General features: G+C 37.5%; 2 protein-coding genes and 1 non-coding gene across 3 annotated transcripts; all 3 read left to right on the forward strand.

The window, feature by feature from the left end:
- Positions 1 to 23,650: 23,650 nt before the first annotated feature.
- On the forward strand, positions 23,651 to 23,756 carry LOC145565794 (small nucleolar RNA R71). Its single transcript, XR_014095171.1, has one exon. It is a non-coding gene; the product is annotated as a small nucleolar RNA R71 (small nucleolar RNA).
- Positions 23,757 to 51,120: 27,364 nt separating this feature from the next.
- Positions 51,121 to 51,959, forward strand: LOC145563882 (protein DMP3-like). Its single transcript, XM_081624286.1, has one exon. It carries the CDS (start codon positions 51,176 to 51,178, stop codon positions 51,887 to 51,889), a length of 714 nt encoding a protein of 237 aa, XP_081480412.1. The 5' UTR covers positions 51,121 to 51,175; the 3' UTR covers positions 51,890 to 51,959.
- A 17,945-nt stretch (positions 51,960 to 69,904) lies between these two features.
- LOC145565141 (uncharacterized) lies at positions 69,905 to 71,371 on the forward strand. The gene has a single exon (XM_081625231.1). The coding sequence runs from the start codon at positions 69,905 to 69,907 to the stop codon at positions 71,369 to 71,371; it is 1,467 nt and encodes a 488-aa protein (XP_081481357.1).
- Positions 71,372 to 72,089: the final 718 nt, after the last annotated feature.

A 72,089-nucleotide genomic window follows, 5' to 3' on the forward strand; every position in this document is an offset into this window, starting at 1 on the left:
TGCATTTGTATGTGCTTTTATATCTCCCCTCTTAATCATTCTTCCAAATGTTGATTTTGAGATATTGAGATTTGTTGCAACATCTCTAATGCATGACCTTTTACCAATCCCAAGTTTAGTAATGTCCCCACTAGAACAGTGATTCTTTTCCTTCCAACCAGGTGATAATTTGTGCATGGTTTGTATTTTCCCAGTGCTTGTTTCTGTTTCTTTGCTACATTCCAAACTGAGCTGACACATTTTCGTTTGAGGTTGAAATGTTCCATGGCTACTTTTATTGCCCCTCTTTTAATATCATCTCCTTCATGATATTTTAACAGGAAAATGAGGACATTAAATTTGTCTTCACTGCTGAGCCTGACTTGTTGATGCCTGTGATGAGTTGGCCCTTGGTTTGTTGCCTGAGCATTTGTTCTTGGTTCTTCTTGATTGGTCGCTGAATCATTGATATGTTGATTTCCTGAGTTATTATGGACATTTGCCCCTGTTTCTTCAACTGGCAGCTGATTTAAATCAAAAGAATGTCCCCTAATATCGACATCGTTTTCACCTCCATGTATTTCATGATCACTTGGCGACCAATCTTCATTCAAGTCCATTTCTGAGGCCTTCAACAGCAGGCAATGATGCAAAAAATTTGAATCGGAAAATTGTAGTTAATTTTATGTAATTACTCCTTAAGTTGGACACTGAAACATTCCTTCATTTATTTTTATGGTAATGCAATGGTATTTATATGTTGTGTAAGAAATTTAAATCACCTTTGAAAAGGTGAAAATATGGCGCCATACTTTTGGCTTAAAATTATGGCGGTTTTTTTTCCCAGAAAACTTGTGAGATTTGTGGAGCAATCCGTGTGACCATGAATATTGAAATGCTATTGGACCACACTCTGTCATTTTGGAATGCTATTGGTTAACAATAAATGTAAAGATCAATATCCATTGGGTAAAAAAATGACAGCTATTTTCTAATATTTTAAAGTTGTTTAAACAATGCATTAAAACAACCCCACATGGGCATTATACTTCTAATGATTAGTGTACAAGGAATCTTCCCATTTTCTTAAAAACTGTGCTTTTAAGAGTTATTTGCCTGTAATTATGGGACGGAGGGAGTACTTTACAAAATGGGTTGAAACAGCCTCATACGCGAAACTAACTGCAAAACATGTGGTACTCTTTATCAAAAAAAATATCATCTGTCGATATGGAGTCCCACCTGAGATGATAAGTGACAATGGAACTCACTTTCAAGCAGAATGCGAAGGATTGCTTCAAAAGTATGGCATTCAACACCATCACTCTTCCCCATATAGACCTCAAGCAAATGGTGCAGTAGAAGCAGCGAATAAAAACTTAAAATTTATCATCAAAAAGATGACTGAAAACAACAAGGATTGGCTTAACAAGCTCCACTTTGCTCTCTGGGGTAATCGCACGTCAATCCGTTCATCCACAGGAAATACGCCATTTTCCTTAGTTTATGGGATGGATGTCGTACAACCTGTAGAATTGGAAATACCTTCCTTACGCATCGCGTTGGAAAATAAGCTTGATGAGGTTGAATGGACAAGAGCACGGTATAAAGGGCTAATTCTACTCGACGAAAAACGACTACAAGCTCTACATTATACTCAATGCTATCAAACCCGCATGGCTAGACACTTTAATAAGAAGGTCAAGACGAGAAACATCAAAGTAGGAGACTTGGTGTTAAAAACATTAAGGAAAAATGTTCTAGATCCAAGAGGCAAATTTAGGCCTAATTGGTCCAGACCATACATCGTCAAAACTATCCTATCAGGAGGTGCCGCAAAACTAACTGATATGGATGGTAATTAATTCTCAAACATGACAAACCTTGACCAACTTAAGAAATTCTATCCATTATTACTTGAGTATTATACTCAAATGAGCTACGTTCGGCCTGATTCCTTAACAAGGATACGTAGGCAACCCTTTACAAGGCGTGGCCACTTTAAATTTTGCAAATATCGCACTTTCGCATCAACACGCTGAGTTAGCGTCAACGTCGCATCAAAAACGAGACCAACGCGCAGCGATAGTCCTATCGCGCCACGACAGGATCAACGCGCCGCGATAGGATCATCGCGCCGCGTTAGATTCGAATTTGCAGCGTTGAGTTACTGCTTCTAATGTAGGCAAATTTTGGTCAATTTCAGAAGATTTTGACTTCCGTACTTAAATCGTTTTTTGAAATTGTTCAAGTTGTTTTCATTGCTTTAATAAAATAAAGAATGTAAAATAAAGTTGATTTAATTAAAAAGCTTAAAATTGCATTAATGAATAAAAATTACATGGAATTAAATAAAGCTTACAAATAAAATAGACTAAAAATTAAAATTGTCAAAGAAATTGAAAGCAAAGAAATGTTCTAATCTGCCTTCTCCTTTCTAGCCCTTTTTCAATTCCTCTCTACTTCTTCCTCATCATCTAAATCTTTCACCAGTAGGGACCCTTTAGATGATTTAACTTCTACTTTGATAGAAATAGTTTCCCCTAGCATGAACACCCTAACTTTTTTCTCAACCGCATAACAGGAGTCTTGAATTCAACTTTTGAACCCAAACGGTCTTTGGCAGGGATTATTTTGTCACCCAAATGATCTTTAATATGTGTCTTCTCTGCATTTGTACTTTGAGCTTTAATTTTGTCATTTTGGGATCTGCTAAGCAACCATTGCTTCACTTCTCTAGACAGAGGAGGGATATCTCGATTAGAGACAACTTCCATAAGGGACGAGCATACCAATAATCATCAAAACGCTCAATGTCATGCAAAACAGGATGCTCATAAGGTCTACGAAAGTCCCTAGATGGGATAGTTTGTGCAAGACCATATTGTCTTTTTACCCTGTAAGGGAAATAAAAGGTCATATTTGACAAACTTGGAATACGGCAGGCAGGTTGAGCATTGGTCCCAACCATCTTCTCAATTTTCCACCAAGAGATGACCCACTTGACAGAGAAGTCGCGAGCTTTAATGATTTTACTCCACTCCTTGCGACCTATCTTCAAAGAGAAGCGCTTTTTTCTTCTTACAAGACAATTAGGAGTGTATTTTTCAATATTGTCAGGAGGAATTATTAATCTAAGTCTCTCCATTAGCCAAAACTGCATGAATAAAATAGAATTATTATTATTGTTAGAAATTGTATTTTTTATTTCTGTAACTAAAAGTATTAATTTTTTACCTGTAATAAAATTGGAGTTCCTCGAAGCGGAGCTTTGGGGTCTTTTTTTAATTCATCCTAGCTAAGCATTGTTTCACCAACAATTAATGGCATGGGATTTCTCCCAGCATCTATTTGCTCCATCACACATGCTAAAATCGCTTGACCCATATGCGTGATACCATTAGTGAGTAAATATTGGCTAACCATGCAAAAAAGGAAGGCTCTTCTTTTATAAAAAACATGGAAAGACTCCGACTTTGATCTATTAAAATAAAAAGAAGCAAACTTTTTAAGATCAACCTCTGTGCCATCAACGATGGTTTTCAAATAATTTCCCTTATGGTTGAAAAACCGCTCAAAATCCTTATAGTAGTACTCACGTATTGTGGGAATCATTGCTAGATCTAAAGAAGGAAAAACAAGAATTGCACCAAATTCCTCCAGCAAAAGGGCTAATCTCATCATCGACGAATATGAAGGAATGGGTATTGGAATCCCAATGTTCTACGGCAGCATGAATAAAGTCAATATCAAGATCTACCCCTTTTATGCCAAATAAACCCCCCATGTGAAAAATATCAAGCTCTTTTCTCTCCTTCGCAGTTAAAGACCGACACCACTCACTGGTTGTTTCACAAAAATTCCTAGCCATTACTACTTGATTGAGAATTCAAATATCTAAATTGCTATTTGCTCGAATTATGCTGGAATCGGCATATTCGGGGGCCTTTTATAAACACATCGACAGAAAACTGAATTCTATTCGAATTAGGAGAAATCGAGACCATCGTGCCGCGATAGAAGTATCGTGCCGCGACGATAGGACTATCGCATCGCGATAAAAATCTGGGGCCAGCGCTGACAACGCGTTATCCGGAGCGTGTTAATTCAACTTTGACTCGGATTTGTAGATATTTCGGGGAATTTTAAATTTTGAAAATTTATTCAACTCTATTTTTGGAAATACAAATCCTTAAACATTTATGATTTGATAAAATTATTTTTAAGCTTATTTTAGTTAACTCCATTTTTTTTTTAATTTTTTCTTTTTGGGGGAAAAAGTCGGATACCCTCCAATGATAATAAAAATGACGGATATTTTTGCGCAAATTTGGCACAAATTTCACACACTAAAAGGCACATAATAAAATGTAAAAATAAAATACAAAGAATAAAAATGTACATAATAAGTTTGGTGAATATATACATCACGTCTAACTAAGTCATAAATCCACAAGAAAGCAAAGTCCTACATAGTAAAAAATATACACAAAATCTACACAAGTACAATAGTTATGGCGCTGGAGGACAGATGCGAAATGTATCGTAGAACTGTAAGGTTCGAGGAGTCACCTCCTGACCATCATCAGCGCCCCCCGACGTTGGAAAAGAAAGTGTAGGGCCAGCCCATCCCGTCTGACCCTGTTGCTGCTCCTCCGGCTGCGGCCGCCGCGACGACGAGCCCACCTCGTACGTCCCGCCGGCTCCAAAAGGAACCAACGTCAGACTACCTCGACCAGGAGGCCTCACCGCCACTCCCTTGGAAGAAGAGCCGAAATCATCTAGTACTACGGTATGATCCGACACCTCTCTCCCATCCTCAGTCTCGACCGAGGTATGGCGACACCTCGATCCAGCTCTCTCCCTTGAGCCCTTTGGCCTCGAGCGAGTACGTGACAGAGGGCGGGCCGAAATAAAACAATAAACTGAGTCAGATACAAAGTGACAAATAAACGAAAATAATAGAAGTCAAGAAGCATACCGGTGTAACGTCGCCACCACGAAGGCACGAGGCTCGGTGACTCGGCCTTACCAACTAGTACCGGAAGGCGTCCATGGCTGCCGCCATCCTCGTCATCATCTCCCGTGAGAACTCCAAAAATAATAAAGTGAAAAATAATCAAGATATACATGTTGATAGATGCAAAGAGATGACTCACCCAGTTCTGACGTTGAGGGATGGACCTCGAGATCAGACGCCACTCCTCGGGGGCAGGAGGTACCATCTCCTCAATAGGACCGTATGTCCCCTAGTACACGATGGACATACGTGGAGGCACAAACTTAGTAACTGCTGCACCCTGCGAAAGTAAACTCCAACAAGTTAGTATCGTTGGGGGCTACCAAGAAAAACCAATCAAAGGATGCGAGAACAAACCTCCTCCTCCTCCTCAATGCAAAGCAGCGGGGCCAACAACGGCATAAGACTCTCCCCATAACATCGGCTCGGATGGCTAAGGCTCTGCCAATCCGCACCGATCGACGACGAAACCATATGAGCTCGGATACGTGCCTGATCCATCATATGCGCTGGAGGACGAGATGGGACGAAGAAAACCTCCACGAAGTACTGAACCATAATCCTCTCATCCAGGTACACCACAGCATCGTATGTACCCCAAAAGTAACTCCTTTGGGCGGTGTACTGATAAGCTAGCGCAGAACCGTCCAATCCAATCCATGGACGGCAAAGGACGTAAAGACCCTACAAAGGACATCTATAAGTCAAAAATCCTAAAAAGAGGTTAGAAGGAAAAATGGTGACGTAAAGAGATAATCCTAACCGCGAGGAGCGCATCTCGCACGTGAGCGGTAGCCACCACACCAGGAAAGCGGCCTCTCCAACTGGCATCAATGGAGAGCCCCCTAGGCAAAACCGTGCCGACGCCAAAGACGGGAAGTAATCGTAGAACAAAACTTGTGATAACAAGAAAAGCTTAAGAGTCAACAAAAGCCGAAGCTTAACAAGACGGGAAGTACTCGTAGAGCCAAAACTTGTGATAACAAGACTCCTAATCCAATTAAGTAAGAATAGAGGATACCTCTACGATCTTCCAAAAGCTGGAAAGGGTGACCTCCTCTCCAAAACTCCGGTGATGACATGCGAGTCGCAGCCCGAGTAGAAAGTCGGCATAGACCAAGCTGGCCCAATCAAAAGTCCCGACCAATCGAAGGTTCCAAAGAGCAGGAAAGTAGTAGAGTAGTGCTCGACTACCCTTATCAAAAGAAAAGGCTCCTGACAGAAGAATCAGAACAAAGATGAGCACCCGCTACTCCTGGTGGTCGCATCATTTCGAAAGGCTTCCACCAATAAAGACCGGCGGATAGACCGATGACTGGTCCCTACAAATCCAGTCTTAGCACGCGCTCGGACAACAATAGCACCCAGTAATTCGTAAACCTCCTGCGAAGTAAGGGTGACCGTCATCAATGGAGAAGTCGAGAGGGGTGATAATGGAGAAGTCGAGAGGAACAACAGTAGACTAGAACTCGAGTCTGGTGATAATGGAGAAGTCGAGAGGGGTGACCGTCATCCTAAAAGAACTCCACCAACGCTCGGACTAAGTAGCGGCTCAACTATAAAGGCTGAAGCGCCAATGCAGTTTGGAAGAAGGGAGTTAAGCCGCAGCTCTCCCAAAGCTCAGACAACTCCGAGTTATCTCGGAGGTAAAGCTCGTATAATTGCCTAATGTCAAGGTTGCCCGAACCATGGCAACGAACCCGATCGTCAGCAAAGCCACGTCGTATGCACTCTAAAATGTGATGGAAGGGCGAGAAGTACAGAGTTTGCTCATCCCACCCAGGAAACTCCCCCAGGCAGGCGGAAGTACCCTCACCCGTGTCGACGGGCTCGTCCTCTGGTTGAGCCCCATAAGAGCGTGAGCCGAAACCTTGACATCGAGCCATACTAATTATGTTGAACACATAAAAACAATAAATTAAAGGTTCTATAGTATCTAGAGTTCGCCTAACCACATAATACTATGTTCGTAAAAAAACAGAGTACATAGTACTTATATAGAGCATGATTTTGATTCTATCAATAAAAAGATTTTTTTAGCAACCAAACAATTTCTTGCAATACTATGACAAATATTGTGACAAATTAAGCACAAAAATCAAACAAAAAATGAACGAGTTACATTATGCTCACAAACTCAAGGTGTTCAACAATGGCAAATCGCTCATTTCTTCACCAAATCAAGCCAAACAAGTTTCAAAATACTCACAAGGTAATATACAAACATAAAGATGCAAATTCATGGCAAGAAATTCAACAAACAAAGCAGAATTAAGCAAGTTTATTTTCAAATTTTCTAGAAATTCACAAAGAACATGCACAAAATTCTTCCAAATCGAGAGGAGTTGGAGCAAAACTTACATAGATCGGCAAACTAGAGATGAAGAGCGTCGATTTGCAACAAATTTGAGCAAATACTGTTGAGAAACGAGCAAGAACAAGCGAATTGAAGTTTCGAGCGATTTTCGAACGAAAATTAACAGCCACGGCTAAATGAAGAAGAAAGGGCTTAAATCAGAAAAAACGCGACCTTATCGCGATGCGATACGCTTGACGCATCGCGATGGAACATGGCGGCGCGCGTTGGACTTTATTTTTTCAGCGATACAATTCCTGGGATCCACAAATGGTTTATGTGTACCTTATTTAACATTTTGGGTTCCTTGGTACGTCATTTAGCCCCTTAAAGCAATTGTCATGATTAGCAGTCAGCTCGATTACAATCGCGATTAGTTATTGACCTAACGCAGATCATCTCACTTGACTTAAGCGCCTAAGTATTGGCTCATTACAAAGCACAAGCACCGAGATATTGGTTCACAAACAAGTACAAGCGCCAAAAGTACAGGCTCATTACAAAATGCGCCGAGGTACTGGCAGAGCAAACTGCACCAAAGCATTAGGGGAAACACACATTCAACATGATGAAGCATCAGCAAACTGAGGATCGCAAGGCATCGAGGTCTTTGATGGTTTTCACTAGGGTGTGAAGGTTGTGAATCAAATTGGTCGAGTCAAGGCAAATATGAGATTTTCGGCAATGTCCTAAGGCATAGAGGAGATTGTCTACAGCGGCGAGGAACTATTGTGGCTAGGTATAGCCACAAAACTGAAGATGGCGAGGCAAGGTCACCTTCGACGGTGTTCCTTAGGATGTGGAAGATTGACACAACAAATGAAGATAGCGAGGCATTGTTACCTTCAGATAGCGTTCACGAGGCACTATGGAGGTCATCACAACAAAATGCATCAACAAAATCGGTTACTCTAGAGACATGTGCTCGACGGTCCAAGATACGCGTTTCTAACTCTCTTATCCGTTTAACTAATGCTAGTTTGCAGGTATTGGCGTTGCAAGAATGATTTAGGATCGCAGAACGTTCTGAATTATTCTCCGTCCCTATCGCTACTTTGACTTTTTTTTTCGAAACTTATGTTTCTCCAAATAAAGTCAAAGTGGGGGCTTTTGTAGACACCTGATTGTGTCTCCCTAAAAACCAAACCCAGTGATGAGTATCTTTCACGTCATTAAATATTGAATAAGGTAAAATGTTGAAGAGTCTTGTGAATTCTTCTGTTTTCTAATAAAAAAAATAATTCATTTCTGTTTTCGAAAATCATTCATTTTATATCCTATTTATGAATAACGTCCAATATAGTCTAGTTTGTTCCATGATATGGTTCCAATAATTGTGTAGTTGGATGGGGTTTGAAAAGACCTTTCCAACGATGTATATAAACCCAAATCCAAGTTATAACGAGGAAGTTATGGCCAAAATACTATATTGAGTCCTAAATGAGTTTTATGGGCGACTCAATGATCATGTGGAGGGTCCATTAATTTTAATTGTATTCTTAAAGTCATTAGGATTCTTCCTAATCTTCTAGAATCTTCTAGAAGGTTATTTTAAGTTCTAATGGGATTCGGATAATTATATTTAATTTTAAAAAGATGAATAATTCTATTTGGAATAAAACAAGTGTTTTTAAAAGATTAAATCCGGTTTAATTAAAGATAAGTACAGACTCCAAGTAACCTAATTTTATTAGGAAAAGGACACTGTACGGAAACTTTATCGTATAGAACCCATCACGCTGCGATGGGCTTATCGCCATGCGATGGAGCTATCGCATCGTGATAGTCCTGTCACATCGCGATGCACTTAGTTTTACTTCGAGTCTGATTCTGACTCTTTTCTATCGTTTACGGTCATTTTTTCTCTATAAATAGGGTCTTTTCCCCCGTTTTCAAATCATTAAAGATCATCTATTCTCTCTTTCTCTCTCTAAGCTAAAGCTTATTATTTTCTCTTTATTCTCTTTCTAAGCCTAGCCTTTTTAAAATACATCATTCCTCATTCACGAGTCTCGAATACACCTAGCTAAGCTCGAAGGTTCCTTAGACCTCGACGTGAAAGGTTGATAGTTCTGAGGGTTTGGTCCCAAATCTTATTTCAATTATTATTATTTTGATTGTTTGATTTATTATTGAAGTTACTAACGTGTGTTTTTTTTTATAGAAAGAGGTACGAGGCTTTAAAGTGAGTAATTTGATTGCTCTATTTCCTTAGAAATTATGCTTAGATTGTTTTATTAATTCCTAGTATCATGTTAGGATGCTTTTATCGCTTTTTAATATCATGTAAGGGATAAAGTTTTGATTTTTATTGTCTAGTGACATGTTAGAATTTATTACTAATCTTCTTAGTATCATGCCTAGGGTCTTGCTATTATCATGCTTTGGTGAGATTGAGATGATTTATTGTATCAATATTATTATGTTGCTTGATATTATTGTTATTGGTTGATCACGCCCTCTCTTGCAGGTTTAAAGGGAATTTGTACGTGAAATCACGCTTAATAAGATAATTAATAATTTGAATTAGTCTAATAGGATTTTAATTCAAGTGATCGCTAATAATAGATTTGTTTGTGCATTAATAATCAACCAATATAGATTAAATAGGTTCAGGATTAATGTATTGATTGTATGTTAATTGAAAAATGCACATAAATATGAGAAGAATAAAGTAGAGGCCCATTTAGGGCAGGTTCAATCTCTTTTAGGTTAGATTTGTACCTTCATCCCCGAATATCCAGCCATGGTTCAGGACCACTATGGAGTTAGCAATCTCTGTGATCGTTAATGGTTTACAGGTTTCTAAAACTTGTTGGCGACTCTTTTGCTCTAACTTCCTTCCCTTTGGACGCCACCATGCTTAAGTGTATGATCACAGTGGGGCTCAAGTGTGGGATGCTTGAAATATTCCCCTATAGTACTGACTTTGTTGTTTTAATTGGATAACTTATACACTAGTTCGTATAAATTTGTGTTTAAGGCTGTATATTACATAGCAGTTTCTATAAATTTGGGAATGAATTCGTTAACTTACACACTAGTTGTGTATGTTGGTTAGTGAGTTGGTCACTTTGCACACTAGTTGTGTAAGTTGGTTAGTGAGTTGGTCACTTTGCACACTAGTTGTGTAAATTTGGGAATTACACCCCGTATTTTTAATATATTTTATAAATTATTTATTTAATTATAAAATATGTTTTGGGTCAAACTATTTTAATTATAGGATTATAAACAAAACAAGTTTTAATATTTGGGTCAATAAGTATTTAATCCAAACGTAGCCCATTTTCACAATAAGGCCAATCATCTTTACTTATTTATTTGCGCCAATTGTTTCTCCATCATATCATTTCTTATGAGGCCCAATAATTCTAATTTACCCTACTCAATAAATACCTCCCAAAACCCCAAAATTTGCCACACAATAAGACTTAAAATCAAATTTTAAGGTAAATACTTCTTTTTATTTATTTTTTATTCCTTTTTCTTTATTTTTCTTTTTCTTTTCTTATTCTTTCTTTTCCTTTTCCCTGTTTTCCCTAATGTTGTGCGTGAGAATTTTGTGAGCAAATCTCCTTTTCACGCAAGCTTGTTGCCCCGTCATCACCTCTGACGACCACCCAACTTCCGCCAGCGACCCGCGACCACCCTCTGCCGGCACCGACCAGCCCCCACCGTGGCTTTCCATCTTCTTTTTGCTCTTTTTTTTTAATTATTACTTTGATAACTATTTATGGGTTTTGGTTCTAATTGTTCAAATTATATTTAATTAGTAACAAATAATGTTTTCAAGGATTTATAGGTATAATTTTTGTTTATTAGTTGGGTTTTTATTTTCAGATTTCATAAATTATAAAGTTGGGATTTTAATTATTAAAGACATGATTTTTAGAGTTGTGTAAATTAATTTGGGGCTTTTATATGCCCAATGATTTTATGGATAATTAATGTATAAAGATGTTTTTTTGATGAAGTTTTAAGGGTTTTTAATAAGTTTAAAGTGCTGGAATTTTGCCTAAGGTACTAATTTTGATGATTTTATAAAGGTGTAATTACCCAATAAAGAGGAGTTTAATTCAAGGTTTTAAAATAATTTTCAGATTATTATCAGTTGTTCAAAGTGAATTTAAGTTGCTGGAAATTGTGCATACAAGGGTAATTAATATAATGTTATTGTCCTTCTATGTAGGAGACCTTAAGTCTGATTAGGTGAGAAAGGTTGCGGATTTTGGTAGCGTTTCGAGGTACGTACGCGTACTCGGAATTTATTAAGTTTGTAGAAACATGTTAGGATTTATTTAATTGATTCCAAGTTAATATTATGCTAGAAATTGGTTGGAATTGTTGAACTGATTTGATTTCATGGAATTGAATTGGATTGTTGAATTTAAATATAATTGGTGAATTATTTATGAAGCATGATTGGTTGAAATGTTTTATTTATTGGAATTGGTGATTATGGAATATTTTTTATTAACCACACTTTTTTTATTAGAATAATTGAAGGCATGTTTAATTAAACTAAATGTTTAATTTTGTTTGGAATATGGAAAGGAAATTTTATTATGGTTCATATAATTTTTATTGATGCTTTAAGCATGAGAATTGAGCTATTAAGTGTCTTAGTACACAGGAATAAATTATATTGCGGTGCCTATGTGCACTTAAGGTGTTAATAACACCGAAGGATAAGATTTGCGGCGCATTATACGTTTAAGGTGTCTTTGACACCGAGGTAGATTAAAAAGGATTATGTGGTCACTAATTATTCAAGAATTAATTTGATATGACTTATTGCTTGTATGATTATAATGTTTGATTATGTTATGGTTTGAGCATCATCACCAAGTTGAATAATATGTAAAACAACGTAGAGTGATAGAGTTACGCACCAAAACTCTTGGAACGTATATACCTTAAGTATGGACATATGGGGGGAGTTATGGGGTTTTATATTTAACCATAACTTCTACTTGAAGTACATGATGATGTGTTTTCCTTTTATTATTATTATGTGCAGAACGTTCGTCACTTCATGTGACATTTGCCTACCCGGTTAGCTCCCAGTGTAGTTTACCTTAATTTATTTGGGGCAGGGATTTGATTGGAAACCCGTTCGATGCGTAATCAAATTAAAGGAACAATTTAGTTATCTATTTATTGGTTGGTTGTGTTGTGCGCTTATATACAGGTGCAACAAGGTCAGTCGTATGTTGATAGGACTAAAGCATGTTAGTGTGTACTGTTTACGCTATGTACTCAGCATTGCTGATTGTGTGTTTTTATGTTTGTTTGGCCTTATCTTTATCTTGGCCCTACAATAACTCATTTCTAATGCGAGTAGTAAGGACAATTTAAAGTGAAGCTTTTCAGGTGGTGCATGCGGCATATTCATGTTGGGGTTTGAGTGAAGAGTGAATTCTATCCTATTTTGTTTTGAATATGCATCAATATTAGTTGTTGTTGGATTATTATTATCGATTGATGAGACTAACACATTGGTTTTGAATATTCGTTTGGTTTTGAAAAGTCCTACAATGGTTCCAAATTGTAAGTTTGACTTTGTTTGACTTTGGTTTGACTTTACTTTCGTTTGGTTGGACTTTTGAACTTGTCTTGTTTTGAATGGTTTTTGAAAATGTTTTCCGCTGTGCGTCTTTGATAATTTCCTTAGCCGTTATCACGGTGGCGGTAATGCCTTAGAAATTCCTATATCGTATTTTAAAAAGGGCAAGACATGTATTTTAAAGGAAGGGAATTTCTAGGGTGTTACAGATGTGGTTGGAATTTATTCATGCTTTTGGCTTAGAATTTAATTTGATTTTGATTAAAACCTTTACTTGCTTGATGTTCTTGGATCTTCTTGCAAAGTGCACTTTGTTAGTTGATTGAGGGTGAATTTATGCAAGGTAATGCAATAGTTGAACTTGCTAGATTCATTTGTATCGATTGTTATTTGATTGCACCTCCTAGTATATGGTTCTAATGTGACAACATAGATGCTATGTTAGGAGAAGCCAATTGACCCCGATAAGTTGCTAGATTGGACCTTAAATCGATATTCAAGCATGTTTAGTCCATGATTAATTTGTTTCCATTTCAATGTGTATTCAAGTGAAGCCTACATCTACCCATTTCCCTAAGTGTTTTCATTGCATTGTTTTTAGTGCATTTCACTCTTAGTTTTAATATCTTAGATATATTCGTTTCTCCTTTCCGAGATAGCTTAATTGTTGGTTGTGATGCGGTGCTTAGCTTCTCCCTGTGGTTCGATCCATCTTCTTGCTATATACTTGTATTAGGTTAGTTGAATGTTATAAATTATATTTGATTTTGATGGGATGAAGAACGGTAGGTCGTTGGGCTACCACCCCACCCAATCAAACAAAATTTGTAACTTAACAAACCCCTATTAAGTATAGTGGTAAGTCAAGGTCAAACCCAAAGGAATGGAGGTCGAATGCACAATGCCTAAGTCAAGCTATTTCGAAGTCTAGTAGAGGGGGTTTATGAAGGAAACTAGAGCTAGAGCTAAATGATGCAAGAACTTGTATGAAATCAATCTAAAAGACACTAGGGCAATGGATCCACATGTAATTGTAATGGAAAATGGTAATTTGGGAGGTCAAACCGACTAAGTCAAGTGATATGAAGGAAGATCATTCATGTATCCAAAAGAGCATACCAAGATAGTTCACCTAGAGGTCTAACTAGCGTCAACTACGCTAAACACTACCTAGGGAACGTCACAAAGCACCTCAATCGTGAAATTGCAAGTTACTAATCAATGGTTCGTATCATAGCAAGCTCACAATGCAATCTAGTGCAATAATCAAAGATGGCCAAACTTCAATCAATCACACACATGCACATGAATTATCAACAAAATTTAATCATATCATCAACTCCATCAATTATCCCCAAATTACTCTAATCCATCACTCAAACATGCTTCACCATTTCCCTAGCTAGAAAACTACTCACTAGCCATGGAAATCAAGATCAAAGCTACACTAATCATCAATTTCATCATCAACATATTTGAAATCAAAGATCAAATCAACAATCAATCAAAAATCAATAAAACTACAATCAATCATCAAACAAGCTTCAATCAATCAACAATAACATGGAAAACAATTGAAATCAACTAAAATCAAACTTGTATTGAAATCAAGAAGAAGATCCTTAAGAAACTTTGATCTAAAGATCAATTACAATGAAGATTTCTTGAGCAATCACCAAAAATCATGAATTTCTCTCTCTTCAATCCTTGAGTTTCTCTCTCTAAAATTCTATCAAAAAACTAACTATGAAATCCAATCTAAAAGCTTCTCCCTAAAAATAGAAAGAAATAACTATATATACAAAGAGGAGGTCGGTATTGACGCCCAAAAATAGACCCACGTCGGTGCGGGCGCATGGAGGAAAGAGAGTGGTGCGCACGGGAAACACACCCAGATTGGTGCGCCCGCACGCACCAGGTGTGCGGCCGCACCCGACCAATGTGCGGCCGCACACTCCCTGGGTGCACCCGCACCTAGCTGGGTCTTTTCCCCTTCTTCTCTTCGTCCTAGCTCAAGCGGTGCACACATCCTAGATGATGATGTTGGAGGACAAAGTAGGCAAAACTTTCTTGAATTTCTTGAAGAGTATAAGCCATGAGAAAGGCATATACAAAGCCTTGAAGCATGCCCCTTGGATCCACCTTTGACTTGTAGCTTCTTGCACAATCTTTAGGCATGAAAAAAATGAAAGATCATAGAAAGGAAGCTCGGGAATTCTTGGACAATCAATCACAACCTACAATCAAAGGATAAAAAGCAAGTAAAAGGGAAAAATAGCAAGTAAACTAGAAAAATGCATAAAATAGAGAAACTAACTACAAAAAGCATAAAATGAAGAAAACAAGAATAAATCTAAGGAAAACTAAAGAAAAGAGAGATAAAATGAAATAGAATTCATCCAAAAAGGGATCAAATGAGTGCCATAAATGTCACTCATCAAATTCCCCCAAGCTAAACTTTTGCTCGTCCTCGAGCAAAACAAAGCAAGAAAGATAAAGGATGAAAATTTTATTGAAAAAGAAAAATAAATATCAAGATAGGAATATACACTAAGACTCACTGTCGTAGGAATCACGGTTGCTTTTAGCTACAACAAGCCCTTTAAACCCCAAAGTCGCCTATGAGGACGAGTGAGGTCTCGTAAGGGTATCCTAAGAGTTTGACCCATAACTCTCCACCAAACATCAATGAGGCAAACCATAAAAAGAAAGGAAAATAAAATGAAAACAAACCTTTGCGAAATGAACCTACTTAAAGACTATAATGCAAATGAATGACAATCTTCCTCAAGTAGTTAAGGTATGCACTTTTCAAGATATCTAAGGTTGATTGAAACATAGGGTATGCTAGGCATAGGAACTAGTCATCACAATCCACGTTCATCCCAAACAATCTTACCGCGTTCTCCCCACTAGTCTCAAATCTCCCCTTAGTGAGTGTCCCAATGATTCCTCGAAGGAACCGGAAAAAGAATTATTTTTAGGCTACTCGACAATCTTGACTATGCATCCCCTTTCCTTAGGCAATGACCCATGATGCCCTCCCCAGAATAGTGACTCAACTATCTAGGTCGAAAGGTCTTTCCCAAAGGTTGTAACGTAAGGCATAAAGGGTGAAGGTAGGCTAAAATTTAAAAATTTGGTGATTTTCCTAAAAAGTGAAGCAAAAGGGTGATCAATCCTTAACACCACAATCAAGAAATTACCAAACAAAAACAACACCCCCAAGCTTACTTGAAGCTATACTAACAAAAATATATACAAAAAGCGTACACGCTTCTCCCCCAAGCTAAAATGAAGCATTGTCCTCAATGCTTAGAAGGAGAAAAGAATACATCAAAATATTTTTGAATTTTCCACGTTTTCAAAATTATTTTTTGTTTTTTTTTGTTTTTACGAATTTGCAATGTCCTTGCCTTTTACTTAATTTGGACGGCTTGTTCTATATGCAATTTTATTAGTCCATGCCTTTTATGAAGTAGGATGGCTTTTCACAAATATTTGTCAATATTCACAAAGAAAATGATAACACAAACTTGCATTCATAGAAACCAAATTTCCAACTTATACACCACAAACTTCATCTCAAATGAACATATTGCTTCACAAAAACCAAGCAAGTGTAGAAAATGAAACAAAAGGTCAAATAACTAAAGATGTGGCTTGAAAAGAAGGGATAAGGCTCAAATGGTTGCAAGAAGGAAAATGTAAACCCAAAAATAAAGAAAATAACAAAATATAACAAAAAGAAAAATACCACCCCGAAAAATGTGCCTTTGTCCTTCCTAGACAGTTCGGTCTCGGGTTTGAGAATCATACATCAAGCTTTATTAGATTAGGTTTGCATAGTCAAGGATCCACGCCGCTCATATAAGGAATGTTGAAGGCTAGAAAAACAAGTAACCTCACAAGGTTGTGGCAAAAACTCACTAGTGGTGTCAAATTGACTATAGGGAGCAACTACCAACATGCCACAAACAAGTAGAATCCGGCTTCATGATCCTCCTAGTTCAAACCAACTACCCTAGCATACACCTATCCTAGAGTCAACCGAACATAGTCTCAAACCGTGCATACCTTTACAACCTAGGAAGAAAATCATGCAAAAGACAAGTCCAATGTACAAAGTTCATTTCATAAGAAAAAAGTGAAAAATAAAGCCTCAAAATCACATCAAAAATGAAAAGAAAAATAAAGGAAAGTAAAAGAAAAAGTAAAATAAAAGAAAATAAAAGAAAAGAAATGGAGACATAGAAAAGGAAATATAGGATAAATAGCATGCAATGGACTAGAAAGCAAGTTAAACACATAAAAATCCCAATCGACAAACAAGTGATCGATCGACATCAACGTCATCGATCCTAAACACATTACGTGTTAACAAGCATTCATCCTCGAACCATTCAACTTCTCCTAAACTAATCCTATTCTATGCAACTAAGGAAAATTAAGAGAAAAATAAGAAAGGTCTCACCGGGCTTCCAAGCTTAGCAAAAATAAACGAAGCAATTGGAAACCACCTCGTAGCATTCCATATCCAAAAGCTCTTCAAGGAACCAAGTGAGAAAAAGAAATAAAAAGAAACTATGAACAAAGAAAATGGTTAGTAACTTCAAAACAAAGAAAAGAAAACAACAAATTAAAGGAAACTAATCTAAGCAAAAGGTATATACAACCAAAGGAAATAAAAGCTAAACTAATCAAAGAATAGAAAGAATAAAAGAAATGAAACTAAGAAAGCAAAGTCTAAACTAACTAAAGAACTACACTAAACTACAAGATTTGGATTCAAGGGATTTGGATCAAAGGGTTTTGGATTAAGGGGATTTGGATATTAGGGATCATCAACAACAACATGCCAAGCGAAACATCATCATAAACAACAAGCATCCAAGCAAATAGGGCAAACAAGCTAGCTACAAGGGAGGTAGCCTAGAGATCAAGAAAATGAGGAAATCAAACAAGATGAATAAAAATAAACATGCAAACAACTAAGGTATGTACACAACAACAAAATTGGTCACCGAGCAAATTATTAGTTCCCCCAAGCTAGATAAAAATACATCTCAACATCCCAATCAAAACAAAACATGCATCAAGAATATAAGGGATGGAGGCAAAAAGCATGAAAAGCTAAAGGGAACTAATAACTACAACCATCACCACCACCACTCCCACTCGGCCCGGCCCCATCGGGGTCCTTGTTGCGCTCGGGGTCATCGAAGGGATGAGGGTAAGGCTCCCATCCTCCGGTGTACCCCTCGGGCCACCCATAATGCCCCTTGAAAAGATCTTGTTGCCAAGGAACAAGAGGGGTGAAGTTATCGGGCAAAGTGAGTTCGATGGGGTGGTTGGGATGGACATGGGGGTAGTTAGGATCACCCCTATAGTCACTACCACCCGGAGCCTTGTAATCATAGTTACCGTGCTCATCCGGATAGTAGCGACGCTCGGTGTCGGGGTTGAAGGCCCCGACCAATAAGGATGCCCATACGAAGGTAGAGGACCTTGTTGGGGCGGGAAGTACGGATAGTTAACCGGGGGAGTAATGTTCCCACGGTCAACTTCCGCACCATAAATTTGTTGTTGTTGAGAAAACATACCTTGTTGCATTTCTTGAATACCTCTAAGTTGTTCATAGAAAGCCCCAAAGTCTTGATCATACATGCCATCCACGTGGATTTTCAATCCACTCAATTGCTCACTAAGAGCCCTCAAATCGGCATTGGCATAAGCATGTTGCCCTTGTTCTTGTTCTTGAGGAACTTGTTGTTGTGGAAATTGTTGTTGTTGTTGTTGTTGTTGTTGTTGTTGTTCTTCTTCTTCTTCTTCTTCTTCTTCTTCTTCTTCTTCATCATCTTCCTCATCCTCATCGGAGTCGAAGTTAGGATGCCGAAAGGACTTGGGGACATGCCATACATTGTTGGCGATCCGGGCCAAAGAAGTCAAGCTGGGGTTAGGTAAATAGCACCAATGATCCTTGCCCCTTAGCCATTCATATCTCCCTTCTCTATAGCCCTTGGAGATGAATTGGATTTGACCCAATTGTTGCATGTCAAGGTAGAGGGAGGTGCTATCCCCAATCTCCTTACAAAATGGGAGATATGCATCAAGGCGAAGGTGAGTCAAGAGCCTAGTCACCATGCCCCCGCATGGGATCTCTCCCGAACTCCGGCCACGAAGGTCCACACAATATTAGGCAAAGATATACCCCAAGTTCAAACGGCCCACATACTCCGGGCGGGTAGACAACCACAAGACCTTGAGCTCTAACTTGCTCAATTTCCCCAACTCTTGTTTAGGGAACACCACATAGCCCAAAAGACGGTGCACAACCCTAAGGCAAGGTTGGTACACCGATGAAATCTTAGCCTTGTTGGTGATAAACTCGTTACCACCCGAGATGTCTTCCCACCATGAGTTGTGATCGTACTCCGGGAAGATATAGGGTTCAACGTTCAAAATATCCCCATGGGGATCAAAGTCCAATGCCGCGTTGAACTCTTCCAAGGAATGATCGAAGATATGGTTAAACAATTGGAATCGCACCCGATATACCCCTCCTACGGGTACAAGCTCCAAGGTAGCCAAGAATTCCAATGTAGGCTCCTTGTAGGTGCGATAGGCATCGGCGATGAAAGAACCCAACCGAAGGTTTAAGAGCAACGACCGCACATCTTCATCAATCCCCAATTTTACCATATCGGGTTGGAAATAATGGCGGGTTTGTTTGAGGGTTCTTTCTTCCTTCAAATTTTGGTAGAAGGTCTTTTGTTTTTCGGTGAAGTTTTTCTTTTTGGGTAGAGAGGTTGGAGGTCGTGTTTGAGAGGAAGAGGGGTTGGAAGTACTTGGCCTAGAAGATGTACTCGGCCTTGAGGAGGTACTTGGGCGAGGTGGTTCATCGATGCTATCATCGGTTTTTCTTTTCTTGGTGAGTTTCTTTATGAATTTAGACATGTTTGAGAGTTTGAGAAAGGTCACCAACAATGAACAATAAGCAAAACCAATGAACCAAGAACACCACATCCAAATTCACCACTTACTACCAAAATCACCAAACTTCAATTTCACACTTCCTTCCAATCAAAACCAATTCCAAACCAATCAACAACACCAATAATCCAAGAAAAACTCCTTTCAACAATTCAAGAACAACAACAAGACCAATACCACAATCACAACATACTACCCATATTCCAAAAATCCAACTCACAATATATCTACCGAAAATGATGAGAATCACTACAAAATCAACAAACAATACAATCTTATGCAAAATCAATCAATAAACATCACCAAATCACAACCAATATCAAGATCAAGCATCAAAAATCACAAAACCAATACTACACTATTCATGCTCATACAAATTTTCAATCTATGCAAAATTATGACATAATTGGCAAAATTAAAGCAAGGATTAGTGATTATACCGTAAAAGAAGCAAGATTAACCAACTTTGAGCAAGCAATTTCAACCCACAAAGAAAACCCCAATTTTCGGCCACCAAGAGTAGGAGAGAGAGTGAGTGAAATTTGGGTCAATTTGTGAGGAATTTTGAGTGTAGGAAGGTTTGTGAGTGATTTTGAGTGAAAATGGAGTGATTTTAGTGAGGAAATGAAGGATTTTTGATGGTGAAAAAGGGAGGAAAAGGTGCGCACAAAAGGGTTTTGAAAGGGGAAGCCGTGAGGTTGAAGATGAGTGGAAATGTTGAAATGAAGGGAGGAAAGAGGAGGAAGAAAGTTAAAATGCTCGTCCAGCCAAGTGCGGCCGCACAAGACTGTTGTGCGCCCGCACACGCAGTCTGTGCGCCCGCACAGGCCTCGTGTGCGGCCGCACATCCCTGTGCGTGCCCCACTTCTTCCTTTTTCTCATCAATTTGATACTTACTGCCTATTTTGGTGCGCACATGAATCATGATGGTGATGAGGAGCAACATAGGCAGTAGCTAAAATCATTTTCAAAGCCCTCAAAGTTGAAAATTCATGTGCTCACCACAAAAATTCACTAAGTATCAATTTCCTCCAACTTTCAAAACATGAATTTCCTATCTTACCTCTCTAAAATTCTTACCCTTTTTACCTCAAATTTTGATTAGCGAACAAAATGTGATTTGTGCCACGAACACCTTCCATTCACCATGCATACTTGTAGAATTCCAATCCCGCAAAAGTCATCCTAAAAATCCAATCAAGTAGAAAGGTGAAAGGAAAGACAAAGTAATAAAAGAAACAAAAATAAGAAAATTCAAAAATCAAAAGGAAAAGTTAGAAACTCCGGGTTGCCTCCCGGGAAGCGCTTGCTTAAGGTCCTAAGCTCGACCCTTCCTCCAAATCATGGAGGGTCAAAGAACACCACCTTCTTCAAGGTAGTTGATGGAGCAAAATCTTCTTCAATTTTGAGCAACTTCTCATCGTTGCTTAATGAAACCTTCACAAAATTCTTTTCAAATTCTTCCTTCTCTTTTCTCAATTTCTTTCTTTTTCTTAATTTCTTCGAGTCACGGGCTTTTTTCTTCGGCTTGACTTCAACATCCTTAACCATGGAAGCTTTCTCTTCATCTTGAGAATTAAGCTTGAACTAATTTGGAATCTCAATTTCTTTCTCATCCCTTGGCTTTTGAATTACAAATTCTTCTTCACTAACATCATCAAGACTTGCACAAACATCATCAACAATCTCAAAAGCATCGTTAGTAGAAGAATCAACCATGCTCACATCATCAATGGAACGAGAAAGACTAGCACATGCTATATCTTGCACACAAGATAAAGACTCATGCATGGGCTTCAACTTAAAACTTTCTTCTAATTTTCCACATCTCAAAGTGATTTGGCCTCCCTTCACATCTATTAAGGCTCCCGAGGTGGCTAAGAAAGGTCTCCCTAGAATGATTGGAATATGCTCATCTTCCTCAATCTCCAAAACAACAAAATCCACGGGAAAGACAAACTCTCCAATCTTTAGAGGGACATCATCAATTCTCCCCTTGGGAAACTTAATAGAGCGATCGGCCAATTGAAGTGTTATATTAGATGGTTGAAGCTCACCTAGATCAAGCCTCTTGAAAACCGAAAAGGGCATAATACTCACACTAGCCCCTAGATCACACAAAGCATTCTTAAAAACCATCTTCTTGATTTGACAAGGGAATGAAAAATTCCCCGGATCTTCCATTTTCTCCGGAAGCTCACCATGGACAAGAGCACTAAAACACTTCCCTCCTTCCACCGAACTACCCTCATCAAAATTTTCCTTCTCCTCTAGTATCTCCTTAAGAAACTTGGAGTACTTAGGCATATCGGGAATTTGCTCGGTAGAGGGTGTTGAATCATGGACTTCCTTAAGAACTTCAAGGAACTTCCCAAATTGCTCATCCATTTTGAATCTCAAGTATTTTTGGGGGTATGGTAGATCGAGAAATCTCTCTACCTCACTCATCTTTTCAACAACACTTTCTTCTTTTTCCTCAACCTCACAATAAATTTCCTTAGACTCAACCCTCTCATCTTCATTCTCCATAACACCATTCTCATCTTCTCCCTCTTTTGAACAAGAAACTCCCTCACTAAAGTCATTTCCTCCACTAGTGGCAATAGAGTACACGGGTTGCTTTGGTTCAACACCTTGGGAAGGCAAAGATGAAGGACTAGCATAATCCTTAATAGTGCTTGCTAATTGGGTTATTTGAGTCTCAAGCATCTTATTGTGGGTCATCATCTCATTGAATTTCTTATCACTAACCGCCATATAGGTGTTAATGATCTTGGTTTGATTACCAATCAATTCCTCCAAAGTAGTCCTAGGAGAAGAAGGTTGTGAATAGGAATTTTCACCGTGAGTCTTTGAAACAAATCCGGGAGGGGGACCTCTTTGAGCATTGTTTTGAAAATTTCCCCTTCCTTGATTGTTCCAATTACCCCTATTTTGATTTTGACCATAACCTTGATTATGGTTACCACCACCTTGATTATGATTACCATTACCTTGGTTATGATTTCCATAACCTTGTTTTTGATTACCATAGCCTTGGTTTTGATTACCATAATTTTGGCTTTGATTTTGGCCACTATAACCTTGGTTGTGGTTACCACGAGAACCTTGATTCCCTTGGTTCCTATAACCACCACCATGATTATAGTTGTCAAAATTGCCTTGGTTTTGGTAATTCCTATTCCATTGGCCTCTTTGATTATCAAACCTTTGGACATTGTTGTTTGACACAAAATTAACATGCTCACACTCATTGTTGTCAAACTCATCAACACATTCATTGTTGCAATTGCTAGAATCATGGTCATATGATCCACATACATCACAAAACAAACATCCCATAGGCATATTATGTGAAGTAGAAGGAGTTTGAGAGTTAGAAGAAGTACCTCTCCCCTTAATTTGGGAGGGAAGATTTGAAGCTTGAGAAGAGGAAGAAACACTTTCCAACTTGGCCTTGATTGCCGTCATCTCCTTTCCCAAGTTTGTCATTTGAGAGGAAAGATTGTTGATGGCATTAAGATGGTCCACCGAGTACAACGAGGATTGCTTGCTTGAAGAATCTCTTTCCCCATCTTGCCAATCTCTATAGTAAGTCACCACATCCTCTATTATGTCCACAACTTATTCTTCGGTTTTGTTCATGATTGGACCACCGGCCCCTCCATCAAGACATGCCTTGCCTTGAGGACTCAAACCACCATAGAAGATTTGGATCAATTGATATGTTGGAATTCCGTGGTGAGGACATTCTCTTTGGTACTCCTTGAATCTTTCCCATGCTTCATAAAGACTCTCATTTGGCTTTTGCTTGAACCCTTGAATTAAAGCCCTTGCCTCCGCCGTTTTCTTTTGAGGATAGAAACGGGACAAGAAAGCTTTAGTGACATCATCCCACGTTCTCAATGAATTGGGCTTCACCTCTTTGTCTAGACATTCCAAAGATCTTCCTATGAGAGAGAAAGGGAACAACTTGAGGCGGATAAATTCTTGAGACACTCCATTAACCTTGATTGTGTTACAATATTTTTCAAACTCTTTAAGATGGTTCAATGGGCTCTCGTTCTTTGCCCCACTATATTGTCTCCTCTCAATTAGGGTGATCATTGCCGGCCTAATTTCAAAATCGTTTGTCGGTATTGTAGGTGAAGCTATGCCGCTCTCGAACCTATATGCATCGGGCACTCCCAATTCTTTCAAGGCAACTCTTGGTTGTTCTCCCATGACTTGCTCTTGTTCAATCTCTTCTTCGCTTGAGGAACTATAATCCAATGTCTTGTTTGCTACTCTCCTCCTTGAGAGAGTTCTTCAATCTCCGGATCAAAGGGAGCAAATGAACGATCTCGGGACCTATGCATACAAAACTCAAAGAAAATATAAGTAGCACGGCTACAAGTGTAGCCTAAAGTGTAAAATCTTTTTGTATTTTGCAAATAAAGTGAAATAGACTCAACAACAACATGCACTCAAGGCACCATTCCCCGGCAACGACGCCATTTTGATGGGATGAAGAACGGTAGGTCGTTGGGCTACCACCCCACCCAATCAAACAAAATTTGTAACTTAACAAACCCCTATTAAGTATAGTGGTAAGTCAAGGTCAAACCCAAAGGAATGGAGGTCGAATGCACAATGCCTAAGTCAAGCTATTCCGAAGTCTAGTAGAGGGGGTTTATGAAGGAAACTAGAGCTAGAGCTAAATGATGCAAGAACTTGTATGAAATCAATCTAAAAGACACTAGGGCAATGGATCCACATGTAATTGTAATGGAAAATGGTAATTTGGGAGGTCAAACCGACTAAGTCAAGTGATATGAAGGAAGATCATTCATGTATCCAAAAGAGCATACCAAGATAGTTCACCTAGAGGTCTAACTAGCATCAACTACGCTAAACACTACCTAGGGAACGTCACAAAGCACCTCAATCGTGAAATTGCAAGTTACTAATCAATGGTCCGTATCATAGCAAGCTCACAATGCAATCTAGTGCAATAATCAAAGATGGCCAAACTTCAATCAATCACACACATGCACATGAATTATCAACCAAATTTAATCATATCATCAACTCCATCAATTATCCCCAAATTACTCTAATCCATCACTCAAACATGCTTCACCATTTCCCTAGCTAGAAAACTACTCACTAGCCATGGAAATCAAGATCAAAGCTACACTAATCATCAATTTCATCATCAACATATTTGAAATCAAAGATCAAATCAACAATCAATCAAAAATCAATAAAACTACAATCAATCATCAAACAAGCTTCAATCAATCAACAATAACATGGAAAACAATTTAAATCAACTAAAATCAAACTTGTATTGAAATCAAGAAGAAGATCCTTACAAAACTTTGATCTAAAGATCAATTACAATGAAGAATTCTTGAGCAATCACCAAAAATCATGAATTTCTCTCTCTTCAATCCTTGAGTTTCTCTCTCTAAAATTCTATCAAAAAACTAACTATGAAATCCAATCTAAAAGCTTCTCCCTAAAAATAGAAAGAAATAACTATATATACAAAGAGGAGGTCGGTATTGACGCCCAAAAATAGACCCACGTCGGTGCTGGCGCATGGAGGAAAGAGAGTGGTGCGCACGGGAAACACACCCAGATTGGTGCGCCCGCACGCACCAGGTGTGCGGCCGCACCCGACCAATGTGCGGCCGCACACTCCCTGGGTGCACCCGCACCTAGCTGGGTCTTTTCCACTTCTTCTCTTCGTCCTAGCTCAAGCGGTGCACACATCCTAGATGATGATGTTGGAGGACAAAATAGGCAGAAACTTTCTTGAATTTCTTGAAGAGTATAAGCCATGAGAAAGGCATATACAAATCCTTGAAGCATGCCCCTTGGATCCACCTTTGACTTGAAGCTTCTTGCACAATCTTTAGGCATGAAAACAATGAAAGATCATAAAAAGGAAGCTCGGGAATTCTTGGACAATTAATCACAACCTACAATCAAAGGATAAAAAGCAAGTAAAAGGGAAAAATAGCAAGTAAACTAGAAAAATGCATAAAATAGAGAAACTAACTACAAAAAGCATAAAATGAAGAAAACAAGAATAAATCTAAGGAAAACTAAAGAAAAGAGAGATAAAATGAAATAGAATTCATCCAAAAAGGGATCAAATGAGTGCCATAAATGTCACTCATCAGATTTAGGGATAGACAAATCGACGACGTGTTTATTCCCATATCACAAAAAAAAAGAAATGTAATACTTATTAAAACACGGCAACATTTGGTAAGTGTAACATTTATTAAAACATGGAGGGAGTACCTATTTGGGTTTTTTCAAGGAAATTTAGAAAGTTGGTAGAAGTACATAAGCGCATGTGGTGTTAGAGAGAGATTGATTGAAAAAAAAATGTGGTTGAGAATAATTGAAGCAATGGAGAGAGAAAGTATTGGAAATTGATGTAAAAAGTTATTATTATTACAAAAGAGTGATGACAACTCATTAAAAGTACAAAGTCAAGCTTGGTTTAGTGGAAAGGAGAGTACCTTCCAACCATGAGGTTGGGGGTTCAATACCCAGTAGTGACAATTTGGGAGAGTTGGATTCCCTTATCTTCCCCGACTCTTCCAAATTGTCAAGCCCACTAACCCGGGCCAGGAGGACCTGTGAGAGGTTCTAGCCTAGTAGGGCCCTTCAAAAAAAATAAAAAAAAATTCATTAAAAAGTGGAGAATATTCTCAAATAGTACAACCTTAAAATAGAAATAAGTTTTTAATATCGATTTTCCATAAAAGGATTACATGTCTTTAATAAAAGGACGGAATGCGTATAATGGAACATACTACCTCCGTTCTTTAAAGTTTAACTTGCTTACTATTCATGTGGTAAAAATAAAATAAATTTGACCACATGTTATGATTTATATAATACAAATAAATTATCATGAATAGTCTTATTAGATTCCCCTTATTATAAAGTTTTTCAAATATCAACTTTTTATGATTTCCACTTATATATAGCCGAAGATATTCATGGTCAAAGATGTTTATTGGAGACCGTGCAAATGCAAAGTGAGTCGAATTTTCAGGAATGGTGAATGTAAGGGATAGTACCGACATCGTTAATAATTAGTCGTTATAGTACATTACATTGCTAATCATTTATGATTCAGCATATCGGCTTAACGTCGATAACAGTCATTATCTCGGCCACGTGGAGAGCTGCTTCCGACCACGTAGGCACCTACTACCTACAAGGTTGGTTTGCCACCTATGCTGATAGCTGGCACCATATTTTCATTGTCAAGGTACAATCTCTCTCTCTCTCTTTCTATTTCCCTCTTTAGAAACATTCTCTTACTCTTTCATTCATTCTTCTCGTCAGATTGCTAACTTTAGCATCAGAGTGGTTATCCCCGGATAATCCCCCAGGTTAGCTAATTTGTGCTGACTGTGTAGGTGCTTAATTGGACGGTAAACCTTTACCAACCGCAGGACTTACGGTACCGGAGCTCACCTGGAACAATTGGCGCTAGAAGGAGGGGTAGTAATAACTACTATTGTCCAAAAGACCTCCAACAATCACGGAAGGAAACAATGAAACTACAACACCAATGACAGAAATCAAAAACCGCATTTACAATACTGGCATTCTTAATGTTGATGCGAGAAAAACTATAAATGACCCTGCGAACATGCCGATAACACGTGAGCGAAATCGAGCACCAACCCCAAACCCTCTAGATGAGTTCACTCTAGAGGAGTTGGAGTTTACAGCTAAGGTGATGCGAGCCATGTCTCGGAAAATGAAGGAGGTTGCCGAAACCACGGTCGGCAGGGCCAGAGGGGCAGGTGCGCCATCGGCGCCCGTGTTTGTTAACCTGGAAATCCAGTTCAACCAGGCAGCCCCGCAGCCTCAACTGCAACCTTAGCTGCAACCCCAGGAGGTTATAATATCACCGGGACGTCAAGATTCTCATGGCGTACGGGTAGGAGATTTAGAGTCTTACCGACGAGAGGCCAGTAGTGGGCCGTCAAGAAGTGCAGCCAGAATTGTGGTCAGGCTGAGGATATCCCCATTCACCCAGGAAATCCTTGATCAACATATGGAAAAAATCAAAATGCCATCATGCACGTAGTCGCAAAGAGGATCCTAAAAGGTGTGTGGCCACCTTTGAAAGCCACATGTTACTTTACACCGACACAAACGCTGTGTGGTGTAAAGTCTTCCCAACGACGCTAACGAGAGCCACCTCATATTGGTTTTCTAACCTAGAGCCAGGTTCTATTGATTGCTTTAAAACCTTAGTGGAGTTGTTTACAGGCCAGTACATAAGCAACAATATAAGACAGAGAACCTCAGGGGAGCTTATGGCTGTCAAGTTAAAAAAGGATGAGTCACTTAGAGACTTCCGTAGGAGTTCCAACAATGAGGCCAACACCATACCTAGGTTACATCAAGAAATAGTCGTAATGGCCCTCATGAATGGGTTAAGGGACAGTGATTTCAAGAGATACATGGCGCGAAAATCCTTCTCGAACTTGGGTACAGCGTTCAGCAAGGCGCATGAGTACATAAAGAGCGAGGAGCTCTTGAAGACCAGTAGCCAAGTAGCATCGGCAGAACCATCTCGGCAACATAATGATAGCGCAGTGCCTGACATTCATACCGGCGGGATAAATAGGTTACATCAGCAGAATCAGCAAAGGACGAATAGGTGTAATACCCCATATTTTTATACGTATTTTATTTTAAATAAGTATTTTGTGGGGTATTTAAATAATTTGAAATAAATTATTTATGGCATTTTAATTGTTTATCTTAAATAAGTTTGGAAATATGTTATAAAAGGAAAGTTTTATTTAATTAATTATTTTATTAAGTTGGGATTTAATTTAGGAAAGTTTTATTTTAGTAAAGTTTCATTAGGAAAGATTAAAAAAGGGAAAGTTTAGGTAAGAAGGGTTTCTAGAGAAAGGGATATAAATATTCAACACTTGAGCAAATTAAACTTTGCCCAGAGTGAAGAATACCCAAGGTAAAATTTCTCTCCCTTCTCCTTTATTTTCTTTTTCTTTTACTTTCTTTTTTCCCTTCCCCTTTTTCGGCACTCAACACCGCCGGCCACCACCACCACCGGCGGGCCGCTGGCCACCACTAGCAATAGCTGGCAGCAGTGGCGGCGCCACCAGCAGCACGACAGCAGCCAGCTGTGGTGCCATGGCTGCTGTCCAGCCACCCCCTTTTGAAAAAAAAAATTATTCTTTTTTTATTTTCTTTTGTTTAATCCTAGTTCTAATTATAAATTATGAGTTTTGTGATGGTTTTATAATGATTGATATTAAGTATGATGTGAATTAAATTTCAGATTTTAAATTTAATTAAAAAGCCCTAATTTTTGAAACCCTAGATTTATAAATAATTGATTATTGAATGAATATGATTTAGGATGGTTTAAACCTTTAATTTTAGGGTTTTAAAGTATAATTACAGTAAGTTTTCATTAATTAATATTGTTGGAATTTTTGTTAGTATGCTAAAAATTGAGTTTCTTGAAGGAATTTTGACTACCCATTAATTGGGATTAAAGTATGAAGTTTTAATTAATTTTCAGCTTGTTTTAATGAAATTATGAGTGGTTTAATAAGAGTATATATTGCTGGAAATTTGTGTGGAGTAGATTTTAATGCCATGATATGATTTTGGTTTGTAGGAGACTTTGAAGTAAGCGATTTCTATTAGTTGCGGCGATATTAAGATCGTATATGAGGTACGTTTGCGTACTTAGCATATTTTTGATGATGTAGTAAAATGCTAGGCGTGAATATTTAATACTAAGTAGCATCATGCTAGATTTTGATATTAGTGATTGAATTATGAGGCATGATTTATTTGTGATAGATTATTGTATGGAAATAATTATTTTGGGCATGTTATATATGAACCACACTTTTATTATTGGTATGATAGATAGCATGTTTAATTAAGCTACATGTTTAATTTGGTTTGGAATATTAAAAAGGAATTTTATTATGGTTCATATAATTTTTACTGATGCTAATAAGCATGAGAAAAGAGCTATTTAAGTGTCCATGTACACGAGGAATAAATTATATGTTGGTGCCTTAGTGTACTTAAGGTGTTTCTAACACCAAGGGATAGGAATTTTGGCGCATTACGCGTTTAAGGTGTCTTTGACACTGAGGTAGATTTAAAAGGGGTTCAACATTAAATATTATGTGGTCACTAATTATTCAAGAATTAAATTGGAATGTTTAATTGTTTGGATAATTGTAATGTTTGATTTTATTATGGTTTGAGAGTCATCATCAAGTTTAATAATATGTAAATAACATAAAGTGAAAGAGGTTACGCACTAAAACTCTTGGAACGTATATACCTTGAGTATGAACATATGGGGGGAGTTATGGGGTTTTATATTTAACCATAAGTTCTACTAGGAGTACAGGGCGCTAAATTTTCCTTTTATTATTATGCGTAGGAATTTCGCCACTTACGAGTAGTTATTTTATACTGACACGGTTAGCTCCCGTGTTAGTACCCCTTTATTAGGGCAGGTTAGGGGGAAACCCATTCGATGCGTAATCAATACTAAATAAATTATTTAGTTACTTAGCTGAGAAGTCTTGTTGTAAGTTGTGTGCTTGTAAACAGGTGCAACGAGGTAAGTTGTGTGTTGATAGGTGAAAGCATGTTAGTGTGTTTAATTACACTTATGTACTTAGCTTTGTTGATTGTGTGTTTGTTGGCCTTGTCTTTACCTTGGCCCTATAATGACCCATTTTTAATGGAGAGTAGTGAAAACAAGTAGAGAGAAGCTTTTCAAGTGACAAAGCGTATTCATGATGGGCATGAGTTAAGTGCGAATCATACTAGTTTCCATAAGTCTATGATGTGTTTATTTCTTTCATTATTTTATCATATTATGTTTGTGAGACTAACGCAAAGGTTTTGAATTGGTACTGTTTTGTTAAGGGCCTACAATGGTTCCGAGTTGTAGGTTGACATTGTTTTACTTTGGTTTGACTTTACTTTCGTTGGTTGACTTTTTAAGTTAAGTTATTTTGAATGTTTTTAAAGATAGTCTTCCGCTGCGTGTCTTTGATAGTTACCTTGGCCATTTTCACGGTGGCGGTAATTTCTTAGATTTTCCTATTTTGAGTTTTAAACAGAGGAAAACAGGTATTTTTAAAGAAAGGAATTTCTAGGGTGTTACAATAGGCCTGGTAAAGGTCTAGGCCGGTTCAACAATTATACACAGCTGAACGCGCCTAGAGCGGCAATATACTCGGTTAATCAGCACAAGGAAGACTGGAATCGACCAACGTCGATTAAAACTAATGGCCAGGATATAAAAAAATATTGCATGTTCCATAAGGATGTTGGTCACTACATTGAAGAATGCATTCAGCTAAAAGAAAATATTGAAGACCTCATCAGGAAAGGACACTTATCTCAATACCGGGCTAGGGCGGGGCCAAGCCGGCCACAACCCCACAGATGAGGCAATCGAAGTATCGATAGCAAGGTGACCTGTTCATGCAGGACGATACCTACCGACAAGGCCATGCGCCCCCCGGTCGCAAAATAACTATAGATGTCATCACTGTCGGTCCGATACACGGAGGGTCCGTTAGCGGAACTAAGAAAAGCTTGTCGGAGCATAGGCATTTGGTAAACACCATGGTACTGGAAGATCGTCCTCGGCCTTCCAAAGTTCCTGTTGTGTCTTTCTCCAAAGCGGATATCAAGGGGATCATCTTTCCTCATGACGAGCCATTGGTATTTATATTGACAGTTAACGGGTGCGACATCAAGCGAGTATAATGCAATTATCGGCCGACCCATGATTCATGATGTGCAAGCCGTGGTTTCAACATATCACTTAACTATGATATATGTCTTAAACAAGGGCAAACCAAAACCGCGTTCGAGGAAGCCAAACCATGGCCAGAGAAGTAACGGCATTAAAGCAACCAAACCGACAACCGGGACTAGATAACTCTAGTTTAAAAAGAGAAAGGAATTCTGCAACCCATGATCTAGCTATGGAGAACTTTGGCACAAGACCCATGACGGTTCCACGACCGTTGCCGGGAGGGGAAACCACCGTGATAAAGTTACAACCTAGAGTCCCAAACCGGACGGTGAGAATTGGATCTGACATGGACACCGACATGCGATGTCATTTAATAGAGCTCCTACGAGAAAACGCAGATTTGTTCGCCTTTTCGGCCGACGAAATGCCGGGAATTCACCCTGACGTAATGGTTCACACGTTAAATGTGGATAGGCGAGCAAGGCCGATAAGGCAGAAAAAAAGGAATTTCTCAACGAAGAAAATTGAAGCCATACAAGCTGAAGTTAACAAGTTACTAGCAGCAGGGTTTATAGAGCCATGTATGTATCCTGAGTGGTTAGCTAATGTGGTCATAGTGAAAAAGCCGTTAGGGAAATGGAGGATGTGTGTCGACTTCACGGAATTAAATAAGGCCTGCCCTAAAGACTGGTATCCATTGCCGAGGATAGATCGGCTGGTAGACTCCACTTCTGGCCATGCTTTACTGAGTTTCATGGATGCTTTTTTAGGATACCATCAAGTTAGCTTATATGAGCCCGATAGAAATAAAGCGGCATTCATAACGAACGCTAGCGTTTACTGTTATAAAGCGATGCCGCTTGGGTTACGAAATGTGGGAGCAACATATCAGAAATTGGTTGACAAGGTATTTGCAGATCAAAAGGGGAGAAACGTGGAAGTATATGTAGATGACTCCATTGTAAAAAGTCGATTGGCCGCAAATCACATCGCGGATTTGAAAGAAACCTTTTACACTCTTCAACAGTACCGAATGAAAGTGAATCTTGAGAAATGAGTCTTTGGCGTTAGATCAGGAAAGTTTTGGGTTTTATGGTTAGTGAAAGGGGAATAGATACGAATCCCGATAAGATTGAAGCCATTCTTAGCTTACCATAACCGAAATCCATTAAAGACATACAAAAACTAACTGGCCGCATGGCGGCATTAACAAGTTTATCAGCAAATCCGCTGATAAAGCCTTACCTTTCTTCATAATACTTCGTCAGAATAAAACTTTCGCCTGGGGCAAAGAGCAAGCAAAAGCGCTAGAGGAGGTTAAGAGCCACCTCCGTTCGTTGCCAATGATAGCTCAGCCGGAAAAAAGAATAAACGCTGCAGCTATACATCTCGGCCTCTCCAAAGATAGTAGCGGCGGTATTGTTGGTAAAGCGGAAGAAAATGCAAATGCCAATATATTTTGTGAGTCATGTATTGAATGCTGCAGAACGAAGGTATCCGTAAGTAGAAAAAATCGCATACGTCGTTGTGATAGCGGCACGGAAGTTAAGACCATACTTTGATGCACATACAGTCGAAATTTTGACAAATCAGCCGTTAGAAAAATCTCTTCAGAAAATGGAAACCTCTTGCCGTTTACTTAAATGGGAAATATAGTTGTCGGAATATGCTTTAATTTACAAACATAAAGTGTCGATAAAGGCTTAAGCCTTGTCCGATTTCATTGTTGAGGCATCCTACACTGAAGACAAGGATGACATTGGAACCTGAAAGGTATCCGTTGACGGCTCCGCAGCCTCAATGGGATCAGGGGCTGGAATTATCATAACGTCTCCGCAGGGAGATATATGTGAGTATGCAATAAAATTCAAATTCAAGGCCTCTAACAACAAGGCCGAATATGAAGCAACATTGGCAGGGGTCCAGTTATGTCTAGCGACAGAGGCTAAACAAGTTGAGTTGTCAACAAATTCGCAACAAGTGACTAGTTAGTTCAGCGGCGATTACGAAGCTCGAGAACTGGCGATGATAGCTTACTTAGCTAAACTAAAGAGTATAACGTGCTTTGAATGCACAAGAGATGCACTGGCAAAGTTAGCGAGTTCAAGCTTCAACGACCTGAAACGTACAGGTATGGTCGAGATCCTAAATCATAGGATTATTGATGAGGAAAGGTCACAAGGAAGTAAACTGTATAGAAGGAGGCCGAGAATGGTACGATGACATACTGGCCAATAAAATACACAATGTCCTTCCTGCCGACAAAATGAAGCACAAAAAGTCAAGAAAGATAGCATTTAGTTCGTTATGTTTCGCGGGTTGCTCTATAAAAGAGGTTTCTCCTTATCCTTGCGCCGATGTATCACGGCGTACGAGTTTGCTAAGCTAGTCGAAGAAATTCACGAAGGTAACTGTGGAAATCACGTTGGTAGCCGATGAATGTCCCTGGAGGCAATGAAAAGAGGATATTATTGGCCGACAATGAACGCATATACACTCGCTTATGCTAAAAAGTGTGTTAGATGCTAGAAGTTTGGGCCGGTAATAAATCAGTCACCAAACAACTTGACGCCCATTCTTAATCCAATCCCTTTTGCACAATGGGGAATGGATAATTTTGGTCCTTTCACATCGGCCACTGGGGGTTGTAAGTTCTTAATAGTGGGAATAGACTATTTCACAAATTGGATAGAAGCTGAGCCAGTAGCAAAGATTACAGCAAGCGAAGTGAGAAAATTCATCAGGAAACATATTCACTTCATTCGGATTACCGATAGCCATGGTCTTTGATCACGATTCTCAGTTCGATTGTAGGCGGATTAAAAATTTCCTCGGCATATATAAGGTAAAATTTGCCTATGCAGCCGTGTGTCACCCACAGTCAAATTGTCAAGCGGAAACCACTAATAAACAGATCCTTAGTTCCTTGGAAAAGAAAATTTAGGATGCGAAAGGATTGTGGGCCGAGCTAGTACCTTAAATATTGTGGGCCAACAGGTTGACAACAAAAGAGACAACGGAGGAATCACCTTTTCACCTTGCTTTCGGTACAGAGGCAGTTATTCCTGCCGAAGTTGGCCTTCCTACGTTCCACATCCAACATTACTACGAAGATCAGAATGAACTCTTACTAAGGCAGTAGCTGGATTTTTTGCTGCAAATAAGGCTAAAAGCTGCAATTAAGTCTGCCGCGTACAAGAATAGAATGAGCCAGGCGTATAATAAACGCGTCAGCTACCGACCCCTTGAAGACGGAGATTTGTCTTTACGAATAACGACAGCAACGGGAAAGGGAAATGCAGATGGAAAATTCACCACAAACTGGGAAGGACCGTACCAGATATATGAAACTATTCGCCAAGGATCTTATCAGCTTATGACTTTGAAGGGGGTTCCGTTAAAAAATGTCTGGAATGCAAGTGTTCTTAAGAAGTACTATGTTTAAGTGTTTTTTATACTGTTTTAGTTTTATATGTTTACTCTCGGAATGACATAGGGTCATACATTTTGTAACATTGCTTTCTATTTTGCTGAAGTCGTTAATAAAAGTAGTCAGCGGCCCATTAACTGAATATGGAACCCCCCACCCACTTTCGATATGAACGTCAGATCAGCCTAGCTAGCTGTCTCACCCATTCAAGTGAGGAGGGATGTTGGATAACAAATGTACCTAAAGGCGAGTTGAACTAATGGTCTGATCCACTATCTTTTGCTCGGCCTGATAAAGGTTGCAAGTATAATATCCTTGCTCGGCCTGATAAAGGTTGCAAGTATAATGTCTTTGCGCGGCCTAATAAAGGTTGCTAATATAATATCGGCCTGAAAAAGGTCGCAAGTGTTACTGTACAGCCTTAATTTATAATTTCGGCCTTAAAAGACTGTAAATATGGTACCGGCTTTATTGTAGAGATGAAAATAAAATAAGTTAAGTTGTTACTGCGGGTAAACAACATCAATTTTACAAATTAAACATTCATAATGGTTACTTGTAAAACTAGGGGAGTAGTGGTGGTGATACGAAAAGCAAGATGAAGAAATAAAGTTAAAACAAGATTCTAGAACTACAGATTAGGAGTTATCGGAATCTAAACAAATTAGAAACTTGTAAAAATAAACAGAGCAATATAAGTTATAGGAATGCAGATAATATATGATAATAAGTCAAAATTAAACAGAAGTTTCTACAAACCGACAGCCATCACCCAAAATGAACAAGGATCAGACCGGCTAAGAACGGACATTGTATGGTAGTACAAACCAAAAACAAAAACAAGTCTTAAACACTGAAAGCAAAAATAAATTGATCATTCTTTTGCACGACGAGTGCATGACAGAGAAGATCCACATGATGAGATTAGTGATGACTGCCCAACACTTTAATCTTTCTTCGCTTCAGACTCCTTCTCCGGTTCATCACTATGGGGAGAGGTAGCGAAAATGGCGTCATCAAACTCCTCATCTAGTAGACTGCGTGGATCAACATTCTTCAGCGTGTCAATACTGGGAGGATCGGGAAAATACACATCTTCATAGCTAGTGGGGGAAAGATGATGATTGTTGTCGTAAGCATCCTCTACGGATTGGCATTTCTCTTCTTCCCACTTCTCTGCCTTACACACACATCGGTGTGCCGCAACCCATCCCCCGGTATAGCGGTTAACCAACTTATCCCTATACAAATCGGATTTCAGAAATTTGTTGACGGCTTGACGCTTGACAATAGGCCTGTCCAGACGGGCCATCTCAAGATCCTTTTTTGCCTTCTCTTTCTCCGTCTTCTCAGCTAACAAGTCCTTTTATAGCTCTGCTATTCGAAACCTTCAGCTGGTCCTGATCCACTAGCTTCTTTTTTAGCACCTCATGATCGGCCACCTTCCTCTCAAGTATCTTTATCTTGTCCTTGTATCCCTCAACCTCAGCTTTGGCAGCCTTGCGCTCCTCATCGGCTTTTTCCACAATGCTCTCGACCTTGTCCGAATATCTTTGATAGTAGTTATACATATGAACAACTTCAACAGCTGAGTTGACGGACTGTGCAAAGGCAAAATATGATGTTAAGTCTAGGACAAAGTAAAAAAAAAAAAATAAACATATGTAATAAACACATACTCTAAGTAATTCGTTCATCATTTAACCGCAGGGAGCAGCAAACCGATTAACAGGCCTATCTGCTGGAGTAGCTAAGTCCTTCAACATCCTCCATCCAAGACTGCCCCTAGAAGCTGGGTCGTCAGCAATGGCGGATTCACCCCTATTCACATTGATCCTAGGATGCTAGGGTGTAGGACTTTAGATACTTTAGGCGGAATTTCATGAATCACATTCATAAGCATCTAATAACTAAGATCATTGCATAACACATAAAGAACATATAATTGTACCTTTGAAGCGTGATTTCACATGCGATCGAGCAAGAACAATGGGAGATAAAGAACCCCAAGCGTGATTCCTCTACTTGGTCCACAGGCACAAGTTAAACCTCCACTAATGCTAGTTAGTCGTGATTGAACGCTTCAATCAACCTTCAATGGAGAAGAGAGGAATGAATGAGCCACGAAACACCACCACCACCACCTTGAGCAACCACCTTGCTTGGGTGGTCCGTACCCTACGGACAAAGAGGAGGAAGAGAGAGGCGTGTGAGATAGAGGGGTTTTTGGGAAAACTGGTTGCCTTGTGTCACAATTTACTAACTGTTAATTGTAACTTATATCAACCCTAGGCATAGCCTCTATTTATATATCACATATATAATTAGAGTCCATGTGAAGCCCAAACTCTTAGCCCACTTCTAATTACACTAGCCCTACTCCTTACATGGCTTGTCATATCCTCTTGAGGCCCATTAATGGGCCTCTTACTTGTTTAACCCAATACCCTTGTTGTGTGACCTTATAGGATCCATTCTATTGGGCTTTGGACTATTTAACTAGCCCTAAGATCATTTGTCATATCTAGCACCAAACAATGACGACCCAAAAGAATGAACTTATTATCTCCATAATAGTGATCCTTGATATATCTAGTAATTGTACTTATCGAAGACATAATTCCTTCATTCTCCCACTTTTCTGAGACAAGTGCGCAATATTCAAATTCCTTAAGTCAATGTGCGTCGATTTGATAATATGATTGCATCTCATGTCGAGATCATATTAATCTACAAATTTTTTCTTGAAATCTGAGTTAGAATTACAAAACAAATGATTACTGTGTAATCCATTTGAGCACGGCCATGCATTTTCTGAATTCTCCCTCTTCAAGGGGCCAAGACACGTCCCTAATTAAATAGGAAGACTCAATCCAATCTTGTGAAACCAAAGCTCCCACTCAATTCTTGAAGTAACCAGGAAACATCCTTTATAGCCCCCTCTTACGGCATGACGTTTGAATGTACCACAGTTAAGACAATCATTGAATGGAATCAATGTTCCACTCATGTCTAAGGAATCCAATAATATATCTGGAAGCTCTATATTTAAACTTCAAAGTAGGTCTATAGTTCGATAATGCATCATTTATGCATATCCATGTAATTGACCGAGCATCATCACTATGCCCCTATAGCCCATGAAACTGCGCCCAATCAATCTTACATGCTAGTCAATATTATGAAATCATTTATGTCCATTTTAATGATTTCGAACTAAGAACTTAAATAATATATGGATTTGGTTCACCTGTGGGGTTTCATTCACCAGGTTATCAACCTGATGAGCCCATCAATCCATAATTATTTTGGACATTTTATTTAACATTAAAACCATTATTAACTAAGAGAAATAATAAATTTCTAGTTAAACATAATTCTACAAATGAATGTAGTACTTATGTGATATGTTTTCTCAAAACACATACAACTTAAATTACATAACTTGCTTCAATCCAAGAACCTTGGTATGAGTCTCATACTTTGGTCATGGACGGGGTTTAGTAAGTACAATTCATGAGAAATTATCACAAATATGAATTTTTCAACTCCTAAATTTTATAATAGTATTCATCTCCATACTCTAAGAATCTTCCTTCGTCCTTTCGCAAGGAATTTAGAAATTTCTAATTTGTATTCCAACGTTACATTGGATTTTGATTGAAATCTATCATCATTTGTTCTTAAAACACATGAATCAAATAGACGACTATAGTCCATGACATGTATGATGCACCCTTTGCATACTGCAAAGGAGCATCACTCAAAACCTTAATTTCATCAACCTTTCTTAAAGCATTGAATCTTGTTAAGCTTTGTTCCATGTTACATGGGATTGAAACTCTTTTCAATATAATGTTGAACCTCATAAGAATCTTATCAATATAAGCTTCTTAACTAAGCTCAAACACCCTTCGAGACCTATCTCTATAGATCTTGAATCCCAAATGTACTCATCATCCTCTTCAAGGTTTTTCATACAAAATGCATTAGCCATTATTTAACTCTTCAAGAAATGAATAATTGCTCTTTATACTAGACTTTATAGCTCCTACTAAACATCTTGTGTACATAACATCTTCATTTTATGAGAACATCAATCAATTTTGATTAACTCACAAAAATCAAGATCATCAATCAACTCCATGATGCTAACTTCAATCCATTAAAGGATCTTTTATGCATACTTACGATTATTGGATTTTTAAAATCATTCTGATTGTATCATATACAAATCTTCTTTCATGAACAATTTCAAGAAAGTGTTTTGAAATCCATCTACCAAATCTCATAAGGTACTAATCACTAAAATATCTTTAATAGATCTTTGCAACATGACTAACGTAAAGATTTCATCGTAATCATAGTCATACAATGAATTAGTTGAATCCTTTAACAAGTTTTTGCTTTGTTTAGAAAACACTTTTCTTTCTTGTCTGTTTTGCTTATAATGGGTCTCACCCAATTCGGCAAATTAATCAAGTGTCATACACTTGCTTACAGACTTAGAATCTATTTCAGATTTCATGGTTTTTAAACCACTTGGGGTTATAACTTGTCAAATCATCTTCATTACTTGCATAGTCATCATGTTCCAAAATAAATATTTTACAATTCTTAGTCAATATGAAATCATATTTCTTTGGCTAAGTTTTACATATGCTAGTCATCATTGTGGGGTTTTATGAAACAATTGAAACTTATACAACAACTTTGTTTAGGTTTCAATGAGAAACGACAATAGAGGATGTGCACTTGGAATGTACTACCTTCAACACATCGTTATTATTCTCATTACACTTAATGAGACCACGCGTTGTCATTTATAACATAAGGTGAATCATGCTCATATTGTTGCTTTTATTCGATTAACTTCTAAAATTTCTTCAAGATTTTCGAATTAACTTTTCTTGAACTCTTTCAAGGATCTCAAACTTTTCGAGATTCTCTTTTCTTGAACTCTTTCAAGGCTCTTGAACTTTTCGAGATTCTTATACTCCCACTTGCCTTTTGAAGAGGCACATTTAGCATAGGGTGAACTAACCATAGTTTGAACCATATTTGTTTGTTGCTTTTCTCAAACTCTTTCGAAATTTACACTACTTCCACTTGACCTTTTGGAAATGACATCTATTCCATAAAGGGCACCTACTTGAGCAACAAACATTTTGTGCTAAGTATGACTTGTGTAGTAGTACCCCGTGCTCTGTATAATAATTGAACGTGTATCAAACGATTTAATATAACTTTTATTCCTTGCTTCGTCGAAAGACTTTATAAGAAGTTTTTTTATCCATATCACATATGAAGCCTTTTCTACATTTTTATTTGACATATGTAGTTTTGTTTAGTTTTGTAGCTCATCTTAAAAGTGTATCCCCTAATAATGGTTGGAAGATAGGGTATTTTCATCCATTATCAAAATATATCCCATATAGATTTATAGCTCCTTCCATAGACACTTTATAAGGTTTTCTTTCGGAGTTTGTTGTAAAACGATTTCACAACTCTTGGATGTTTTATCAAGGTCTTGGCTCAAATTCTCATTATTACGATCATATCGCAATATTTTGAATATATTGCCAAGTAAATTTCTTGACTCAAACTTTCACCATTACAATCTTATTGTGGTGTATTTATTATCTTGTCAAGTTGATTCTGAACTTCATACTAGACTTTTGAACTTTTCAAAATTTTCACACTTTAGCTTCAACTAAGCACAAGTGATCATATCACAAATGAAGTTTCATTATCCATCTCTAGCCTTTGAACCTTTGGTTTTCTTTACATCGATATGTATTCGACCTCGAGTTCACATCATCATTTTTCTAAATGGTGACTTTGTCAAAATTTTCAAATTAGAATGATATTTACATATATCAATAGATTCATAATCTAATGATATTGAAAGTCCATCCCTTTGGATCTTCCGCATGCAATGTTCATTTTTCATTCGAATTAATTAACATTTTGGAGACAATTTTTATATATAGAACTAGTTCATCTATATCTATCATATAAGACTTCTAAACCTATTTAGCTTTTCAAAACACATTGTGGCTCAATAAATCATAGAATAACATTTACTCCATGTTTTTAAATCTTCAATGCTTAGTCATTAATAACATTGAATTAGTATGTTTTGATAATTGGCAAGAATAAATAACATTTATTTAATTCTAGTCAATTACTAGGTGAGGTGAAATATAGGTTCTACTTGTAAGGTTGCAACTTTTGCTTCTAAACTTGTAGATTCCACTTGTGAAATAGCAACATTTGCTTCTAAACTTGTAGATTTATTTCTCCCTTAGCCATACTTCTTCATTTAGTTCAGCAACATTCTCAATGAGAGAGAACTAAACATGACATCACATGTCCAAGAAGTAGTAATACGCTAAAATAATTTCTATAATATACTTCTTAAATTGGAACATTTCCATTCTTTTACCTTCCAACTGTATGAGGTTGTTGCTAATCAATTCGAATTGATCCATTTAATTTGAAACATTTGTTGTTCATAACGACTTTTAGCATATAAGTAGTTTTAGGTTTTAGAAGTGGCAACTTGCTTGCATTTCTTGGCCTATAACTTCTTAATGCAATCCTCATATATTCTTAAACCTTTCCCTTTGAGCCACTTAGAACACTTCTCTTAGGTTCAAAATGATGCTTGCTTAACTTCTGTAAGCACTTTTCATGATTTTGCTAAGTCTTATTTAATCATTATTCATATTAGAGTTTAATCAAATATTTAAATCTAGATGAAATGGATGAAGAATAATGTCATTTGATCAACTTTTGATCATAGAGACTTCCAATCACTTTCTTATATTCAATTATATTGAAGATTGAAGATAAGAGATTTTTTATTAGATTTCTATACTTGTCTTTTGGAGGGTTTGTACCTCCCATCTCATTATAACCGAATTGAAACACTTTTCAAAATGAAGATGTGTTGGCATTTTACTCAAATATTTTGAATAAAACCAACCTTAGACATGAGACATGGGTTTCTAAAACTTGCCTTTTAGAACCATCCTAGCAAAATTGGAATATAGGTTTATGGATTATCTTTTAACCTTTTGAGAACGTTTCTCAACTTTATTTTCAATCGAGGAGATTATATATTAAAATAAAATTAGAACGAAATATTACTCATAAATAAACGCAAAATTCAATTATGTTTAATTAAATTTAAAGTACCATAAACAAATTAAATTTGGTAACTTTAAAACAATTTATTCAATTTAAATGATCCCAATTTGAATTAAGTGATTCCAAGACCCTTTCTTTGTGCAATAATTGACGGGACTTTGGCCCTACCATCAACCATTACATTTTCAAGGTGAGTAAACTCTTTACTGATTACAACTATTGTAACTCTTGGTTGAATAATTAACCGTCACATGTTTAATTATTACCCTTTACTTTAAAGTTCTAAACGCTTTAGGTAACCTTGTTGAGTATAACCAATTAAAATTATAAAACTTAATTTACCCCAACTCTCCCAAGATATAAAATGGCACTCAGCTTTGGCATGACCTATCATAAATATCAAAGATTTATTGGGATTTTAATTAGAAAAACAACCTCAATATTATCAGGACCTAGATTAATTATGTTGTGATTATTTAGTGAACTCTAGCGCATCATCAATCAACATAAATAAAATCTAACATGCATAATCTACTAATGCATAAATAAAACATGACATAGTATGGCCCCTTAATCCTAAGAAAACTAATATAGCAAAACTTCCACTTGAACCTTCATGGACGTCATCCATCTAGCTCCTTTGGGCCTTCACTCCATTGGCTTCTTGGATCGACTGCAACCTGTAATACTATTCTATTCTATCTACTACTTAAATAAAATAAAATAAGTTACAAAAATACTTAACGGTACGCAAACCATATCTAGATTACAAAAATACGAAACGATGTGCAGATCGTATTTAGAATCTGCTGGGCCATACTAGTCTATATATAGCAATAAATAATATCATATATTATAAAGAGCCATATAATAAATCACTTATCATGCTTTTCTAAACTACAACATCGAATGTTCATAATTAAGGAAACATAGCAACTTAATATCTCATATTAAATTAAATTACTGCAATTAGATAATATCATATATTATTCATTACCAATCATAAAATATCATATATTCTATCTTAGGTATGAGATAGAATCAAATATTTTTTAATTATGGAAGATAAATCATATTTATTTTCCATGATTATCCTAACTAATTTAGGAGATTCTATCCTAATTGCCTAGCCAATCACAAAATTTTAAATCAATTATTATCTTAAAATAATTATGGGATAATCACATTATTTAATCAATTATTATCCATATAGAATCTGTTTGCTCAAAACTTATCCAAACTTAACAAAATTAATAACTTTAATTTTGATAATTATCTTTTCAAAATCAAAACTTATCTTTTTAACTTTGAAAACTGATTTTATCCAAAATAAAATAAAATATTTTTATTTTTTGAAAAACCGCGCCAACCACCGTGGTGTGGCCAGCCGAAGCTAGCCACGGTGGTCATACATCGACTGGTGTAAGCTGCACAGCAGCGACGCAAGGGCAACAGCAGCAGCACACGCAACCCTTGTGCCGCACTGCTGTGTTGCTCCTGCTGTCTGAGCTTTCTGCCCAGCCCCGCCCACCCTCCTGGACCACTTGGTGCGGCAGTCGCCGTGGCTGCGCCACCCAGCCGCGGCTACTGTACCCAAAACACCCCTTTTTTATTTTAATTTAAATAAAAACAAATCTTTTGATAAAATTAAATTAATTTTAATGTGGTCCAATTAATTTCAAAATTAAATCACATTCAATCTTAAAATTAGGATTCTTCATGAAATTAATCCCAAATTCAATTTAACTCTAAAATTAAATAATTTGATCATGAAAAATTCATAATTTAACATAAAATCAAATAGATTAAAATCATAAATAACATAACAATCGAATTAAATAAAAACCAAAACACAAAAATCACAATTTAGGGTTTAGGGTTTCTGATTTTTTGAAAATTAAGGTATAGGGGTTCGAAATTTTCGAGTTTTTAGGGAAAAATTTCAGATCCTTTGATGGCTAATTTTGAGCAAATTAAACAACTTTTAATAATTTCATATGTTAAATCACATTTAAAATAATAATTGACCCATAGTTAAATTATTCTCCCTCCTAATTGAATTAAAATTGTGGACATTCAAAGAATTAATAATTCAATATGTGTACATGCATAGGCTAACTGATACCACTGTAAGACTTTAGATACTCTAGGCGGAATTTCATGAATCACATTAATAAGCATCTAATAACCAAGATTATTTCATAACACATAAAGAACATATAATTGTACCTTTGAAGCGTGATTCCACGTGCGATCGAGCAAGAACAATCGGAGATAAAGAACCCCAAGCGTGATTCTTCTACTTGATCTACGGGCACAGTTAAACCTCCACTAATGCTAGTTAGTCGTGATTGAACGCTTCAATCAACCTTCAACGGAGAAGAGAGGAATGAATGAGCAACGAAACACCACCACCACCTCCGTGAGAAACCACCTTGCTTGGGTGGTCCGTACCGTATGGACAAAGGAGAGAAATAGAGAGGCGTATGAGATAGAGGGGTTTTTGGGAAAACTGGTTGCCTTGTGTCACAATTTACTGACTATTAATTGTAACTTATATCAACCCTAGGCATGGCCTGTATTTATATATCACATATATAATTAGAGTCGATGTGAAGCCCAAACTCTTAGCCCACTTCTAATTATACTAGCCCTACTCCTTACATGGCTTGTCATATCCTCATGAGGCCCATTAATGGGCCTCTTACTTGTTTAACCTAATACCCTTATTGTGTGACCTCATAGAATCCATTCTATTGGGCTTTGGACTATTTAACTAGCCCAAAGATCATTTGTCATATCTAGCACCAAACATTGACGACCCAAAAGAATGAACTTATTATCTCCTTAGTAGTGATCCTTGATATATCTAGTAATTACACTTATTATCACCAGCGGTGCCGACAAGAAAGTCCAAGAGTTCATCAGCAACCTCCTAAGGAATTTTCACATGGGGAATTTTGATGAAATCATCAGTCAGGGTAGGGACGAAGACATTCCGACTTCTGGAACCGGATCGGCTAGTAGTAATGGCTGGGGTTTCCTTGTTGACAGATGACGCCTTCTCGGTTTCAATTACGGGTGGCCTAGGGATGGATATGCTCGTTATCTTTTCTGGTACCCTGATCTCGTCATCTTCCAAATTAACGACATTCAAAGTGTCAACAACTGTCTCCTTTAACTGACTTGTTTGCTAGTCAGGTACGAGAGTAGACTTTTTCCTTTTCGATTGATCTTGGCCAGTAGCTGTGCTGGACCTTTTAGACCTACTGGAGCCTCTACCCTTTCTGAGAGGAAGGATGGTCGCTCCAGTTGATTTTGGTTGCGAAAAAGCAGTCATGTCGCGTTTGCTCCTTTATTTTCCTTTCTGAGCTCTGGTGGTAAACACCGGAAGGGTGTCAAAAGCCATTTTGGGTTTGGGCGGGCACTGATACTTCACGCTGCCGTCAGGATATAGCCCCAATCTTTCATACTCTAGCTTAAAGGGACCTGTTGAAAGGAAAGACAAGTTAGCGACAAGGTCAATATCGGCAAACCTTTGAGCAAATTGATACATCTACCAGATACAAACGGTGAAGTTAGCAAATAAATTCTAAACAAAATGGTGGCAGCAGGTTACTATTAACCCAAACATGCAAATAACCAACAATTGAAAGCAAATAAGAGAAAAAACACACGCATGTAATACTAAATAAATAAGCATAAATTACAATATTCGTCAGTACGGCAAAGACCGATATGAGAAAGGGGAGCATTGCCTAGGATATAATTACAATAGGGTAGCCACTCCCTAGGAACAACTTTTATCTTTTCTTACCTTCATTTACATACAGGCAGTCAAAAAAGCGAAAAGCTTTCATTTCAAGCTTGGCTAGCTTTCTATCCCTAATAGAATCAAACCTACTATGAGGAAGATGAAAGGTCCTTCGCAAACCACAATCCTCAGGGACTTTTAAGAAATAAAATTATTTTTGCCATTTTTACAACTGGTCAATTTCGGCCACACTGTGATCTTACCAGAAGCAGTATATAAGGACCACCAGCCTGGTGATTGACTGTCCTTTTTTAACCAGTGGAGCTTACGGATTAGATTTAAAGTTAATGGAAAATTCATAAATATCATTACCCACACCAGAGACACAATGTTGCGAATCGCTGTCGGTGTCAATTGCGCAATGCATATATTCTAAGCCTTAAAGATTTTTTCGATAAAATGGTGAAGTGGAAAGCGTAGGCAAAACTCAAAATGTTTTGCATACACTGCAACATGTCTCTCTGGACAGTCTAATACAGTGTTGTCTTTTTCGAGAAGAGTAAGATCATAACCGTCAGGAAGTCTGAAAAACCTCTTACCGACACCGCAATAGTTCTTTTCGATTGCGATTTTCAGCCAGGTTTCATTTACAACCATTGTTCTGACTTTTAAGTCTCCAGACAGATGTAACGGTTATCAGTGGTCTGCATCATCGTCCTCGGAGTTGTAGCCCTCATATAACCTTTCCTCTTTAAGGATCTACTGACCCCTATTCAAATCTTCGTCTATTTCTTCATCAGTTTCTTCGTCATCACCATCAGAATTCTTGTCAGGATCACCTACCCCTTCGTCTTCTTCTTCTTCATCATCACCCATATCTTCATCACCCATATCTTCATCACTTTCGCTAGAAATACTCCGTTCTACGGAGTCAATATCCTCGTCACGGATATCGGAAGATGTAGGGTCAGGCTTGACCACTGGTTCTTGCCAGGGCGTCTAACTGAACTCTCGGCTTTATTAGAATGGAAGCTAGTGCGCTTCGTCGTCGGCATCCTTGTGCTTTTAACACCTATTTTACCAAGATTAGAACCGTGCTCGTAGACAAAGATTTCCGAATATGTTTTCTCAATAACACTGATAGATTCAACTTCAACAATATCAATGTCTTCTAAAATGTCAAGATAAACACGCCGAGAGGACTGTAGGGAATATTTCAAGCCATCTTACACTTGAGCCCCACTGTGATCATACACTTAAGTATGGTGGCGTCCAAAGGGAAGGAAGCTAGAGCAAAAGAGTCGCCAACGAGTTTTAGGAACTTGTAAACCGTTCACAGGGCGAAGGTTACACCCCTTAACGATCCATGAGATCGTCAACTCCAATAGGTCTGGAACCATGACTAGTGTTCGGGGATGAGGGTACGAATCCAATCTAAAAGAGAAAGAACTCGCCCTATAAAATAGGCCTCTACTTTATTCTACTCGTATTCATGTGCGCTTTTTGACTAACATGCAATCATTAGGTTAACCCTAAACCTGTTTATCTATGTTGGTTGAATATTAATGCACAAATAAAACTATTATTGGTGATCACTTGAATTATAATCATATTATTCCTAAACAAGATTATTAATCATCTTATTAAGCGTGATTACAAGTACAAATTCCCTTTAAACATGCATAAAAGGCGTTATCAAGCAATAACAATAAATATATATATCAAGAAACATAAAAATCATCATAATTATAATCATAATCATAATAACAATCATAATTAAAAATAATCATGTTAAAGCATAATATTAATAGCAAGATCCTAGGCCTGATACTAACAAGATTAAAAACAAATCCTAGCATGTCACTAAACAATAAAAATCAATGTTTTAAACCTAACATGATACTAACATGATATTCGAAAAGAAAATAGGAAGCATTCTTTTAATCATACTTGATATTAGAAATTACCCTAAACATGATACTAGGAAGCAATAAAACATCCTAACATGATAATAGGAATCAAAATAACAACTTAAACATGATTTCTATATCATAATATCAATGAAACAATTAAAGTACTTACTTGGACGCCTCATATCTCTTTCTAATAACAACATACACACGTTAGTAACTTCAAGGAAAATAATAAATCAAACAATTAAATTAAATAATTGAAATAGAGATTTCGGACCAAACCCTGATCAGAAATATCAAACCTTTCATGTCTAGGGCGAAGGCAACTTCTAACTTGGATAGGTGTGTCTAGTGGTAATGTATGAGGAATTGTGTTTGTAAAAGGTTAGGCTAGAAAGAGAGAGAGAGAGAGAATCAAGCTTTAGCTTAGAGAGAGAGAGAGGAATTAGAAAATTCTGGTTATTGAAAAACGGAGGTCCAGGGACCCTATTTATAAAAAAAAATAGTCTAGAATCGATAGAAAAGAATCAGAGTTCGAAAAGGAATCGTCGCCAAGCGACAAGCTTCGTCGCCAGGCGACGAAACTGTCGTTTGGCGATGTAGAAGGTTTTCCACGCGTTTTCAACGCGGAATCTATTATTCGATAAAATCAAGTCGTAAAATCTATATGAAGGGTAAAATCGTAATTTCATTTAAAACACTTCTTTTATTCCAAATAAAACTCATAAAACATAATTATCAATTCTAATCCCTTTAAGATTCAAAAAAACCTTCCAGAAGATTCTAGAAGACTATAATCAATCCTAATTGCATTAGGATTGATAATTCATAATAGGCCCTCCTCTAGATCATTGGGTCGCATATAAGAACCAAACCGGGCCCAGTTTAGTATTTTGGCCATAACTTCCTCATTATTCATTAGAATTAGGCTTATAATATATCGTTGGAAAGATCTTTTCGAGCCCAATCCAACTACACTATTATCGGACCCTTGTCATAGACCAAACTAAATTGAATTGGCTATTTTCATAAAATAGAGCAGGTTTTTGAAATCAGAAAGAAAGATATTCATCACTGGGTTTTGTTTTGGGGAGACACTTTTGGGTGTCTACAAGGACTTTTCAACTTCCTTCTTTAACGCCGAGGACAAGTTCATCAACAGGTCAGCCTCGCCGGCTTTACCCGTAATGGAGTTCTTTATTAATTTAGGCATAATTAACTCAAAAAATGCAGTAGCAAATTACAAAACCCACTAATATATACGACAAACACCGAAAAAATCAAACTAAAAGCAAAGTTCAAAATTTTACCTCTATACGATTCGTACTTCGCTTCAGCGAGTGACAAAGAGCAACTAAAACAGTCGAGATTAATGAAGATTAAACACCAGAAAGTTTGTTTTAGAGCAATTTTTTTTGAAAACCTAGGTTCAAATTGAAGAGAAACCGTTCATTTCCTTTATTTATACTTGAAAGTGAACAGTGTCTTTTGATTTGACGCATGGTGCAGGCAATCAACCGGCTGAGGAGAAGGCGCCTATTGAAGGTGGCATACTTAATGGTTTCCACGTGCCCCACTACTTTCGGGTTTTTCCCGCCTATTTCCATATGTAAAATTTTTTGGCTTTAAGATTAATTGAAAATATCGGTAATTTTCACACTTTGGGGGCAAATCGAAGATTTTTAATCTCGGCAATATTTAATTGAGCAAATTTCATTTTTTTTACTTTTCTCACTTTGAGGGAAAATCGGAGATTTTTAATCTCGGTAATATTTAATTGAGCAAATTACATTTTTTTACTTTGCTCACTTTGGGGGCAAATCGGAGATTTTTAATCTCGGTAATATTTAATTGAGCAAATTACATTTTTTACTTTGCTCACTTTAGGGGCAAATCGGAGATTTTAAATCTCGGCAATATTTAATTGAGCAAATTACAATTTTTACTTTGCTCACTTTGGGGGCAAATCAGAGATTTTTAATCTCGACAATATTTAATTGAGCAATAAACGGTTTTTTATTGTGCTCAACATTGGCTTTAAACTTCACAAGCGTTGCTAGCATCAATATGCCCAAATTAACTCCCAACATGGTAATTTGAGAATGCCCGTTTCACCGGCGTCCTCACTTGGGGGGCTAGTTGTACGGGATAGTACCGACACCGTTAGTAATTAGTTGTTACAGTACATTACATTGCTAATCATTTATGCTTTAGCATATTGGCTTAACGTCCATAACAGTCATTATCTCGGCCACGTGGAGAGCTGCTTCCGACCACGTAGGCACCTACTACCTACAAGGTCGGTTTGCCACTTATGCTAATAGGTGGCACCAGCTTGGTTACCTTCCCATAAATACCTGAGCATATTTTCATTGTCAAGGTACAATATCTCTCTCTCTCTCTATAAACACTCTCTTACTCTTTCATTCATTCTTCTAGTCAGATTGCTAACTTTAGCATTGGAGCGGTTATCCCCGGTTAATCCCCCGGGTTAGCTAATTTGTGCTGAATGTGCAAGTGCTTAATTACACGGTAAACCTTTACCAACCCCAGGACTTACGGTACCGGAGCTGACCCGGAACAGTGGGAGTATATCAAATTTATTGGTTTTGGAGTGTATATAAAAAAAAAATTAATATTCATCAAATTAGAAGGATAATATTTTAAGTTAAAAAAATTAATGAATATTTTGAAAAAACAAAAAGAAATATTAACAAAACAACTCGTCTTTGTGTTTGGCTGGCCATACCGTGTGATCACTTATAGAAAAACAAAGTAATTTTTGTAATACTGACCGAGTAATCCCTAGAGTACTGATTAAGTAACCCGTGTAACACTGATCGAGTAACTTTATAACACTGATGAAGTAACCTCTTTAACACTTACCAAAAAACCCCTATTACACTAACGAAATATCCCCTATAATAGCTTACCACACGGTGTGGCAACCACATATAAAATGTTAGTTAACCATTAACCAAATGGTCAGATGAAAGAATACTGCAATGAAAAGTAAGGGGAAGAAGAAACAAATTCCTTATTCGAATTATTAGTACAAAATTATCAAAATTATTAAGACAACTGTACAAGTTAGAAACATTGTTTTATAATGGTTTTGATTGAACAACTACGGAATGTTACACAAGACGAAGACCGGCATAAGTCTAAAATAAAAACGGTTTCCTTATAAAATGCATTATTGCTCTCTCATTTTTGTCGAACACTCCAACAAAATGTCAAAGATAAAACAAAGAGTTCCATCAACCTCAACCAATCAACCAACACCCGGTTCTGAATCTGACTCCGACTCCGATCACCACCCATCCAACATCCCAAATGATCGAAAATCGCCACCGCTACAGCCATCAATTTCTCAACGTGCCTTAGCAAGCACTTCTCATTTAGCCAACTTGCTTCCAACAGGGTCCTTACTAGCCTTCCAACTTCTTACACCAATCTTCACCAATAACGGTCAATGCGATACCGCAACCCGAGCCATGACTACCCTGCTTATTACACTTCTAGCCCTCTCATGCTTCTTAGCTTCCTTCACGGACAGCTTTCGAGCTCCAGACGGGCAAGTATTCTATGGGTTTGCCACCTTTAAAGGGATGTGGCTCTTCGACTACTCGGATCGAGTTGTGGTTGATCTAGCTAAGTATAAGCTTAAGTTCATTGATTGGGTTCATGCTGTATTATCAATACTTGTATTTGGAGTTGTGGCTTTAAGAGATAAAAATGTGGTGAATTGCTTTTATCCAATGCCAAGTCATGAAATACAAGAGGTTCTTGATATAATTCCAATTGGTGTTGGTGTTATTTGTAGTTTGCTCTTTGTTGCTTTTCCTACTAGAAGACATGGTATTGGCTACCCTGTTTCTAATAAAAATCAATTTTCTACCTAATTTGTTTTTTTTTTTTAGTAATTGTATTATTCTGTTTGCTATTCTCAAAATAGGTGACTATTAATTTGTTCATTACATAAGAAATTTAATGCTCTTGTAATATAAATAAAAACTAAGGATTATTTGAAGGCAAATGTATTCGTTAATGAATTATGATGATTTCATTGTTGTATACTTGTAGAGAAGAATTTTAAAAGCATTACATATACTTAGTTACTAAGCAATTAATCAATTATCAACGTTGTTCATTTTAAAATATTACTCGGAAATAGGTGAAACTTGTAATCCGGAAAGTAGTGCATCATCAACTAACATCCGTTTATCTATTTAATTGCTTACACGAATAAAATTATCATACTCATATTTTTTTTTCTTTTGGGGGATAAAAAATAAAAGCAAAAACTACCCTTTGACTGCTAGCAAAGAGTTTTAGCAAAGTATCACGAGGTAACCCTAGTTTCTCATTTGAAAAAAATAAATAAATAAATAAAATAAAATAAAAAGCTCATTAATTAAAGGGGTGTAGGCAAAATCGCTATATAAAATAGTGAAAATTTTATAGTAGTCGCTTGAAATAAGATTACCATAATGTTTTAATGACTATATAGTTCATAATTGATATATATTTTTTTCCAAGTAATTAATATATTACTTAATTAATGGTATTAAATAGCATTATTAACATTTTTTTATTTATCAAATTTTTAGTTTTATTTATATAATTTTTATTTTTATTTTATAATTTTTCAAAAAATATTTATTTTATGTTGGATTAAAATTTATATTTACATTGTAGATATTATAAGACTAATTGTGGCCATTTTATAATGTGAAAAAATGAATCTATCATATTATATATCATTAAAACAATATATTAGTCATTTGTGGTTTTACCTCTAAATCAGTACCTCAACTAGCGGTTTTGGATATAATCAATGCCTCAAATAGCAGTTTTGGGTATAACCACTACTTCAAGTAGACCCTTAAGTAGTGATTTTATCCTAAAACCGCTATTTTAAGTTACGGTTATACTAAAAAAAAGTTGAATTTATTTATAACTGTGCCATTTAAAAAACATATTTTGTTTCGAAATTTCTCATAGAGCTAATCAAAAGCTATAATAAATATAGACTTGACCATGGGCTGGATTGGATTCTGGCTAGGCAAATAAGTTGCCCATTTTGAAGCATGTGCCAATAATTTTGTGCTCTACTGAACTCTTAAGATATACTGAATTATTGAGTACTTTGTAATTTTCATACCGACCCCTCTCTCATCCCCCTCCACCTCCACCTCCACCCCCCCCCCCCCCCCCAAGGCGAGGTCCTTCTAGTCTTCACGTAAGAGTATTGTAGCCAAATCCCTGAACACTATCAATATTATTATCGTCTCGTATTATGTGCAATATCTAGATGCTACACTAGAGGCATACTTGTATCTAAACAAAGCTTATATGGGGTTTGCCAAATATTTCCCTTGTTTTTTTTTTATTGTGCAACACTTCTCATTTCACGCTTGTCAATGCACAAATTATGTTTGTTATATTGTTAACTACTTATATGCAATAATCTTAAAATTTGTTGTTATAACGGATGTGAGAAAAGAACAAATTAATGAATGCAAAACAAATAAATAAAAACAGACACCGATTTATGTGGTTCCCCAATGATGTGTTGCTACGTCCACGGGCAAGGCGAAAGTAATAATTTTATTGATCTTGGGGAAAACATAATACAGATTCATAACAAATGTGGGACCAATCACAGAAAATAGATTGATTGTCTCTCAGATTTCTAATATTATCTATCTCAGATCACACAAATGAGAAATACACAAATGACTCTCAAATTTCTGAATAATCACTCAACTTATTCGGCTAGGAGTAACCCGGGGTATATATAAAACTCTCCAAAACTGAAACTTATTTGGGCCAAAGCCCACGGACCAAAACCACACGACTGTGTACCTTGACCCACACGACCGTGTGACATGTCTTATAGTAGCGGAACTACACGACCATGTACCATGAACCACTTGGTCGTGTATATTGAAGAGTACATAATAACACTAAGTATACGATCGTGTACAATGGATTACATGATCTTAATTGTACCTACCCGGTCACCGATTCATGGCATATTTCTCAACAATCTCCACCTCCACCTTGAATTGAATCCCCTCAAAATAAAACTAATGTACCAGATGCATCAAACACGATGCCAGATGTACCAGAAAAAACAGGCGGATATAACAGAAAACAGATAACCAGAAACAGACTCTCCTTCCTCAAATTTGCCTCCGCTAAGCACCAGTTTGCTTAACCGAGCACAAGACCAGATTTGCCCTGTCGGGCACAGACCGTGTACCTTGACTAACAGCTTCGAATATTTTGTAAGTCCAAGAAACCTTGGGACTTACTCTACAGAACCAGATTCGAACAGACGACTTGCCACTTCTTCTCCCTAGCACGAGCAACACCTCCCTTGGAAGGCTTAGTACATCCACCTGTGTAATAGATAGTGCAAAAGCTACCTTGTCTTCCGAAACTTTCCTTTGAGGAGAGTTCCCAAAGCTTACGTGCCGACCAAGAGCCAAACTAGGCTGACCCGATTTCAATGGCGAAAATTATGGTGCTTCAGATTCAAACTCAGATTGTGAGTGTTGACTGATCTTTCCCGGACGTGGACCACCACCCCCCTAGAGTGACTCTATTCTCCACCTGTTTCTCAACACAACCATAAAAAATTGATGTGACAACACCAGACTTAGAACCAGATAATGTAGACCCCTGCAACACATACAATGTCTCCCGTTTAACACCCTTCAAAACTACTTTTGAACCCTTGTAGACATACAACCCTTCACCTTTGAAACTGGACCCTTTTCTGTTTAGAAGACTAAGCAAAATTAGATTCCTTGTGACTTGTGGAATATGCCTAACTTTGTTCAACATACATAATTTACCATCATGTGTCCGAACTCTGATGGACCCTATACCTACTTTTTTGCAGACGTCGTTGTTGGCCATCTCCATCAACCTGCTTGTTGTTCGTAAACTACTCCATGCGTGAACACATATGATAAGATGCCCCCGAATCTATAACCCACAAATCAGATTGACGTGCACGCTCATCACCAATCAGGATATACTTGATGAGTGTCATTTATGACACTCTTAGGCTAGGTTTTCTTTATAGTTTTATTCTCATTTTTAGTCCTTTTTTCCGTGTTTTTACATAATAATGCTTGCTTTGCGTGTTTGTGAGTAAGTTTAGAGAAATGCATGCTTTTAATGGTTTTCTTGTCATTTTGTTCATTTCTTGACTATTTCTCTCGATTCTTTGTTTCCTTGATTTGTTTTGTAGGTATGTTGAGTTTCCCGAGGTATGATCACCAAGGAGAAAGCTCGAGCGCATTCAAGAAAGTTGATGGAGCAAAGTTCGGGATTCCGAAAACACAATTCAAGCTAGCTCCATGAGCTCAAAAGCTTTGGAAGTTATGCTTTGGCTTGAGGCATTCAAATGCTTGGAAGATAAAGGAGCTGCCCTTCTAACGAGCATCGCCTCGAGTGCACCAATGATAGGGATGCTCAGGAGCGTGGAGATTGATCAAGTAAGAGAAGGAGCCAAGGCCACGAGCACCGAGCAGGGGTGCGCGCGCGCGGCACAGGGGGTGCGTGCGCGTAGACCCATTTGTGCGCGCGCACGGCCTGGTGGTGCGCGCGCACCAGGCGCCCCGCCCCCATCGCTCGTTTCTTCTATTTATACCCTTAAACTTTTCTTTTTTGGGGGACGACTTAATTTGTACTTGACATACATTTTTCCAGAATTAGTAGAGAGAGAAAGCAGAGAGAGAAGCTTAAGATTACTTGATTGTACTTGAATTTGATCTTGGATTTCAACTTGATCTTTGATTTCTTCTTCTCATCAATGAAAGTTTGTGAGATTTCTTTCCTTTGAATTTGCTTTTAGTGCAATTTCCTTTAATTTTTGAATGTTTGATTTGAATTTCTTTCTTTGCTTTAGAATTTGTTGAGAGATTGAATTCTTTCTTGATTAAACTTGAAATGAATATGATTTTGATTGAATTTGTTTTATTCGTCGTTTTCACCATGATTAGTGAGTAGATTAGTTGCTAGGGAGAAGGGGAAGCATGTTAGATTGATGATTTATTCTAGTTGATGATCCTTGATTGATTGAATTGTCGCAATCAAAATGGTTGACATGGTTGTGCATGTGATTAATTATACTAGGAGTGATGAACCTATAAGATTAATCTAGATTGCATTGCAATCTTCAATGACATGAATCCTTGATTTGAGAATTGCTTTAATTGATTGAATTTGATTGTGATTTTCCTAGTTAGCCATTCATAGTGAACCTTAGCTTGGCTTATAGGAGATAGCTCTTGAATTCCTTTCATTGCAACTATTGTTTGTCCTTTACAACGTTTGAATTGATTAGGTGATCCTTCATTTAGCATAATCATTGAGCTTGCATGTGGAACCTATATCCCTAGTGTTTAGTATATTGAATTTCTCGATTTATCTAGTTTTCTCGATACCTTAGTTACCAACAAAATCTTCCCACAATCTTCAAAGTAGCTTGACCTAGGCTATAGCTTGCACCTACTCATTCCTTTGGGTTCAACCCTTGACTTACCATATACTCGTATTAGGTTAGTCGAGTGTGTACAAATTTTCTTTGGCTCTAGGAAACGGTAGAAAACGACCTACTTTTTCCTACGTCAATAATCCTCTTCTGAACGGGTGTCTCCCTCTCCAATATCTGCAGACACATAATTTTCTTGCTGTCTCCTCTTCTTGGGACATTCAGATTTCCAATGCCCCTTCTCCTTATAGTAATTACAGACATCACTAGGTTTAGGACCCCTATAATACAATTTCCTGTATTTTCTCCTCGAATTCCCCTGTCCATTACCTTCACTGGCTACTAATCCAGCAGCCTGATCATCTGTACCTGTACCAGACGCCTATGGCACAACTCTCTAGTACGGAGAGGAAATTTAACCTCCTCTAGAGACAATATCTCTTTACCAATTCAATAATACAAGACTGCACAAATTCTCATATGACACTGGCAATGACACTAACAGAATTAAGGCAGCATCCTCATCCTCAACCTTAACATCAATATTACACAATTCTAACAAAATCGTATTCAATTTATCTAACTGTTCTCTAAGGGATGTACCTTCAGACATTTGCAGACTAAACAGACGTTGCTTCAAGAGAAACTTGTTGGTTAAAGATTTCTTCATGTATAAACTCTCCAACTTCAACCACAAACCCAATGCGGTTTCCTCCTCCGCGAACTCGGTGACAACATCGTGTGCCAGACACAACATGATTGTTGAGTGTGCAGTCTCCTCCAAGATTGCCATCTCACCGATTACCGAATCCGATGACTTTTTCTTCAACGGCGCCCACAGCCCTTGTTGCTTCAACAAAGCCCGCATCTTGATCTGTCACAGACTAAACTATTGCTCCCTGTAAATTTGTTAATATTCACATTCAAAGCACCCATCTTTCTCTCTAAAATTAAACCCTAGGCCCAGCACCTTGGCTTTGAAACCACTTGTTATAACAGATGTGAGAAAAAATAAATATTGAATGTAAAATTAACAAGAAAAAACATACACATATTTACGTGGTTCACCAACGATGTGTTGGCTACGTCCACGGGCAGGCGAGAGTAATATTTTTATTGATCTTGGGAAAAACGAATAAAGATGTAGAATAGATTTAAGACCAATCACATAAAACAGATTGATTGTCTCTCGAATTTCTAATGTTACCTCTCTTAGATCTCACAGATGAGAAAAACACAAAAGACTCTCAGATTTCTGAATAATCACTCAACTTATTCGGCTAGGAGTAAGCCTAAGGGGTATATATAGAACTCTCCAAAACTGAAACTTATTTGGGCCAAAGCCCAATTAATAACCACACGGACCAAAACCACACGACCGTGTACCATTCGATTTTGAGAATATTCAAAATAGGGTATCAAGACAATGTCTTGGATAAAGAAACACCTACTAAGTGAACATTGAATATTATAATCGAAAATCATTCCTAATCGAGGTAATTTAAATGACGGACGATTAATGACCACTTGAGATTAGTGTGTAGTATGATTTATAGCATCGTTTCTTGTGTTACATGGACATGATTGTCATAAATCATTTGCACGGGTATTGGTTTAGAACCATACCAGATCGACCTATGAGAGTTTTTTAAGAGATTTAAAAATCGTCATAAGCATACTTCTCCTTATGGCTATCAGAACCTCATTCCGCGACCATGAGTATTGTGAGTTCTCTTGTTTGAGTACTAGTCCGTTTTGATGTTCTTCAAACGTCTGCCGCACATGGGGATTATAACGCAACAATCGGGCAGCTAGGTGCTCTTAGTAAGAGAAGCTGATAGGACAAGACTGGTAATGTCCCCCTACTAATAATAGGGAACATGTCTTTGTTGTTTCCCAAGGCCTCTCGAAGAGTGAGACTCTGAAAATGCATGGTCGTGCTCAGATGGATTTTGGAAATCATCTTTTTATTGACAGTCGAATTCAGACTTCGAGAAACACTTCTGGACGTAATAAGGATGTCGAATAATCTTACCATAGAGTTCATTAAGAGACATTGAGTGACATAGGAAAAAGGCTATACACTAAAAGAGCACTTGTCAAGAAGGACAAGTGGAAGATTGATAGGAATTGTGTCCATCGAACAAGTGTATTATTCCGATAGAGGGTTCATAATTATTAGAAAGCTAATTATTTAGTGAGGTTAAGTGATCGGAATTCTTAGTTGGAGGACGCTTTCGATCAGTAATATTAATGTACAATTAATATTCCCGTTTAATCTTGATTGAACCCTTCGGATCAAACCCAAGCAAATAAACGATCCGTCACAACCAATTAATCTGAAAGGAATTCATGAGCCACCCGAGTATTATGAGCATAGAAGTCGGATATTGAGCTAGTAGCGTCGAGACCGACCATCGCAAGTTGAGTCGAATTAATAAGACGAGGAGACGGTAAAAATCAATTAATCAACAAGTACCAAAATACCCCTAGCATCGGAATGCCCCGAGCAAACCGAGTGCTAGGGGCACAAGTGCTTGCATGGAAGCTAACATGTGTGTCGTACCATTCCTAGGCTGCTAGCAGCAGTGGCTGGTGCGTGGCGCAGCAAGCTAGCATGCTTATGCTAGCATTGCTAACATCGGCATGCTAGCATCACTAGCGCGCGCTAGTAGGCCAGCAGCATGCTAGGTCGTTCTAGAAATGGGGCACGCAAGGCCTCGCCCAGCACCCCCCATGCATGGGAGGCATGTTGGGCCGAGGCAGTAGCCCGCACTTGCTAGTGACCAGCCAGTAGGCCCAGCCAAGGGTGCAGGCGCCAGCAATGCAGCCTTGCCGCGTAAGGCAAGGTGTGCAGCTAGCGCTAGCTGGTTGGACCCGAGAGAATGGTGAGGCGGTTTGGGGGTGCTTGGGGAGCAAGGGATTGGTCCCCCATTGTGGTCCTCACCTACTCTTTCCCTCTTTGCTTGACACTTGTTGATTAATTATAGCATTGCTTTTTCTTTTAATTTTTTATTTAATAATAAAATGGAAAAAGGAATTTTACCAATTCTCCCATATTAATGGGATAGAGGAATGCTCATAAGAATTTCTCTATAAATACCAACCTTGGGATTTGAGAACTTCTCTTGAGTTGAACTCAATAAGGCATCTCCTATAAAGTAAGAAAACCTTTAAGTTCATAAAAACTCGAGTACTCTATTTTGGTCTAAATCGGCTAAACTCCAAGTAGGGGCTGGACGGGTCGTTGTTGCGGGTGGATTTCTGAGAGAGGTTCATGCGATTGCGGGACTCGAGGCTTTTGAAGTAAGAGCTCATTAACAATGCAAAGCATGGGTTAAGTGTAATATTGTTTTTCTCCTTGTCTTGTTAATTACGCTTATTAGTTATATTAATTGTGAGAGGGTCTTAGGGTCGGGTTTTGTTTTCAGGGAAAGTTAGGCTTTCCGAAACCCAACATGGGAATCCCATGATGTGGGTTAAGACATCTACTTTTGGCCTCATGACCCGACCAGAAGTGCTATGACAATAAATAGACCATCTTTGTGTTGGAACAACGTGAAGAATGCTTATGGACTACTTATTAAGTCACAAAATACAAAACGACTAGCCTGACCCAAAACGAAATGAACAAAATTCCAATTAACTAAGCCTGATCAATAATTAGGCTTCAACCCGAAGTTAAAACCTAGTTTTAACGGACTATGGAGCTCCTAGGATGAAAATTAAAGATGCCATAGGAAAATTCGCGCGCAACTCAACGAGTCGCGCTGGTATGGCGCTGGTATGGCGCGCGTAACTTACAATGTTGCGCGTGACACCCAGCGCAGCCTCCAGTGATGCGCTCACGGAAGATTCAGAATTTCGTGAAAATACATAATCGAATCTTACCATGATACTGTAGTTGCGCTGCCCCTTGTAGTGCATCCAAATCACTTGTGTGCAACAGGCGTGCGTGACCCATTGAGATGTACACTCCACCTCCTGCAACAGAATGCTCAAAAACCTTAGCGCATCCATTCCTATAAATAGGCGCTTATTACAAAGCTTAAAGACATAGAAATTAACACGAAACACTAGCAGAAAATTTGTGAAACTCATGTCTTGACCAGAATTGCTATGACGATAAATAAACCATCTTTGTGTTGGATTAACGTGAATAATGCTTATGGACTACTGATTAAGTCATAAAATTACAAAACAACTAGCCTAACCTAAAACAAAATGAACCAAAGTCCAATTAACTAAGCCTGATCAATAATTAGGCTTATACCTGAAGTTAAAACATAATTTTGAGGGACTTTGGGGCGCCTATGTTAAAAACTAATGTCGTCGCAAGAAAATCAGCACACATCTCAACAAGTTGCTTGGTATAGCGTGCGTAACTCACAAGATTGCTCGTGACGCCCAGCGCAGCCTCCAGTGATGCGCTCACGGAACATTCCGAATTTCGTGAAAATACTGAATCGAATCTTACCATAATACCACGCGGTGCAAGAAAGTTAGTTGCGCTGCCCCTTGCAACGCATCCAAATCACTTGCGCGCAGTAGGCGCACGCGACCCACTTAGTGACGGAAGGTAGATTCTAGGTCGTTGGATTCTAAAATTCCTTTAATCAAACAAAATTATAACTAAACCTACTCCTAGTATAGGGGTTCCGAGTCGAATCCAAAGGAATGGAGGCATATGCTATGGTCTTATGTCAAGCTACTCTGAAGATTGAATAATAGGTTTGTAAAATAAAAGAAAACCAACACGACATTTGATGAGTGTCATTTATGGCACTCATATGGTCGCATTTTAGGACGTTTTCCTTGTATTATATAGGTTTTCTCTTTAAATAATGCTTTAGTTTCGTTAATTTATGCTTTAGTTTCTCCGTTTCTCTTATTTTGTGCTTTCTCGTGAAATAAGGGTATTTTCGTCTTTTCCTCTTTACTCACTTCACTTTCTTTTATTGTAAGCTTTGTTCGGGTCTTGGGATCTACTTTGGAAGTTTCTTTAGACCTCATATCATTTGGTTGGCTAGAGTTCAAGAGAAGAAGCAACCTCCTATTCTTGGCATTAGCGCTCTCGTGCATCACCATCATCGCATGTCTTGATCACGAACACGCAAAAATGAATATTTAAAGGCTGCCCCCTTCGTGAGCATCATAAGAGAGCGTCGATGAGGAGCATGCTTGTGAGCGCTAGAATTAAAGCAAGAGGCCGGATGCACGACCATCACTATGGTCCGTGAGCGCAGCAGGGGGCATGAGTGGCAAACCATGTGCTGCGTGCGCGCACACCCTCCTTTGCATGCGCACCACAGGTTGGTGCACGTGCGCACTGTGACTCTCCGTCCCTTTTTTTTTCTTTGCTATATATACTTGAGGCCTTTCTATTTTTGAACAACTCTAGACTAGCTTAGAATTTCTCTCTCATATTTTAGCTTAGGTTGAGAGCTTCTCTCTCTAGATTTGGGGTTAGTTTAGGAGTAGATTTAGGGAGAGAAAGTGAGGAATTTCATTGTGGATTTGAGAGATTGAAGATTTAAGGTGACAATTGTATTGAAGATCTCCATAATCAATCAATGTCTAACTCTATCTCATTTTATTGCTTTTTTTAATTTCAAGTTTGTTTGATTAGATGTTGATGTTTGATTCTTGATTAGTGTAATTGTTCTCCATATTTTGTTGACTCTTGATTTCTTTAGTTTCTTGTTGATTAGATGATGATTTTTGAGTAGTTGTTTTGCTTGGAATTGGGTGAAACTTGTATGATTGATTAATTGTGATTAATTTGGATATTGTGTTTATTGATTGTTGAGATTAAAGTGATTAATGAATGTTTGCATGTGTGTAGTTTGATTAGGCCTTGAGAATTATGTTAGATTGCATTGCGATTAATAATGACACAACCCATTGATTTAGGAATTGCAATTGTCGATTGGTTTGGATTGTGATTCTCCTTGTTAGTCATTCATAATGAAACCTAGATTGAATTATAGGAGATAGCTTTTTGATTCCAATTGATAGCTCTTTCATTAGTCTTCACAACCATTAATTGGCATGTTCTTCCCTAGTTGTTGCAATTGTCTTGATTACTGGTTGATCCCCATTCCCTAGTGTTTCATTTGTTTGTTTACTTGTTTAGTAGTTGTTTAGTTTTACCTCTTTCCCCTTGACTTCAACCTATCTTAGGCATAGATTGGAAATACTTGAACATAACCGTTCCTAGTGGTTTGATCCTTGACTTATCTCTATACTCGTATTTAGGTTTGTTAAGTGATTTTAAATTTGTTTGGCTCTAGGAAAGATTAGATAACGACCTACTTTTCCCTACGTCACAATTTCTAAGAATAGAAGTCAATATCAAGATACTAGGGAATAAGGATCCACATGCATTCACGATAAACATGATAATTTGACGGGAAGTTGATCAATCGAATAATGCGAGGGAAAATAGTATTTGCAATCAAAACCACTTGAAAAGCTATTTCCTAAGTGTCAAAGTAGTGGTCTAAACGAATGACTATCAAAGGAAAATAACAAGACAAGTTCAATCAATAAGAGTAGCTTCCAAATCAATGTGTCGTATCAATGAAAACTTCAATGCAATCTAGCTTGATAATCAAGGTTAGCTACTCCTAAACAAATCAAACACATGCACAAATCATCAACCAATTTAATCACAATATCAAATTAATCAAAATCCCCAAATTAACATTAGTCTATCATTCATACACGCTTCACCACATCCCTAGCAAAGGATCTACTCACTACACATTGTATAATTGAAAAGCAAAACTAAACAAATCATCAATTTCATCATCAACATTGTAATCAAAATATCAACAATCAAATCAAACACTAAAATTGTTACAAAACTTTGATCAATATCAAAGAGAATGAAGATCAAAATGTAGCAATCATTAATTACCAAGTTTCTCTCAATCTAAGAACAAAAGGTTCCCAAAATCTTGAGCTTCTCTCTCTAAAAATCTATTCTATTAAATTTCTAATACAATTCTCCTACAATTCTCTCTCTAAAAAGGAAGAAACTTTATATATAGTAAAACTAACAAAGGAGAAGTTAGTTAGACGTCCAAAAAGAACCCGTACAAGTGCGCCCTCTTCGCATAATGCGCAGCCGCAGAGAAATGGGTGCAAAATCGGGGAATCAGGGCTGCGCGACCGCGCCTTACACATACGCACTCGCGCCTCTATCCCGCGTGCCCGCGCTAGCCTCGTGAACGCTTGCGCTTGGGAGTAGGGAAGCCTCTCTCTTGCGTCTATCGATGCCTCCGTGCGCTCCACTTGATGAACATTAGGGATGGTAGTTTTCAAGGGCTCCTACGGTGGGTTCAACACCACTTTTGATATCTACGTATCTTGAGAGCGTAGATAAGAAGACTCGGAGCTTCCACACCTCAACACTTGAGCTTCAATGGGAGAGAACGTCTTGCATTTTCAGCCTTATGAATCCTAAGAAAGAGCCATGGAGATCCTTGGACATCATCTTTCTCTTGAAATCAAAGAAAAGCAAACAAATAAAAGAGAAAAGGCGAAATAAACTAAGAAATGCAAGAAAACGGGAAAACAACTAAGGAAAATAAAAACTAGAGAAATAGAAGATAAACTAAAGAAAAAGAGATAAAAGAACTATAAAAGCGATTAAAATCATCCTAAAAGAGGCTAAATGAGTGCCATAAATGACACTCATCAAATTCCCCCAAGCTAGACTTTTGCTCGTCCTCGAGCAAAACAAAAGCAAGTAGGAACAAGATGAAAAACTTATTCAAACAAGAAAAGGAAAGAAAAGGATAAGAATGTAACTAAAACTCACTTTCGTAGGAATCACGGTTGGTTTAAACCCCAAATTCGCCAATGAGGACGAGTGAGGTCTCGTAAGGGTATCCAAAGAGTTTGACCCAGAACTCTTAAAGGAAAAAGTGAGGCAAATGATTAAAGGAAAGTAAAATCAAAAAGGAAAAAGTAAAACCAACAGCCTTTGAAATGGACTTTTACAGATGATCAAATGCAAGTGAATAAACAACTTTCTACACAATAAGGTTATGCATGTTCCAAGATATCCAAGATTGATAGAAACATAAAATATGCTAAGCATAGAGAACTAATGAAACACAGTTCACCTTCATCTCAAACAATCTTACCACGTTCTCCCAACTAGCTTCAAATCCACACCTTTAGGGAGCATCTCAATGATTCTTCGAAGGAACCGAAAAAGAAGAGATTTTAGGGCTACTCGACATCTTGACTATGCACATCGCTCCATAGGCTTGACTCACATCTCTGTCCACCGACTTGTGACACAACCAAAAAGTTCAAAAGTAGAAACCTACTTTTGGCCTCTTGTCCCGACAGGAAGTGCGATGATGTTACAAAAATCCGTTCTTAATTCTAGATCAGAGTCGAAGTGTTTATGGACTATGAAATGCTTTATGAAGTAAGTTAAAGCCCATATTTGAGACCAAGTTATCTTAGAGCCTTGTCCGATTAATAATTAGGCCTAAAACATGCTCATACATGTTTAAATTTGATTAATAATGGACCCAAATGCGTCACATGCAATGATTGGATCCAATCAATCTTACATTGTTAAAAAACAAGCCAATCAGATAAACCAACCATCAAATTTCTATGCAAGGATAATGCAAATGGATAACCCTTTCAAAGGGATTTCCAACGGTATATTATAAGCCCAATTCCGAGTTAAAACGAAACACTAAACCCGGCCCTAAAATCGACACCGTTGCACTCCAACGACCATATCTTTTGATCCATAACATATCTTAACCTAATTCCAACATTCAGGGCTTTCCAATGATATCTCACACGTCTTAAACTGACTTCGCAATCAAAAGTTATGGAAGTTTTAAAAACGCGTTTTCGTATAAGGCAAACCGCACCGAGCGCAACTCAATGAGTTGCGCGCGCTTGGAGCGTGCAAGTCATTGAGATGTGTGCGGCACCCAGCGTGACTTAGAGGGTTGCGCGCGCCACCTGATGGCGCGGCTCTAAAACCCTAAACCTAGATTCATATGCCTATAAATAGGGGTCTTCGTTCAACCCCAAAGGGTATGGAAAAAAATCAGAATTCTAACCCTAGCATTCTCAAAACCCTAATCTCTCAAGTTCTCTTAATATCATATTACTTTTCTTCTCTCTTCCCAAATACTTTCCAACCCTAATTGAATCCATTGAAATCCTTGGTGGTTCAAAGAAGAAAGAAAGTCCATAAACGCATTAAACGAAGATTAAACATAAAAGAAGAACGTTCAGTTTCCTGAGCACCTAGATAAATCACTTTTCTTTTATTGTTTAAATAACTTTAATTGAATAAATAGTGTTGTTTGATCACTTTCAACAAACTTTTAATTAATTTAATTCACATAGCGTTCTTGTCTTAATCAAGACTAGAATTTGAGTAATTAATTGAATGTTTTATCATCTAAGTCAAGGCAACCATTGTTTATTTCTTGTTCTTTTCACAAATTTGAATAACAAAAGAATAACGACTTTTGCAATGTAATTCCTACGTGATTAATGCTTGTAAATAAAATCAACTAACTTAGTTTTTAGGAGCCACGTTGCATATATTGTTTGTTGATGAAATTGTGAAAAAGGAAGAGCTAGTAGAGGCCACAATAGGGCTAGAATAGCGATTCTTCCCTAAAAAGAACGTAATTTTAGTACCCTCGCTCCCGAACTCATTTCTGGTACACGTAGACAAATTTGGGCATGGGGTAAACTTACGATTCGAGCTAAATATCCCTTGAACTCTACTTGGGAGAAAGGCATGAACGAGGTTTGTGAGTTTTCCTAAAACTAATGGGCGACTCCTTACTAGTTTCTTACAAAAAAAGCATGATGATAGGATCAACTCTAATTCAAAGGTCTCCTAAATAGTCAGATATTCAAATCCTAAAATACCCTAAAAAGTGTAAAGTCCTAGGCTTTTAAAGGGCCATGGGCATATAAGGAGAAGGATCCCCTACGATGAGCACACTCTCCGTACAGTGGCGACTCCGATGGGGACTTAGAGGTTACAAGATTAATTTTTAGTTATGGCCCAAGGTTTCTAACACTAGGTTGCCTATGGGTTGTAATGGGAATTAACTTGGATAATGTCTAGTTAGAGAGCGAGACTTGAACGCATAATATCTTCCTTTTTCACAAAAGAAAAAACCAAACAAGCAACATTGCGTCATGCATAATAATAGCACACTTTAACCATTAGGGATTGGCCTATTGACTAGGGATTGCCAACACTAGGCTTCTATCCCGAAATCAATAACAGTCATCCCACCCATATCGGCAACAAAATGTTGGGAGGGCTATGTCATGGGTCAACACGTTGACTGATTAATTCGTGCATCATCCTTAAGATATGATACCTTTGGACACCCAAGCCTTGACCTTAGAATAGCATTGTATGCTTTAACGGTTCCTTTTATGTGCTTATGTGATTACATGAATATGTGCTTATCATATGATTCGTGTCTAATCTAATTAATTCCAACTTGTTTCCTAGAGATATTTAAAAAAAAATTTGCAAAAAAAAAAAAACAAATGTGGTTCGACAAAAGAAAAAAAAAAAAAGAAAAATGGCACTTCGGTTTTTGAAAAAAAAAAAACGGAACTTCGTTTTTGCAAAAGAAAAAAAAATTAGTCAAACCTACCAGGTAGCACGCGCAACTGTCAAAGTTTGCACGCGCCCTCCAAGCGCAAGTCCACGAGTTGCGAGCGGCCCTTCCGCGCAACTCATGTCTTGCGCGCGCCTACTGTTCAACGTTGACTTTGTCTCGTTACCAGCAATGTTATACAAAGAAAATGATATTAACATTTCAAGGTTAATTATTAAGTAGGTGCTAATAATATCTTTTTGGCTAACAATATTGTCTAACTTAGTTGTTTCTTTTTAATTGTTCTTCTTTTCGTTTTTTTTTATTAAAAAAAAAAAAATCTTTAATCATTCTTTGTTTAAAAAAAAATCAAAAAAACATGTCTTTTAATCGTCCTTTTCATTTCCCAAAAACAAAATGTCTTTTATCGTTCTTTATGCGTTTTTTCGAAAAAAAAAGGCGTGTGGCAGGCGTTACTCTCGAAGTTGCACTTTCCAGCTTAGCGTAAGACGGAAAATTGCGCGCGATACTATTTTCGATTATGATGATTCAATTACGTACTTTATAATCGAACTAATGACATTACTTCTCATAAGGTTCGTCATGACGAGTCATTTTAACATGGGCGACCAAATATTTGTCCGTAGCCCAACCACTTTTAATGGGCATCTAAATTAAATTTGTTGCCCAAACATGTGTATTGTGCGACGACACATAAAGTCGAAGCCCAAAATGTACTTTGGGCTACGAATGTAATTGTGTAAGCTACCAGTTTTTTCTTCATTGCCCAAATCAAATAAGACGACGAGATTTTTTAATAAATTTGACGCCCAAAATCCAAAAAAAAGGCGGAAAATTAATTTTTCTATGTTGCAAAATTCCCACATTCACATAAGAGTCTCGCGGTTTCTTCAATTCGCCCAAATAAACTCTAATCAATTTTCTACTCCTACTTCACCTCATATTTCCTCAATTCCTAGCTAGTTTATTATCAGTTAAACCCTATTACCTATGTCACCTCAATTCCGAAGGCTACTCTGATAACTCAAGGTTGGAGACTAGGCGTGGGTTTTTCCGGCGGCCTCAACACACTTACAGTTATAGCGTCATCCTCTTCTTCCCAGGTAATTTACGCCTTTAATTCAGTTGTTTTTCCTTATATTTATGGTTAAATTTTGTGTTTTTCTGGTTCCTTGATTCAATTGTGGGTAATTTTGACCCTATAATTTTGTGTGAATTGATTATCCCCAATTAATTCCTGGTTGTTTAATCGATTCATAATTAGGAGCGTATGAATACCTAATTCTGTTGTTGGTTGTTATTTTAGAGCAATTGTTGGTAGTAAATTTTCATATGATTTTATTTGTTAGTAATTTGGAGGGTTTGACTTGTTTTGGTTGGGAAAGTAGGGAATTAAAGTGTCATAGAATTTTAATTATATGGTGTCAATTTTTATGTGTGTTTATTTCAGAAGGAAAAGTCTTGATTTCGATATTTCTTTTGTGTGCATGTATCAGATTTTGCAAAATAATATGATTGGAGGCTATACTTTTCATGTTGTGCAAACAAGAATTAATATACAGAGTAGTTAGTGTATATTGGCAGGGGTGAATACAAATTTTATTTTTTTTTTTGACGAGAAAAATGAACCAAAATATATTAAGAGAAAATTAGGGAGTGTCAAAAGTAACAGCAGCTACAATGCTAGGGGGAATCTCTTTTGTCCACACCCTTAAACCATCATACTCTCTACTAATGTTGGGTAGTTTATGAGCCACCCCATTCCCTTTTCTCCCCACAAAAGCATAATCAAAAGATAAGCACAAATTAGCTAGAAAAAGAATGTCATTCACGATGATACCGAGCCTCGAGTTGTCACGTTTGCCTTTCTTCAGTTTATGATACAGGTTCAGGTTGTCCACCTCAAGGATCAAATGCGAGAACTAGCTTGAAAATATTGAAGTATAGTTTGAGCAAATTATTGATGAGTGTGCAAATTAGAACTAGCTTTAAAATATTTAAATTATAGCTATGACTCGTGTAATATTAATTAAACTAAAGGACTTTTGCTCCATTCTGATCATAGTAGCAATGCACCATATAACTAAGTGTATGTTTTCTAGCATATTTTATTAATGGAATTTGCTTTGCCTAAGATGAATATGAGTCAGAATATAAATTTGTTTTTTATATCATATAAATGCATGTTAAAGTATAAATGTATCTTAGAATTGTCGTTTCTTTATAATTCTTCTAATTCATGCATTTGATAATCTTGTGTTTCCCATTCTTTTTAAATATATCACTTCTTTGCAATTCTTCTAACTCATGCATTTGATAATCTTGTGTTTCCCATTCTTTTTAAATTTATCACATATAATTCATGTTTAAAGTTAAATCTTATTGAGAAATTAAAAAAAATCTTTGTTTGTAACTAATTATCTTTATTGTTTTTAAGAACGAATATGGATCGAAGTTGGATGAATCATAATGGTGTAAAGGATAGAAAACAACCAAAGTACATAGCTGGTGTAAATGAATTTCTACAGTTTGCTTTTAGGGGAAAAAGTGGTGAAACAATGTTGAAATGTCCTTGTCTTAATTGTAGATTGGTTTTGTCTCAAAATCGTAAAAATATGCAATGTCACTTACTAGTATATGGCATTGATTAAAGTTACAAACCATGGGTGAGTCATGGAGAAAGTGCATAGAAAACTAATAACAATGAAGATGGGTATAGAGAGGAGGTTTCAGATAATGATGATGAGATTTATGAAATGCCTTTTGATGACATGGCTCCATTTGTTTTCGATGCAACAAACGCGTGGAATTCTGTAAACTCTACACCCGTCGATGAAAATGAGGGAACCACAAATATAGGATTAAAAAGTGGCACTCATGAAACTCCTATGTTGCTCCAAAAATTAATGGAGGATATGGAGGCTGATTTATATCCAGGTTGTAAGACGTTCAAGAGATTGGAGTTTATTATGTCATTGTTACACATTAAAGTTAGTAACAAGTGGAGTGATAAGTCCTTTTCAATGTTATTGAATGCTTTGCATAGGGCATTTAATTATGATAACAATTTACCTTCAAGTTCCTATGAAGCAAAAAAATATACAAAAGCGCTAGGGTTAGACTATGTTAGGATTGATGCATGTGTCAACCATTGTGTTTTATTTCGAAAGGAGTGTGCAAATGAAGTTAAATGTCCTAAGTGTTTAGCCCCTAGATGGAAGCAGGATGTTTCTCAAGAAGATGAGAGTTCAGATGAAGATGAGGGTGCCAAGAGGAAAACACGAGTACCTCAATTAGTCTTGCGTCATTTTCCACTTATTCCAAGGCTCCAAAGAATGTTTATGTGCTCCAAGCTAGCAATGCATATGAGATGGCACAAGAAAAAGCATGTTGGTGATGATGATGATGATGGGATTATGAGACACCCAAGAGATTCGAAATCGTGGAAGTCTTTAGATGAGCTATATCCAGACTTTGCTGCGGATGCACGTAATGTACGCTTGGCTTTAGCTAGTGATGGGTTTAATCCTGGGGCGAACATGAGTAGTAGATATAGCATATGGCCAGTGATGTTAGTACCTTATAATTTACCTCCTTGGATGTGCATGAAAAGTGACAACATGATGTTATCATTATTAATTCTTGGCCCTAAATCTCCTGGTAATGACATAGATGTATTTTTGCAACCTTTGATAGATGAATTAAAGGATCTATGGGAGACCGGGGTACAAACTTTTGATTCTCATTCTAAGGAGACATTTAATATGCGAGCAGTGCTTATGTGGACAATAAGTGATTTTCCTGCTTATGCCAATCTTTCTGGCTGGAGCACTAAAGGAGCCATGGCTTGTCCTAATTGCCATAAAGATACAAATTCTGAATGGTTGAAGCATGGACATAAATGGTGTTATATGTGTCATCGTGTATTTTTAGAACCCGATCGCAGTTGGAGGCTTAATAAGAGATTCTTTGGTAAGAAAGTTGAAAGGCGCCCACAACCTAATTCATTATCAGGGCATGACGCTTTGGAGCAGCTACATGGATACCCAAATGTGCAGTTTGGAAAAGATGATAAAGGAAAACGGAAGAGAGGCGAAAGATATATTGTTCACCAGTGGAAAAAGATAAGCGTTTTTTTTCAATTGCCTTATTGGAGACATCTATTAGTTCGACACAACTTAGATGTAATGCATGTGGAAAAAATGTATGTGAAAATATATTAGGTACATTGCTTGACTTGCCGGGAAAGAACAAAGACACCTTAAACTCTCGGTTGGATTTAGAGTCCATGAAAATGCATGATGATCTTCGACCAAAGAAAGTAGGGGACAAATATGAAATTCCACGAGCCCCTTTCAACTTGAGCCTAAATGAAAGGAGGAAAATAGTCACATTTTTATCGAAATTGGCTTTTCCGGATGGCTATTCATCTAACATTTCTCGATGTGCTTCTTTTCAAGATGGAAAACTCTTAGGAATGAAAAGTCATGATTTTCACGTTTTCATGTAAGATTTGCTAACCCCGACTTTTCAAGGTGTCTTAGATGAAAAAGTATTAGAACCTTTAAGAGAGCTTAGTTTATTTTTTAAGCAGCTATGTGCTAAGACCTTAAAGGTAGTAGACTTAGAACGAATGGAAGCAAATATAGCTATCACATTATGCAAGCTAGAACGTATATTTGTTCCAGCTTTTTTTGATGTGATGATTCATCTTCCCATACACTTAGCTACTGAAGCAAAATTGGCTGGCCCTGTACATTATCGTTGGATGTATCGATTTGAAAGGTAAAATATGTTTTTATTTATTTTTTTTAAATCTAAATGGCTAAATATTAGAAGAGGTTATTACACTAATTTCAGTTTTTATTATTAGAGCTATGCGGACGTTTAAATCTTTTGTAAGGAATAAAGCTCACCCTGAAGGATCAATTGCCGAGGGGT

Source organism: Chenopodium album, chromosome 10 (genome assembly GCF_948465745.1).
Source record: "Chenopodium album chromosome 10, dcCheAlbu1.1, whole genome shotgun sequence".
Taxonomy (NCBI): domain Eukaryota; kingdom Viridiplantae; phylum Streptophyta; class Magnoliopsida; order Caryophyllales; family Amaranthaceae; genus Chenopodium; species Chenopodium album.

Bases quoted from the DNA above. Each gene is read 5' to 3' on its own strand.
- LOC145563882 (XM_081624286.1), top strand. From the start codon at position 51,176: ATGCATTATTGCTCTCTCATTTTTGTCGAACACTCCAACAAAATGTCA.
- LOC145565141 (XM_081625231.1), top strand. From the start codon at position 69,905: ATGCCTTTTGATGACATGGCTCCATTTGTTTTCGATGCAACAAACGCG.